Here is a 72,089-nt window from a genome sequence, read left to right as displayed (position 1 = left end):
ATCCAAACAAAGCCTTAGTAAAAAATAATTGGTTGATTATCAATTATTATGTCAAAAACTCGCTCCAAAGCTCTAAGAAATAAAGATAATATGTCTCTCTAATGCACGTAGAGCTGGAGAACAGAAGAATTTTTATAGACTAGGGAGTCCAAATTAAAGTCAGGAAAATGAGTTCTAAATTTTTATTGGACGTCCTTAGATTTGGTTGAAAAATGAATCAAAAATCAATCGATAAACATAGAGTTCCAAGAGTATTATATTTATTTGGTAGAGAAGCTGAAAATTGGTGGATTTTCTACTTCGAAACCATATAAAAAGAGTGAACTATATGTATAGTGACTCATAAATAACATAGTACAAGTATAATACAATGATAACTATAAATAGATAGATTTAGTTATGCAAATTTGATTTTTTCCAATATTTGAGGTAGTACTCTTTCGCATTTCAATTATATTCAATTGATCCCTTCTATAAAAGGCTATATTGATTTATACTTTTACTCTTATTTAGATGACTAAAAATCAACATCATATAAGTTTTCCCTGCTTCGTCAATCTTAAAGCTTGATTAATAATGCTAAGGTGTTCATGTTGTGAATAGCTATCTTGATTTATACGTACTTTCTCTTATTTAGACTTAAAGCTTGATTAATAATGCTAGGGTGTTCATGCTGTGCATGGCAGGTACTTTACCAGATGAGATTGGTAACCTTAATCTCGAGAGGCTTAATGTCTATGGAAACACCTTAACTGGCACCATTCCATTAAAAATATTCAATGTGTCAACAATGAAAATCCTTAACCTGGGATTTAATAACTTTTCTGGCAATCTTCCTTCGGATATAGGGTTTTGGCTTCCGAATCTTGAAGAGCTTTATCTAATCATGAACAAACTCTGCGGAACAATCCCAAGCTCTATCTCTAATGCTTCTAAGCTTACCATCATTAGCATGAGCATGAACTCATTCACTGGATCTATACCCAACATGGTAGTTTAACACTCTTGCGGAAGCTCTTCCTTCATACAAATAGTTTGAAGGGGGAATCTTCTACTCCGGAGTTGAGAATTTTCTCTTCTTTAACAAATTGTAGACAATTGGAGGTCTTGCGCATATCATTAAATCCACTAAACGGCATACTTCCAATGCCTGTCAGGAATTTGTCTACTAGGCTACAAGTGTTTGATGCAATTGGCTGCAAAATTAGGGGCAACATTCCCAGTGGAAGCAATTTAAGCAACTTGGTAATCCTACGATTAGGAAGCAACCATTTGATTGGACCAATTCCGAAATCACTAGAGAGATTACAAAATCTCGTACGTTTGCATCTTCAAAATAATGCATTGAAAGGATCCATCCCTGGTGACCTCTGTCGGTCGGGGAAACTGGGAGATTTTTCTATGAGTAATAATATACTGTATGGACAGATTCCAACATGCTTAGGTGAGTTTAAATCTCTAATATGGCTCTACCTTGACTCCAACAGATTGAGTTCCAAGGTACCGTCAAACTTGTGGAGCCTTGAAGACCTTTTGGGTCTCAACCTGTCCTCAAACTTTCTAATTGGTGAGCTACCATTGTATGTCAGAAACTTGAAGGTAATAACCCTAATTGATTTGTCAATGAATTATTTATCAGGTACAATCTCAAACACCATCGGAGGAGCTCAGTCGTTAGTTTGTCTCTCGTTGTCCCACAATAAAATACAAGGACCCATTCCTCGATCACTAGGCAACCTTGTAAGCTTGGAATTATTGGATCTATCCGGTAACAATTTGTCTGGAGAAATTCCCAAGTCCTTAGACGCACTCCAGTATCTCAAATATTTGAATGTGTCTTTCAATAGACTGCAAGTGGAAATTCCTACTGGAGAACATTTCGCAAACTTTACAGCTCAATCCTTTATGCATAATGATGCACTTTGTGGTGAACCCCGACTGCAAGTTCCCCCTTGTAAAACCAACAAGAATGGGCGATCAAGGTCGAAAATTGTACCCGTGCTGAAATTTATTTTACCCTTGATTGCATTAGCATTTTTTGTTATGGCCCTCGTATTTTTGTTGAAAATATATCAAAAACAAGAGATCGAATTGCATACCTAGAAAGATATATCACCTTTTGCATGGAGAAAGGTTTCGTATCAGGAACTTTTACAAGCAATAAAAGCATTCGGTGAAACCAACCTAATAGGCATGGGAAGTTATGGTTCAGTATATAAAGGAACGCTTTTGGATGGGATGAATATTGCGGTGAAGGTATTCAATTTGCAACTAGAAGGAGCTTTCAAGAGTTTCAATGTCGAGTGCCAAATAATGCGCAACATTCGTCATCGGAAACTAATTAAAATCATCAGCAGTTGCAGCAACATGGATTTCAAAGACTTGATACTAGAGTACATGCCTAATGGGAGTCTCGAGGAGTGGTTGTATTCTCACAACTATTTTTTGGACATTCTACAACGGTTAAACATAATGATATATAGATGTTGCGTCAGCATTATAATATTTACATCATGATCATGCAACACCTATTGTTCATTGTGATTTGAAACCGAGCAATGTCCTCCTTGATGAAGACATGGTTGCACGTGTTGCTGATTTCGGGATTGCAAAACTCTTAGGTGAAGGAGATCTAATGGTACAAACCATGACCTTGGCAACAATCGGGTATATGGCACCAGGTGATGTTTGTTAATTCAATTTTCAGCTTTTCCAATTTATTTTATGAACTTGTGTAGTCCTTTTCCTTGATTAGAATCTTTTTTCATTGTTTTTTTTCTAATTAATAATGTTGATGTGGTGCATAGTGTATTGAATTGAAGGAAGAGTATCAATAAAATGTGATGTCTATAGTTATGGTGTCTTGTTGTTGGAAACATTTTCAAGGAAGAAGCCGACTGATGAAATGTTTGCCAGAGAGGTGAGCTTGAAGCGTTGGGTGAAGGAAGCAATAAAGGGTTTGATAATTGAAATTGTGGACACCAATCTGATAGAAAGAGATGACGAAAATTTCTCTGCTAAGGTGGAATGTGCATCATCTATCTTTCGTTTGGCCATGGATTGTTCCAATGATTCAGCTAAGGAAAGGATCAATTTGTTTGATGCTTTGGCCACACTCTTTTCTAGCAAATATTGAAAGATGAAGCACTCAAGATTAACATTTATCATTTTTAGTAGTATTTTTCTCTCTAATAATTTAAGTTCGCTTTGAAACAATTTTTCTAGAGAGAAATGATGTTGAATATCATGTTATAGTCCATGTGTTATGAATAATTCAACATTTGCATCTTTAATTTAAACTCATTTCTGAGTCAACCTTCGAAGCTACATCTCTCTACACTGACCCACTCTCCTCTCTTCTCTCTTAAACCGCTCTCCAGAATCCTGCAATCTGATAGAGGTTGAGTCACACTTAACATATATGCCCAAATCCTTCTCCATTGATCCCATGTGGGATAAGCTCCATCTAGATGTAACCTAAGTATTTACATACTAGAAGGTATGATATTTTAAAAAAACAAAAAAGTTGAAGTGATTGCCCACACACCCACATGCAATTTTGCCCCTAGTGGGGATCGAACTCTCAACTCTTCTTTAGAGAGGGAGATCATATCATCTAGATTACTGTCCATTAGTTACTATGCATATTTGCATAAATACATACCAGGAATTAGAGTATGCACAAATACATGTAGTTGTTACATTTATTGAATAGCTTTTATTTGACAAACCAAACTTTCAACATGGACTACATATATATTTTCCAGAGACTAATGAAAAGAAATATATTACATACACAAGAAAGAAAAGGAGAATATAATGATCACATTTCCAATCCACCAATGCCAATTAACTTGGTCAGTCCAAAAGTAATCGCCATGGCCATGCAACCTCCAATTAGCACCCTAGCACAGGACTTCACCACAGGAGTCCTCCCCAGCACAGCTCCAACCCCTCCAAACACCACCAATGCCAAGCTCACTGCAGCCACCACCACACCCATCCTCACCTTGTGGTCGTGTATAAATGCAGCAGCAAGCAACGGCACTATGGCCCCGAGTGAAAACGCAAGCGCGGATGCTAAAGCTGCCTGCACTGGATTGGGCAGCTTTTCCTTCTGTGTCTCTTGTACTACTACTACTTCATTATCTCCCATCCCTCTCCTCTTCTCTCTCTTCATTTGAGCCACCTCTATGTCCAGTTGAGAGTATACGGACACAAACTCGCCTATAGCCATGCTACAAGCCCCGGCAACTAACCCTGCAAAGCCGGTAAGAATCATGGCCTTAACGTCTTTATTAACGCCTCCTACACCCATCATCAATGATGCAACTGAGACCAAACCATCATTGGCTCCCAACACAGCAGCTCGAAGCCACTGTGCCCTTTGAGAGTAATCAAAATCGGGTTGTTGGCGTTGTTTACTCTCAGTTTGACCCTCAGGAATAGAAATTTGGACATCATTTAGTGCAGCGGCTGCAGCCATGAGGTAGTTATATAACACAGTAAGGCAAAAGGCCAAGTACTACACAAAGGAATAAAATGGAGAGGGTAGATAGATAGAGTAGTACTACTTGTGGAAGACACACACCCCTCATGAAGACTATATATAGAGGGGGACTAGATTAGTTTATGAAGTGGTGGTGGTGGTGAGCACTAGTGGTGCAAAAGGAGAAAATAGTGTGGAAAGCACAAGCCCACGTTGGTGGTTTTTAATTAATGCAAAGAAACAAATTTAAAATGTCTTTAGTCTTTCTTAGCAGCATCGCTCTTTAATTGTTACATATTGGTAATTGGCCGCCAGTTTCCAATTTGTGTTGTGTTTTCTTAAGCAGACATATGATAAAGTTCATGACATGACTTTGAGTTTCATGTCTACAACAGACTCTCTAGTTCAATGGTTTATGCATCTTTAACTTCTGATATACAACTCTAGCCTTGGTGGTCAAATACAAAACCACTTGAGATAGTTGGGTTTTCACGCGGAGCATCTACTTACGTAAAGGGCTAGCTCAGTACACGAGGTCCTACCATTGTGACGTCTACAAATTAAAGAGTTAGATGTATGCACTCTTACCTTCACGGCTATTTCATGACCTTCAAATCACAATGGAACTTCTGCTTACATAATTGAACTTTTACTATATTGTTGAAATGAATGAGTTATCTTAATACATATCTAAGCTTCCTATATGGCTCTTCCAGAAACCAACAACATGCAACTTAATTGGCAAGAGCACATCTCTGTATATACTTATGCTTCGTTCCATATGAAGGAAAAAGATTTAGATATATATATATAAGAGATGGAAGAATGATTGAACGAGACATCCTTAGAGAAAATAGATTATGTCATTCCCTTTTTTTATTCAGTTGAATGGAAGAGAAGAGAATAAACTCACAAATTACTATGTTAGTTAAGAAAGAAGGAAAGAAATAGGTTGAAATAATATTTACAATTATAGCCAGCCATCACTATCTATAGGAATTATAATTTACAAAGGATATTATTGTAATTTAAAACTTGTTAAATAGCCTCACTTATCTTCCTTCTTCTTTCCCATTTACTTTTCCATCCATATTTAGAGAGATGAAAATTTGTGAAGGATAACTCATACTTTTATTATCCTTTCTCTCCTTGTTCCATCCATCCTATCTTCCCTCTACCCATCTTCCTTCCTTCTTACCGAACAAAGCATTAATGCCGCACAAACTAAATTTCAGGAATCGAGAACTTCATTGCTTTTCTTTGGAGGAAAATATGTGAGAACAAACAACATGTACGTAGCACACTTGAAAGTATTCAAGATTTGATATATCGATAATCTCATCTGTTCAACATGATTTACAACTAATGGTCTAGTGCATGTTAAACATCCAAAACCTAAAATAAGAATCAATCTCATGATTATTTTTGTGTTACTGCACTACCAAAAAAATGTCATATTTTTTGTTTGTGTGTGTGACTGTGTGTGACTGTTCTTTTATTTCATGTACCTGAACACTGAGAGAGAGAGATGGAGTGCTGAATAGGATTGCACTTACTGATAAATCACAGAAAGAAGATACAGAGAAGATATATTATTTGTTAGTTAGTATAAAATTGGAGAGAGTGCGCATTCCACACGAAAGTGGGAAGATATATGAAATAGTAAATTGGAGGGAGTGTGCAATCCACACAAAGACCACAAGTTCCTCATATTAAATTGAATGTTATGTGATGTTGATTCAATTTACTCTTTCTTCTCTTTTCCTAACTCTCCACCCCAGCAACAAATGTCACAAATGGCGGGTTTTTTATTATTATTATTATTTGTCTTTTTCTATTTTTAAATGTCTCTAGAGGACATTTAAGATCCTTTCTTTTTGTGGGTTAGTTTGGTGGGTTGATTGACAGTCCTCTGGACATTCTTGTGGGACTGTAATTTTTAGTTTATGGCTTTTAACAATTTTTTTTTCCCTCTTCTTCTTCTTTTTTTATTATTAGTAAACCTCACAGTTTTAGACTTACCTCAACTCGAACCATCAACCTTTCATTTATTAATCTGGAGTATGCACTAATAGTATCAACCAATTATATGTAAATATATATATATACACACATTTATTTAGAAGGTCCTACCATTATGTCTCAACATTAGTTGGTGTCTTGGTGATACCATATACAAGCACAATAAATTATTTCTCCATGACCAGATACCACTTTAATTAAATCCTTACTATATATTCTGGTTTGGAAAATATGGACAGTCCTCATAGGAGTATGATGGCAATACCAGTTTGAAAAAGAATACATATTAGACACGAGTAGGCAGTGTTGGCATCTAAAAATTGTCCTCAAATAAAAATTTTCGATGAAATTTAATAAATTGATGATACTATTTCATTAATAAAACGAAAGCAATAAAGTATTTCTTCTCCTCCAACACAAGAAGATAGTTTACAATTAGGTTTGAAGATGAAGCAATTAGTATTGATAATAAATATGTAGTGTGTGGTATTTAACAAGCCCATGAACAGAAAGGGCAAACCATCCTAATGGCAGTATAACTAGGTCCATGAGAAAAGGGTCATAAGTGGCCTATAAGTGGGACTACAAGCCCAGTACCTAATCAACAAGCCCATAACAGAAAAGGCCAAACCAGCCCTAATGACAGTATAAATAGACCCATGAGAAAAGGGTCCAAAGTGGCCCATCTATGATACTACAAGCCCAATACCTAATCAACAAAGTACAGCCATAGGCATAATGGTTTACACATCAAAAAATAAATATATAAATTGTATGTATATTTTTAAATTTTGAATTAACAGAAAATAAAAACAAGCTAGTAGGTTGTGAACGCCTTTGAGTCAAGCTCAAACATTGTGAAGTGAGCTCAACTCGAGCTAAAGTGGAGCTCAAACACCCTACCCTAACAGCCAAGCGGAGCCCAATCAGCTCTCTGCTTGTATAAATTTTTCTCCAATTTAATGGCATGGTCAATGTTAATTTCAAGAAAAGAGCAATAGTGTGCAATTCGAGTAAAACAATTGCAAGTATAATTTATCAATATTCTTAAATAATATTTGCAACGTTAATTTCAAATATTTGTGCATTGCAACTATTGCACCCTATTTCGTTTTATAATATGTTGTGATGATATTGCACAAAGTACCAACTTGTGTTAGTGAAAATGCCACTCAACAAATATTGTGATGATTTTTCTTGTTACACAAAATATTCTTTGCCAATGACATTCCATGAATTAATATACAAATATAATAAAGAGTATTGGACAAAATGGTTTCACATCATACAAATAACAACATTAAAAATTGGGGGAATTAAACTTGTTGAACCACCCTATCTGTTAGAAGAACCTCAACTGCTTTTCTCCCCGACACCAAAGCCCCATCAAATGTAGCACTAGTACGTTTTCGGTGTGGGTGTGTGGATATGTAAGGGTGCGTGTATAGTGCGCAGTTGCATAATGCATTCCATGCATTGCATTACTTAAAATTGATGAAAATGATCATGAATGTTTTGAATGGTGTTACCAACCCCCTTAACATGATCCCATCATCCCATCTCTATTCCTTGTTGTGTAAATCATGTTATTGTCTCCTTTGCTTGAGGAGATACCACTTAGAAATCTTTACTGAGCCGTTGTGCTCATTCTTCTACTATATTTTTCAGGTCATGAAAAGGAAGTGGTGAATGATGTTCTTCTACAAGCTTAGATGGGGTTAGAGAGATTGTTTTTGACATCCTTTGTAATCAAATTCTATTTTTGTAAAGCCTTGGCAAATGACATGTATTTGTTTTGTAGTTTTTGGCATTGTCAATGTAACCTTATTCTTTTGGACATGCTTTTGTATATTTTTGGATATGTAAATGACAACAATGGAATCACTTTTGTATAATGTCAAGGATGAATGATGAAGGAGGGGTTATGTTTTGACTAAATGGTGTATTTTCTTTAAGATCTATGTCTATAAAGAGTAGATAGTGTTCATTTGGCATATTTCATCCTTTATGTACTTGTTTTGGGTCATTTTGGAACCCTTATGATTGACATAGGTCGAGTCCATGGCAATTTCACCTCGAAAATGGCCCATTTTTCAGCTTCCATGGCGTTTCGGCCGGTTGGTATCATAAGCCAGCTGACCGACCGACGGTGGAAATTGGGCTTGGATAAAACCTCAGGGACCTGGAGCATTATTTCAACCGGTTGACAATCACTGTCAGCTAACTGATCCTTGAGTTCCAGCCGGATAACACAAGTTTTAGTCGACTAAAACTGTCAATTCATTTGCAATATTGGACTCACATCAAGCAGTCATATCTCCAAACTTCAAATTGGGTCAAATTTGAGTCCAATTTCAAAGTTTTTGAGTCAGATTTCCAATGATACCAACCTTATCCAAAAAATCTAATTGTAGAGGAAGTTATAACTATTTTAGTGCAGAATACTCATAAAATCTTCTAAACAAAAAAGGGCCAATTGTGTGAAAACATTGTTCTTGCACCTAGAACCTTATAAAATGAGTTTATAAGGCCATGATAACTTAGATTGACTTCCTTAAACTCATTTAGAGTTAACCTAATTCTCTCTCTTACCTTGAAATGACCATTTTCCCTTGAATTGACCTCAGATTCAGGTAGGAACCCGGCTTGTGTTTACAACACCACCCGACATCGATTCGAATCCATTGGATTAGGTCGTTACATGAAATCTCAAGTTTTAGTTGAAAGATGCAAGTGACATTATTCCGAGTGCCGTATAAATCTGTTATTGAACTCCATAACTCCATTCTTGAGTTAGAAAAAGTAAAAATCCCAGTAATATGGGGTTCCATCGAATTAAGTATCCAAGATCTAACAAGTTGATCATTAGAGATCCAGTCTCCATATCCTTCATCAGTACTTTTAGTTCAAAATTTTGTTCCATTGATGAAACCCTTACCACCAAGAGACAATGTTACAACCCTCGATCAAGGTACATAATTAATACCAATCAAGAGGATTGATGAAAGCCTCCAACTAGGATTAGTGTATGATTCTTCCATTGATTAAGGGTGAAGAAACAATCAGAACAAAAAAGAACTCGATCAGAAAAGAACAGAAAAAATTTCTTCTATACGAACTTTAGGGCAAAAAATTGAACCATTGACTTCGAAGTCGATTTTGATCCCTCAAACAATCTCAAATATAGCCCGAAAGATATTTAGCTCGCCATGAATGATATGGTTCCAACCACGCTGGCTTTGCGCAATTCCGAGTTTGGTTTGAAAGTTATCGCATTTTCCGTGAAGGCGCATAGAAAACAACAAACGACACAACAACTTACTCAATGAAGAATCAAATCGAAAGAACCTGCTTTGATACCATATAGAATAATATAAGATGGAAAAGAGAAGAAGAACGCAATAATATTACGCGATTCAGTCACTAGGACTTGCATTCACGGGAGAAGAGATGAGAATTCTTCTTATTCAGTATGTCTCAACAAAGATCACATTAGCACAATAAGTAGTTACAATGTTGTTCTAATTAAGAAAAATCCTCAATTCAATATTATTCTAATTAAGGCAAATCCAGGCAAATCCCCAGTTAAGCAAAGAATCAGTGATATCAATTAGGGATCACGATATAAGGAAACTATCACTAATGGCTCCCAATATCAACCCATAAATAAAACAAATCCCATAAATCTCTCTTATCCGCCAACATATTGCATCTTCTTTTGACACATACAAACAAATGCACTTTATGTCAAGTGTAAAAGTTTGTAGCAAAGGAAGTAACAATTCAATTCTAGTATGCATTTAATTTCTAAAGGCGTCAAAAACCTCCTTTCTTTCTGTATTTATGAAACCTTATTTTAAATATAAACAAATTAAATATGAATATAAATAATTATATTATTATTTTGAAAAATCTATCATTTTACTATTTATTTGCTAAAAATAATATAAACAATCAGATATAAAGAAGATTCATCTAACACAATATATATATATATATATATATATATAGTATTTGAAATCATAAGAGTAATTTTGAAAAATAGAATCATTTTTTATTTGCTTTCATATTAATCCTTTCATTTTCCATCGTAATTTTTGTCTAGCCATTCGGAACTATGGAATTTAATTTTGTTGATGTGTTATGTGAACAAAGCCTTCAAATGTCTTGGGTTCTTTCATTTGCAGTCTCCCAAATAAGAGTAGAGAGTAGATATTTGGTGCGTTATCCAAGCTATGTCACTAATGTACCAATCTAATCTAATGACAATGCACTATTTCAAAAAATGTTGGTCTACCTAACTACTTCTAAAATTGCTGATGACAAGTTATAACATGAGTTACATGATGCACTATTTCAAAAAAAATTGGCTTTCCCACTTGTAAAGTTGTAATATGTTATGTTTGATTGGGTGTGTACACTAATGAAATAGCGTGCACAGCATACCCAATAAAATAAATCCTACGAGAAGGTATTGGATGCGCCTGACATACTATGCACCAAACTCATCCAAGCCGTACATGCACAACACGTGCCCGCCTATATCGCTATCAATTTAATATTAATCCATCCAAAGAATTATTAACCCACCATATCGCTGTCAATTTCTGAATCTGCCCTTATCTGATACACAATACACTGGACGCAGTGTGTAAACATATCATCTTTTCTATGTGTGTTTTATTCCTTTAAACTTTTGGTCTTTTCTCAGAAGGGCTTTTTTTTGGTCACTTTGGTTAAAGCGAATGATAGGTGGAGACACATAACAATTGGCGGAAGTAAAAGCCCAGTCGTCAAGTAATGCTACATAGCCTACATTTAGTCATTTTAATTCTGTGGTCTCTTCTTCTTGGCGGAAGTAAAAGCCCAGTCGTCAAGTAATGCTATATAGCCTACATTTAGTCATTTTAATTCTGTGGTCTCTTCTTCTTGACTCGACTTTAGTCTTTCCCAGTCATGCAAAGTCATACTGTTGCATTTATTTATTCATTTAATTTTTTAATAGTAAAGTAAATATACATTTTTGCTCACTTATATCCTCCCTCTTTGATGACGAGTGTTATATGATTGGGATTGAGACCCTTTCGTTATACTTTTGCAAGTTGAAAGTGCAATAATATATATATTGTTTTAAAAGAAAAACCATCACAAATTAAGAAAACTTTTCAACCAATGAAATTTTGAGATTTGTGTCCCAGAAAACTTTTATTATTATTTTTCAGTTAATGGGAAAATTTTTATTAGTATGAAGCAGAACTAGAAATTGATTATATGTTCTCTTGTACCAAAATATGAAAAAAAATTCAGATTTATATTTCCAAAAAGTAGTAAGAAAATCTTTGTTTTGGGTTAATATTTCTTAATTGACTCGTGAAATGCATGCAAGAACGTCGGATCATGAAAAGTAATAGTTGCAAATGGGAACTAGACTGGTCAATTCAACAAGTAGTAGAGACTGGGCTTCAAAAAAGCTGATATGTGACATTATAAATTAATTATTCCAAAGAAAAATAAAGTGTCTTTTTTCCCTTTAAGTCAGTTGGCCTTTTGCTTTGGTTAAATGTAGGGCTATTGGCCATGAAGTCTATACTAAGACCGAATAAATAAATATTAAATTAATGTGAAAAAAGAAAAAAAAAAAAAAAAATGTAGTCCTCAAAATTAAGTCACACAATTCTTATAAATAATTGTTGCTCTTATGTTTCTTCCGATACTATTCTTACAGTCGGCACATATGCTATTATTTTGTACGATGTAGATTAATTTTGTCATTTTCACACTTCCGCTTTATCACTACCTCTTCGCTGCCCCCACCCTCTCTATCAGTGTTTTAACTAAAAATATTTACTACAAGGGCAAAGTAATGCACCAAGCCTTGCTTGTTATTATTCCTGTACAAAACTAAACAGAAGAACAAAAAAGTCTATAAAGAAGCCACAGAGGATTAGAAATAACTCAAAATTTTAAATTATATAACGATCTTCTAGAAATTAGATGTATCACAAAGTTTTATGAACATTACTTTGTTACTCCTATTATTTAATTGGATGGTGTGGGTATATAAACCCTTTTTTAGAACACATTTATAAAAAGTTTGATATGAACTTTTAATTTGTATTTGTATTATTTGCCTATAAATTATGTATAATTTTGAATTTGCCCACACTAAAATTATGAAAAAAAATTAATATTTAAATTTGTCCCTACTGATATTTTTGCATATGACCTAAACTCCTCTCTTATTTTATATTTGGTTTTTGTATGTATAGATTTTAAAAATTCAAAACTGCTCCCTTTAATTGTTTTTTATACTTCTATTTTGTATATATAGAACTTTATATATTCTAAAATTGTCCCATACTTCTAATTTTTACTTCAATTTTCAATTCTCCTTCTCTCTCATCATTGGACACTCCATATCTCCATCTTTAATCCTCCGTTTTCCTATGCTACACGGCCTTCTTTCAGCTATTTTTTTTATTCAAGAAAAAAGAAAAAAAAAAAACCTAAAAAAAATTTGTCTACTTCTCTTTAGACTGTTTTAATGTATATGATACATGAAAATCATGAATATACACTAGTTATAAAAAGGTGAAGACTCGTAATATAAAGCGCACAATTCCTTATTTATTTTATTTAACTTTACAAAATTTAATTTTTGATTGGAGAACCTACCTAAAAATAGTTCATGTTTTTAATACAAAAATAAGTTTCACTCGTTAAATTTTAAATTATTTCAAGCAGGGGTTTTAATTAAATTGGCTTATTAGAAAAATTTTAATAGTATACACTAAAAGAATAAATTACACTAACTTTCTTTGTCATAATTATAAGGACCTCCCATATGGTTTGTTAAATTACTCTGATCTAAATAAATCATAATAGTTGCCCCATATCGACTTCCATGGATGAGAGTGATGAGAGTTTTGTGCCAAATCGAGCTCTCTATATCTATTTTTGGCAACCTGTACTACTCGTCGGACTGGACTGAAGCTCGCCGGAGTGAGGGCTGTATTTCACGAGAAACAATATATGGTTGAATGAAGCTCATGGGTGCCACAGGTTTGGTCACTGTGGCTTTTTGGTTTGAATGCTCAGTTGAGTCTTCAAGAAGATTTAGCAAGCTTTTTCGGTTTGGGTCTCTTGAGCAGGTCTATGTAACAATGGTTATATTGGTAGGGATGAAGTATTTTGGTAATTCTTTCAAAATTTCCTTAATGAAAACATTAGTAAAATTCATCATTGACTCGCATTGGCTATAAGAGAAGAGAGTTCCGTGTAAGTTAGATCCTTCTCAAAAGAGGTTCGAGGAATTTCTCAAATCATAAAAAAAAAATTTATAATTATGACAAATCATAAGAAAGTCCTGTAATTTATGTATACAAAAATAAGATATATCCTAACTATAATACAAACACACATTTAAATTTGTTTTATTTGGCATAGTTGTGTTACTTCAATGCACACAACTTTTTTCTTCAATTTTGTATGAATATCTCACTTAATATAAAAAAATCATCAAGAACAATTGTAAATGTTATAAATAAAAATATTATCAATCAATATATATATATATATATATATATAGATGTATATTTTAATTTATTACTTTGTTTTGAAAAATATCTTTAATTTTTGTTTCTTTAAAAAATGTCCTCTTTGAAATAGTCAAAAAGAAAAAGACAAAGAAATAGATAAACATATCCTTGGTCATTGCACGTTATGCTTTCGTCAAAAAGATTTAAAGAAAGCTTCACACACTTGTGAGACCATGCAAGTGTTCACACGTATGAGTTAGTTAAAGATTTAAAGATAGCTTCACACAAGGTGTCCTTTACAAGTGAGACCTTGCAAGTGTTCACACGTATTATTTAGGCAACCCCACAAGAACTTTCGAACGTTGTTTGGTTGATTATATGCTGTGCTTGATTTCTTTTCACCATCTTATATAAATCCCGCTAACCCATCCATCCTTGTAATTTGCTATACACACACAACTCCATTAATACATAGTAATTTACCATGGAGAAGACTAATTGCTTCCTCTTGTCCATCTCCTTACTGGTAAACTGTTTCATGGTTTGCTTGTCTAGCTCCATCACAAACTTAACCACCGACCAATTTTCTCTTCTTGCCTTCAAAACTCTAATCACTTATGACCCTCAACATGTATTGGCAAGTAATTGGTCCTCCACTACCTCAGTTTGCAATTGGATTGGTGTCTCTTGTGGTCTCACCCACGTGAGGGTCACGGCCTTGAATGTCTCTCATTTTGGTCTCCAAGGCACTATCGCTCCACATCTTGGAAATCTCTCATTTCTAGTATCACTTGATATCCGCGATAACAATTTCAATGGAAATATACCCAAGGAGTTGGCTCGTTTGCATCGACTCAAAGAAATCCATTTGCAAAACAACAAGCTCACAAGTGCAATACCATCTACCATCTTCAACATTTCTTCTTTGAGAAGAATTGATTTCACAAACAATAGTTTGTCTGGAAGGTTGCCAATAGATATGTGCAACAATCTTCCTAAACTTGAAGGACTCTATCTTTCTCGGAATCGGCTTCATGGACAAATTTCATCCACTTTATACAAATGTAGGGAGCTTCAATATTTGTCATTGTCATTCAATGGCTTTGATGGAAACATACCTAGAGAAATTGGCAAACTGACTATGCTCAAGGAGTTATATATTGGTAATAACAACTTGAAAGGTATGATTTACCTTCACATCTGACCCAAGAGTTTGTAGTTTTGATATATATATATATATATATACACACACACACACACACACACCTTCTATAGAAGGTGTTTCCCACACAAATTGTTTAACAATGTCATGCATAACACTAGGCCGATCAATAGGACTTGTAAGTTTCCTTATTTATTTTTGAGTTTGTTTTTCTTTTTGTTATATGTGAAGGGTATACTATAATTACTTGTGAGCATCAAAACAAGGAATTCAAGTCTCAGGATTGATTCCTCCTAATTGTAAACAATTTCTTATGGGTCAAGCCACAGATATAGTTACCTGATTTCGGAGGAGCTTGTACGGGTCCTGTGGATTAGTTAGGGAAAAGCCTTGGACATCCCAATTATCAAAAAAATTGTTTTTATTGCGTAATTATATTTTCATTACAAACATACTAGCACAACAATGGAGAAAATTATTTATATGTTCCTTCTAACTACTTTGCAGGTGTAATTCCTTTGGAGATGGGTAATCTTCCACATCTGGAAATATTGAGCTTTCAAAGTGGCTCTCTAACAGGCCCCATTCCATCTTTCATCTTCAACATTTCTTCTTTGAAAAGTATTGATTTCACAAATAATAGTCTGTCTGGAAGTTTGCCAGTCGATATGTGCATCCATCTTCCTAAACTTGAAGGACTCTATCTTTCTTGGAATCGGCTTCATGGACAAATTCCATCCAATTTATACAAATGCAGGGAGCTCCAATATTTGTCATTGTCATTCAATGGCCTTGATGGCAGCATACCTAGAGATATTGGCAAAGTGACTATGCTGAAGGAGTTATATCTTGGTAATAACAACTTGGAAGGTATGATTTTATGTGCACATCTGACCCAAGAGATTGTAGTTTTGATATATACCTTCTATTGAAAGTGTTTCCCTCGCTAATTGCTTAACCATATCATGTACAACACTAGATCGAATGGCAGGACTTGTAAGTTTCCTTCTTTACATTTTAGTTTGTTTTTGTTTTGTTATATGTAAAAGGGTGTTCTATAAGTATTCATATCACCAGGTCTCATGATTGATTCCTTCTAATTGCAAACAATTTTTTAGGGCCACGCCTATAGATATAGTCTAAGCTTTACCTGATCCCGGAAGAGCTTGTAGGGGTCCAATTATTGAAAAAAAAAATATTTGTTTCTGTTGCGTAATTATATATTCATTACAAACATATTAGTACAACAAGGGAGAAAATTATATACGTGTTCCTTTTTACTACTTTGCAGGTGTAATTCCTTTTGAGATGGGTAATCTTTTACGTCTGGAAATATTGAGCTTTCAAAATGGCACTCTAACAGGCCCCATTCCATCTTTCATCTTCAACATTTCTTCTTTGAAAAGTATTGATTTCACAAATAATAGTCTGTCTGGAAGTTTGCCGGTAGATATATGCATCCATCTTCCTAAACTTAAAGGACTCTATCTTTCTCGGAATCGGCTTCATGGACAAATTCCATCCAGTTTATACAAATGCAGGGAGCTCCAATATTTGTCATTGTCATTCAATGGCCTTAATGGCAGCATACCTAGAGATATTGGCAAAGTGACTATGCTCAAGGAGTTATATCTTGGTAATAACAACTTGGAAGGTATGATTTTATGTGCACATCTGACCCAAGAGTTTGTAGTTTTGATATATACCTTTTATTGAAGGTGTTTCCCTCGCTAACTGCTTAACCATATCATGCATAACACTAGATCGATTGATAGGACTTGTAAGTTTCCTTCTTTAATTTTTTTGTTTGTTTTTGTTTTGTTATAGGTAAAAGGGTGTTCTATAAGTATTCATATCATCATATCTCAAGATCGATTCCTCATAATTGCAAATAATTTTTTAGGGTCACACCTACAGATATAGTCCAAGCTTTACCCGAACCCGGAGAAGCTTGTAGGTGTCCTGTGAATTAATCGGGGAAAAGCCTTCGACATCCCAATTATTGAAAAAAAAAAAAAAATTTGTTTTAATTGCATAATTATATATTCATTACAAACATACTAGTACAACAAGGAAGAAAATTATATATGTGTTCCTTTAACTACTTTACAGGTGTAATTCCTTTGGAGATGGGTAATCTCACACGTCTGGAAATATTGGGCTTTCAAAATGGCACTCTAACAGGCCCCATTCCATCTTTCATCTTCAACATTTCTTCTTTGAAAAGTATTGGTTTCACAAATAATAGTTTGTCTGGAAGTTTGCCTATAGATATGTGCATCCATCTTCCTAAACTTGAAGGACTCTATCTTTCTCGGAATCAGCTTCATGGACAAATTCCATCCCATTTAAACAAATGCAGGAAGCTCCAATATTTGTCATTGTCATTCAATGACTTCAATGGCAGCATACCTAGAGAAATTGGCAACTTTACTATGCTCAATGAGTTATATCTTGGAATGAACAACTTGGAAGGTAATTTAAGTTCATATCTAACTAACAAGTAATTAGTCTTATATATATATATATAAATAAATAAATATATATATATATATATATATATATATATATATATATATATTTCGCGGAGAGGAAATTCCATAAGCAGAATGGAATGTTGATAAACTTGTATTGGAGTTTCTCTTGCTAGTTAATTTTTTAACCATATCATTCATAACACTAACAGGGTCCATCCCATCTTCAATCTTCAATACTTCTTCTCTGAGAATAATTGATTTCTCAAACAATCGTCTGTTTGGACGTTTGCCTTTCGATATCTGCAACCATCTTCCTAAACTTGGACGACTTAATCTCTCTTGGAATCAGCTTGAAGGGCATATTCCATCTAATTTATACAAATGCAAGGAGCTCCAAGATTTATCACTGTCAGACAATGGCTTTAATGGCAGCATACCTAGAGAAATTGGCAACCTGACTATACTCAAGGAGTTATATCTTGGTAGAAACAACTTGAAAGGTATGATTTTGAGTTCACATCTAATTAACTCAGGAGTTGGTAATCTTTATGTATACCTTTTGTAGATAAGAAAATCCAGAAGCAAAATAGAAATTAATAAACTTACATAGGAATTTCCTTTACTAGCTAATTATTAGCTTTATTTTTATTTTCAATTTAGTGCAAATGTGATGGTTTTGTTTTCATTTTTTATTTGATATTTAAAGGGTGTTCTAGTTTTAACTTTAAGCTTCAAAATAAGGTATTCATATCATCATAACTGGTACTCTTGTGTGAACAATTGTTATATGTGTTGCTTTTGACAACTTCGCAGGTGTAATTCCATCAGAGATTGGTAATCTTTAACATTTGAAAGTATTGAACTTAGTCAATAGCTCTCTAATAGGGTCCATCCCATCTACAATCTTCAACATATCTTTGCTAAGAATAATTGAACTCTCAAACAATAGTTTGTTTGGAAGTTTGCCGGTAGATATGTGCATCCATCTTCCTAAACTTGGAGTACTTTATCTTTCACGGAATAAGCTTCATGGGCAAATTCCATCCAATTTAGGCAAATGCAGGGATCTCCAATATCTATCATTATCGTTCAATGATTTCAATGGCAGCATACCTAGAGAAATTGGCAACTTGACTATGCTCAAGGAGTTATATCTTGGTAGAAATAATTTGAAAGGTATGGTTTTAATTACAAATCTAAGTCACAAGTTAGTAGTGTGTGTGTGTGTGTATATATATATATATATATATATATACTCTGTAGAAAAGAAATTCCATAAGCAGAATGGAAAATTGATAAACTTTCTTAGAAGATTCCCTTGTTAGCTAATTGGTCAACCATATCATTCAAACCACTAGCTAAATAAGTCTTGTAAGTTTCTTTTTTTTTTTTTCATGTGAGGATTTTGTTTTCATTTTTTTGTTATATGTAAAGGGTGTCCAAAATTTACCCGTGAGCATCAAAACAAGTTATTCATATGATTTAACTCGGTACTCTTGTGTGACCAATTGTTATTATTACACAATTATATATTAATTACAAGCATATTAGTATAACAAGGGAGAAAATTATATATGTGTTCCTTCTGACAACTATGCAGGTATAATTCCATCAGAGATAGGTAATCTTGAACGTTTGGAAGTAATGAACTTAATCGGCAGCTCTCTAACAGGGTCCATTCCATCTTCAATCTTCAACATTTCATCTTTGAGAATAATTAATTTCTCAAACAATACCCTGTCTGGAAGTTTGCCTGTAGACATGTGCAACCATCTTCCTAAACTTGCTAGACTCTATCTCTATTTGAATCAGATTCAAGGGCATATTCCATCAGATTTATACAAATGCCGGGAGCTCCAAGTTTTATCACTGTCATTCAATGGCTTTAATGGTGGCATACGTAAAGAAATTGCCAACCTAACCATGCTCAAGGAGTTATATCTTCGTGAAAACAACTTGAAAGGTATGGATTTAAGTTAATATCTAACTGTCGATTTAGTAGTTTTGATATATACTTTCTGTGAAGAGGAAATTCCATAAAAATAATAGAAAATTGGTGAACTTGTATAGGAGTTTCCCTTGCCAGCTAGATAATTGTTCAACCATATATCATGCATATCACTGGTTATATATAATTATATATATGCCCTGTAGGTTTCTTTTCTATTTTATTATTTTTTTCAATGAGTGTCTATGGGAAGATTTTATTTTATTTTATTTTTTGTTATATATAAAGGGTGCTCTAAATTTACTTGTGAGTATCAAAATTATGAGTTACACAGTGTGGAAGTGGTGTATGTGAAAAGTTTGATCTCAGACAGAAGACATCTCAGAAAAAAGACCTAGGGGTGTTGAATATGTTTAGTTTGATCTCAGAAAAAAGACCTAGGGGTGGTGAATAGGTTTAGTTTACACTTTAGAAAACTTTTAGATTTACATTATTTTTATTTTATTGAATTAAAGCTAACCAATCACAAAATAATAATAAAAAAATATTAGTAAAGTAAATAAAGTTAGAGATGACATCAGGAAATTTTTTATGTGGAAGAACCTCGGCAAGGAAAAAACTATGAAATCTAGTAGTCTCTCCCAAATCAATCCAATATCTCAAAGCAGTGTTGTACATACCTTGTTTGAGCCTCTCATCTACTCCACTTAACTAAGAACTAGTAGCTGAACGTCCCATACCGACTCCTACAACTCCTCATCAAGTTGTTGGGACTGCAGTCTTATTCCTCAATTCTTGCACAAGAGTTGCTTGTAGAGCCCTTTATCCCCTTTCGTAGTAAGTGGATCACTTTCCTTTTAATCACGAAGTTGAAAGGAAAAAGAAAATCCTGCGCTAATCGAACAAAATAATCCATAGATGTCTCGATAGTGTTGATCAAATAGAGAACATCTTCCTAACATCACTCATATGTATTTGTGCTCTCCAATAAAGAAAATCAATTTCGAAAATTGGTTGATTCTTTTGTCACAAAAATTCATTACAAAGCTCTAAGAATTAAAGATAAATATGTCTTTCTAATACGTGTAAAGCTGGAGAAAAGAAGACTTTTTATAGACAAGAGAGTCCAAATAAAAATAGAAAAAATGCGTTTTAAATTTTTATTGGACGTCCCTAGATTTTTGGTTGAAAAGGGAATAAAAAATAAAACCAAAAACATAGATATATTTGGTAGATAAGGGGTGGATTTTCTACTTTGAAACCATATAAAAGGACTAAACTATATGTATAATGACTCATAAATAACATATTTGGGAATAGTTTGATACAAGTATAATACAATGATAACTATAAATAGATATATGTAGTTATGCAAATTTGATTTTTTCCAATATTTGTGGTTAGTACTCTTTCACAATTCAATTATATTCATTTGATCCCTTCTATAAAAGGCTATCTTGATTTATACTCTCTCTGATTTAGACTTAAAGCTTGATTAATAATGCTAGGGTGTTCATGTTGTGAATGGCAGGTACTTTACCAGATGAGATTGGTAACCTTAATCTCCAGACACTTGATGTCTATGGAAACACCTTAACTGGCACCATTCCATTCAAAATATTCAATGTGTCAACAATGAAAATCCTTAACCTGGGATTTAATAACTTTTCTGGCAATCTTCCTTTGGACATGGGGTTTTGGCTTCCAAATCTTGAAGAGCTTTATCTAATCATGAACAAACTCAGCGGAACAATTCCGAGCTCTATCTCTAATGCTTCTAAGCTTACCATCATTAGCATGAGCATGAACTCATTCACTGGATCTATACCCAACACACTTGGTAGTTTAACACTCTTGTGGAAGCTCTTCCTTCATACAAATAGTTTGAAGGGGGAATCTTCTACTCCAGAGTTGAGAATTTTCTCTTCTTTAACAAATTGTAGACAATTGGAGGTCTTGCGCATATCATTAAATCCACTAAACGGCATACTTCCAATGTCTGTCGGGAATTTGTCTACTAGACTACTAGTGTTTGATGCATTTGGCTGCAAAATTAGGGGCAACATTCCCAGTGGAATCGGCAATTTGAGCAACTTGGTAATCCTACGATTAGGAAGCAACCATTTGACTGGACCAATTCCAAAATCACTAGAGAGATTACAAAATCTTGTACGTTTGCATCTTCAAAACAATGCATTGAAAGGATCCATCCCAGGTGACCTCTGTCGGTTGGGGAAATTGGGAGATTTGTCTGTGAGTGCTAATATGTTGTATGGACAGATTCCGACATGCTTGGGTGAGCTTAAATCTCTAAGATGGCTCTACCTTGACTCCAATAGATTAAGTTCCAAGGTACCGTCAAACTTGTGGAGCCTTGAAGACCTTTTGGGTCTTAACTTATCCTCAAACTTTCTAACTGGTGAGCTACCATTGTATGTCGGAAACTTGAAGGTCATAACCCTAATTGATTTGTCAAGGAATCAATTATCAGGTACAATCTCAAACACCATCGGAGGAGCTCAGTCGTTAGTTTCTCTCTCGTTGTCCCATAATAAAATACAAGGACCTATTCCTCGATCACTCGGCAACCTTGTAAGCTTGGAATTATTGGATCTATCTAGTAACAATTTGTCTGGAAAAATTCCCAAGTCCTTAGAGGAACTCAGGTATCTCGAATATTTGAATGTGTCTTTCAATAGACTGCAAGGAGAAATTCCTACTGGAGGACATTTTGCAAACTTTACAGCTCGGTCATTTTTGCATAATGATGCACTTTGTGGTGAACCCCGATTGCAAGTTCCCCCTTGTAAAACCAACAAGAATGGGCGATCAAGGTTGAAAATTGTACCCGTTTTGAAATTTATTTTACCCTCGATTGCATTAGCATTTCTTGTTATAGCCCTCATATTTTTGTTGAAAATATATCGAAAACAAGAGATCGAATTGCATACCGAGAAAGATATATCACCTTTTGCATGGAAAAAGGTTTCGTATCAGGAACTTTTACAAGCGACAAAAGCATTTGGTGAAACCAACCTAATAGGCATGGGAAGTTATGGTTCAGTATATAAAGGAACGCTTTTGGATGGGATGAATATCGTGGTGAAGGTATTCAATTTGCAACTAGAAGGAGCTTTCAAGAGTTTCGATGCCGAGTGCGAAGTAATGCGCAACATTCGTCATCGGAACCTAATTAAAATCATCAGCAGTTGCAGCAACATGGATTTCAAAGCCTTGATACTAGAGTACATGCCTAATGGGAGTCTCGAGGAGTGGTTGTATTCTCACAACTATTGTTTGGACATTCTACAACGGTTAAACATAATGATAGATGTTGCATTTGCATTAGAATATTTACATCATGATCATGCAACACCTATTATTCACTGTGATTTGAAACCGAGCAATGTCCTCCTTGATGAAGACATGGTTGCACGTGTTGCTGATTTCGGGATTGCAAAACTCTTAGGTGAAGGAGATCTAATGGTACAAACCATGACCTTGGCAACAATCGGGTATATGGCACCAGGTGATGTTTGTTAATTCAATTTTCAGCTTTTCCTATTTATTTTATGAACTTGTATAGTCCTTTTCCTTGATTATAATCTTTTTTCATTGTTTTTTTTTTCTAATTAATAATGTTGATGTGATGAATAGAGTATGGAATTGAAGGAAGAGTATCAACAAAATGTGATGTCTATAGCTATGGTATCTTGTTGATGGAAACATTTTCAAGGAAGAAGCCGACTGATGAAATGTTTGCCGGAGAGGTGAGCTTGAAGCGTTGGGTGAAAGAAGCATTAAAGGGTTCGATAATTGAAATTGTGGACACCAATATGATAAAAAGAGATGATGAAAATTTCTCTGCTAAGGTGGACTGTGCATCATCTATCTTTCGTTTGGCCATGGATTGTTCCAATGATTCAGCTAAGGAAAGGATCAATATGATTGATGCTTTGGCCACACTCAAGAAAATCAAAACCTCTTTTCTTGCAAATATTGGTACCACCTTGAAAGATGAAGCAATCAAGATTAACATGTATCATTTTTAGTAGTATTTTGTACTTTTCATATTTTTCTCTCTAATAATTTAGGTCCGCTTTGAAACAATTTTTCTTGAGAGAAATGATTTTGAAGATCATGTTATAGTCCGTGTGTTGTGAATAATTCAAAATTTGTCTCCTTAATTTAAACTCATTTCTGGATCAATCTTCTTCTTATTCATTCATCATGAGGCTACATCTCTCTACACTCACCCACTCTGTCCTCTCTCACCTACTCAAAGCATTTTTCGACCGGTTAGAATTCTCAGAACCTCAGTCTTTGACTCTTCAACAAGTGCAGCAGGTTCGCAAAAGTGCGACTTATCGTACTCCTCCAGAATCTGCAATCTAATATTGTTCGAGTCACGCTCTAACATATATGCCCAAATTATTCTCCATCTAAATCTGATGTGAGATAAGTTCCATCTAATGACCAACATAGATGTAACAGTATTTACCTACTAGAAGGTATGATAATTTTTTTTTTTTTAAGTTAAAGCGACTGCCCGCATATGCACATGCAATTTTGTCTTAGTGGGGATCGAACTTCAACTCTTCTTTAGAGAGGGAGATTATCATCTGGACCATTGGCTACTAGACATATTTACATAAATACGTACCTTGGAATTAGCATACTGCATACGCACAAATACATGTAGTTGTTACATTTATTGAATAGCTTTTATTTGACAAACCAAACTTTCATCATGGACTACATATTTTCCAGAGACTAATGAAAAGGAAAATATAATGATCACATTTCCAATCCACCAATGCCAATTAACTTGGTCAGTCCAAAAGTAATCGCGATGGCCATGCATCCTCCAATTAGCACCCTAGCACAGGACTTCACCATAGGAGTCCTCCCCAGCACAGCTCCAACCCCTCCAAATACCACCAATGCCAAGCTCCCTGCAGTCACCACCACACCCATCCTCACCGTGTGGTCGTGTATAAATGCAGCAGCAAGCAGACATAATAAAGTTCATGCCATGACTTTGAGTTTCATGTATACAACAGGCTCTCTGCTTGTTCAATGGTTTCTACATCTTTAACTTCTGATATACACCACTGGCCTTGGTGGTCAAATACAATACTGCTTGAGATAGTTGGGTTTTCACACAGAGCCTGGCTAGAGTACGCGAGATCCAACCATTGTGACATCATATGCATGCACTCTTACCTTCACGGCTATTTCAGGAGTCACGACCTTCAAGTCAAGGCCCTCAGAATTTTGGGGGCCTCAAATTTTATAGGCCCATGTATGATGGGCTACAAAAGAAAAAAAAAAATTTGTAACTAAATGCATCAAATCATTTCAGTGGCCTCAAATTTGATAGGCCCATGATTGTTGGGCAACGGAAAAAAAAAAAAATTATAACCAAAATGCAACAAATAAGGGAACTCAATAATGATGGGCCACTAAAAAAAAAAAAATTTTATAACCAAACCGTATCAATTAAAACTCGCCTCCAAATTTAGGCCATCAAAATGGAGCAAGAATGATGGGCCAGCCTCCAATTGCAGCAAGAATGATGGGCCATTGAAAAATAACATAAAATAGGGCAAATGCAGCAACAATGAGATTTAGGGCAAATTTAGGACAATTATTAATTAACCTCGCCTCTCAAGTCTCAAGCTTACTCCCTCTCTCTCTCTGCTCTACAACCAACGGCAACAATCAGAAGACAGAAGCTTTTTCAGTCTCTCTTAAGTCTGAGCTCTCTCTCAGTCTCTCTTTGTAACTTTGTTCCTTTTTTTCCGGGTTCGTAACTCTGCATCTGCATCATCGATCCCTATCAACAGACTCAATTAATGGCAACAACACTGTAAGTTTTCTTTTCTACATCTAAGTTCTAACTCTAATTCAAGTCTTCAAGTAGTTATTTTGATGAACTTAAATTAAATCTTAAACCAAAAAATTATTTTGATGAACTTAAATCTATATCAATTGTTCTTATGGAAATAATGGAATTATTGTTTGATAAATGAATTTGTTGTAATACAGGGAGTTGAGGACTTATCATTTAGACTGCTCATGAGGTATTTTTATTTTTCTGTAAATCATATGATTGCATATTGAGCCATTGAGATTGAGGCAATCTATATTTTCTTTCAGCAAAGTATTTTTTTTTTTTAAGTTTAGTTTTACGTTGATTGTGTTTCCTGTCATTTAGATTTCTAAGATTGCAAGATTTTTGTCTACAAGAAAATTTAAATCTGGGTATGAAAAAAAAAAAAAAAAAAAAAAAAAAAAAAAAAAAAAATTTGAATCTCAAAATGGCACTATTCATAAGTTTTTTTAGGAACAATGCACAAACTGAGAGTTTAGTTGAAGTCTTGACGATTTGTTGTTGGAAGAACATAGGAATGAAGAAAATCTTAATGAACATGGAGATTTAATGAATGAAGATAGGAAAGAGAATCAAAATGAAGAACATGTGAATGAACTTTAAGATTTGGCAAATGAAGAATATATGAATGAGAATGATAATCTTCCTTTGAACATTAATCATCTAGGAAATTGGAAAGATATTGATAAAAAAAATGAGAGATTTATTAGTCGAAAGAGGTCCTCCAAGAGATGCTAAACTTGAAAATTTTTCTAAAAATTCAAAAAATAAACATTTCTCTTCTATATATTACATTCGACACTTGTCAAACAGTGAAAAACATGATAGGAGATGGCTAATCTATTCGAGTTCATTGGACAGAGTCTATTGCTTTTGTTATAAGTTGTTTAAATGTGATGAACAAAAAACTAATTTGGCAAATGAAGGAGTGAATGACTGGAAAATTCTTTGGGATAAATTTAAAAGTCACGAGACTAGTCGTGAACACATTGTTAACATGCGGAATTGGATTGAATTAAAATCATATTACAGAAAAATGCAATAATTGATAAAAGTGTGGAAGAAAAAATCAATAGAGATAGAGAACATTGGAGGCAAGTATTATTGAGATTGAATGGATTGGTTATCTTGTCTATTGAAAAAGATATGTTAGAGAAAGTTGATTTGATTGATAATTTTGCAACTTAAAATGCAAGACGATCACATTTACTTTAATGAAAAATTTGCACTTTCATAATATATATATATATATATATATATATATATATATATATATATTTATTTATTTATTTATTTGCGCGTGTGAAACTTATGTACAGAGGCCTCACCTTTAAAGTTCGCCTAGGGCCTCTCAAGAATTTTTCAATCTGAGGGTCGGCCCTGCTTCAAGTCATAATGGAACTTTTGCTTACATAATTGAACTTTTACTTAATTGTTGAAATGAATGAGTTATCTTAATACATATCTAAGCTTCCTATATGGTTCTTCTAGAAACCAACAACATGCAACTTAATTGGCAAGAGCACATCTCTATATTGTTGGCTTTTTCTCTAATACCACTTTCTGGTTTTACTCTGATACCACTTTGTTAGAAATAATGACCTAAATACACACGACACTCAATAATATTTTGGAAGAGAATGATATGGAGGAATACTTGGAAAATTATTTTATTCAACTTTTACTATTGTTTGAAGAGTACATGAATATATAGGCCACATGAACATAGGTGTAACAATTACATTTAAGTGCTCAATTACTCACACTAATATAACCTTTATGCTTAACTCCCACTACTCCCACTAACATAGTATTTAGGAGGTTTAATTCTCACACCTCTTGATTTTACATAACCTTCACCATCAAGACTATTTACTACCCCACTAACATGAAATGCACACATGCATCATGTATACCAAATACTTTAAAATACTAATTAATACTAAAATTCTAAAATCAAGTTTATTTCCAACACCCCTCTTTAAACTTAATTTTGTAACTTAAAAGTAAACTTCTTATTGATCTTGGGGGCTTGATCAAAAGTTTATTAGTTGGTTTTGAGTTTCACCACCTTCAACTATAACAATCTTCTTGGCCATTTTCATGGATGTATATGGCTTGTGAAAAATCTTCAAATGCTTGAATAATGTCTTCTCATAATCAATTTTTATCTTCTTCACACAAGCACTCCATCCGTCTTCTTTCTTCTTGAAATTTCGATACTTATTGAACTTCATATGTGCTTCTGTTTTTGGAATAAAAAAATAACTCCATATCCACCCAATCTGTGTCAATTACAAAATTCTCTAAACCATTTTTTAAAAAACAATTTGACAAATTCTTATCATCTTGAGCTTCAATCTCATACTTCATTGGAATAACTATCTTTAAGAGAATTTCGTCATTCTCCACAACAACACAATTATCATAATATTTGATTTCGTTTTCCAATTGAGATGAATATGAAGAAATCAAAATTTTATCAAATAAGTTATATATAACTTCTTTGAAATTGGAATTTGGAACCATACCTGAAACTGTTAACTCACCAATTTCATCAACTTTTGTCTTTTCTTTAGCACTTTCTTCTTCTTTAATTTCTCTTTCCACTTCAATCTCTTCCACTTTTTCAATCTCTTCTTCAACACCTTTCTTTATCTCTTCCTTATTCACCATTTTACTTTGGTATTCAACTTTGAATCTTCAATTTCTTCAACTTCATTTGTGTTGTAAGCCTTTTCATTCTCCACAAGACTTTCATAATTAACCTTCATGTAAGGACCCACTCCACCACATGGTATGCTATTGTCCGCTTTAAAACCTAAACCCGCAAGGTTTTGTTTTTGGACTTTACCCCAAAAGACCTCACACCAATTGCAGTGACACACTTACATATAAGCACTTCACCTTTCCCTTTCCCTTTCCCAGACGATGTGGAATTGTGCACCCGTAGCTCGTCACTGTGGTAGCATCCGCCCACAGGGTCATTACAATCCACCCCCCTTGGAGGCCCGACGTCCCCATCAACGCATTTCTAGCTGGGTCAGGCTCTGATACCATTTAAATCTAATTTTCTGAAAAATATCATAATTTTTTAATATTAATAATATTTTTCTCCAATTTCTCTAACATTAAAATACAACAATATATATATATATATATATATATATAATAATTAATTATATGATTGTAAACGAAAACAACTTAAAATCAGCCACTGTTTATCACTATTCCAATCTCGATCCAATTGTTTCACCTATTTTAACATAGAATTTATATATAGGTTTATCCAACTAATTAATATTCAAGAATTTTCCAAAGCACATATAAAAGTCGATGTTTTCTAAAATCATATTTTAGACCAACACAAGACCCAAGTTATTCTGGACCCCAACATAGATTAGTAGTCCACTAAAACTGATCTATGTATCTAAGTGTGGCAACTAACGAGTCCACATTATACATATACAGATATAATATATATATATATATATATATATATATATATAATTAATTTATCTACCAAAGCTCAAAATATACTTAACAAGCCATAAATATGTAACGATTTCAATGCCACTATAATTATACATCCAAATGTATAATTAATTTATCTACCAAAGCTCAGAATATACTTAACAAGCCATAAATATGTAACAATTTCAATGCCACTATAATTATACATCCACATGCATATCACTTCTATATATATATATAGAAGTGATATGCATGTGGATGTATAATTATAGTGGCATTGAAATTGTTACATATTTATGGCTTGTTAAGTATATTCTGAGTATATATATATATATATATATATATATGAATCTTCCTATATTTAAACCCATAATAGAAGTGATATGCATGTGGATGTATAATTATAGTGGCATTGAAATTGTTACATATTTATGGCTTGTTAAGTATATTCTGAGTGTATATATATATATATATATATATATATGAATCTTCCTATGTTTAAACCCATAATCATTGCAATAACACTAACCTTGTTAATTACCATTCCAATCCTTGAATGGAAACATTGTAAATTAAGCATCATGTAGAACTTTAAAATCAATTTACAATACAATAATCACTTATCCAATCTTTACAATTCTAACGAAAATTCATAATTACAAGTTCTGTAATTAACTTTATTTCTCTTAATGGTACCCAAAAAAAATTGGACGGCAATTGTACAACTATACTAATATAACCATAGCCATCATTAAGAAAAATTTTCTATCATTTATTAAAAACATTCAAATTAACTTTTCAAGATTTATAATAATCAAGTTGCGAATATATATACAAGAGTACAATGCAAGATAATCACGGGACGAAAATGAGTGGGCTCGATTCTGCTGTAGCGAGCTTGGGCCCAGGAAAGTCCCCAGGCCTTTTTCTGCAGAGATGCAGCCTCGGAGATGAAAAGACTTCGAACACGAGAGTCCAAGTACACATTGTGTGTGTGATTAGGCTAAGACGAGTGTGAAGCCCATGGACTCTCTGCCGAAGTACATTGGCCTAATTAATATAGTTATCCATTTGGCCTCATATGAGGCTAACTGAATGGGGCTTACCATCTCATGGTTACAATTTTATTGTGATTACCCTGTGAGCGGGTGTGCCGTAGATGGGCTAGAGACACTGACAGGTACCACACTAGCGAGCTATAGGTGCACAATCCCACATCGCTTGGAAAAAGGAAAGGTGAAATGTTTATATGTAGGTGTGTCACTCTAATAGGTATGAGGCCTTTGGGGTAAAGTTCAAGAGCAAAATCGTGCAGGCTCAGGCCCAAAGCAAACAATATCATACTATGTGGTGGAATGGGTCGTTACAAATGGTATCAGAGTATGACCCAGCCAGAAATGTGCCGACGGGGATGTCAGGCCTCCAAGGGGGGTGGATTGTGATGACCCTATGGGCGGGTATGCCATGGGCGGGTACGAGACACTAACAAGCTACCACACTGGTAAGTTACGGGTGCACAATCCCGCATCACCTGGGAAAGGGAAAGGTGAAGTGCTTATATGTAGGTGTGTCAATCCAATTGGTACGAGACCTTTTGGGGTAAAGCTTAAGAGCAAAACCATGCGGGTTCAGGCCCAAAGCAGACAATATCATACCATGTGGTAGAGTGGGTCATTACACTTCGTAAACTCATCATCCTCAAAACATTGTACCCAATACTCCATGAGTAGTGATTCACCTCTATAATTGGAAACGATGGTCTCGAGCATCTTTCATATACAACTTGTAATTTTGGACTCTCCAAAATACTCCCAAATTTCTTAATATATTGCTTTTTACAACACTACCAATGCCTCATCTTCTTTCTTTTCACGAAGCTTGTTGGATATGCTATTATTTGGCACTTCTCCAACAACATCCCACAAATCACATGTTTTGAAATATGAATTCATGATGATTCTCATTCTTTTTGTAATTAAAGAACATCATTTTCACACTAAGAAAATACATTTCCCCCCCTTTTTCATCATCAAGGAGAAACATGTTTTCCTTAAAATGTTGAACCATCTAAGATCAACTTCGTCAGGCCTTCAAGATCATCTAGGCTCTGAACATGAAAGCTCTAATATGGAACCTGGCTCTGATACCACTTTATTGGCTTTTTCTCTAATACCACTTTCTGGTTTTACTCTGATACCACTTTGTTGGAAATAGTGGCCTAGATACATAACACTCAATAATATTTTGGAAGAGAATGATATGGAGGAATACTTGAAAAATTATTTTATTTCACTTCTACTATTATTTGACTAAAGTACATGAATATATAGGTCACATAAACATAGGTGTAACAATTATATTTAAGTGCTCAATTACTCACACTAACATAACCTTTAGCTTAACTCCCACTAACATAGTATTTAGGATGTTTAATTCTCACACCTCTTAATTTTACATAACCTTCACCATCAAGACTATTTACTACCCCACTAACATGAAATGCACACATGCATCATGTATACCAAATACTTTAAAATACTAATTAATTCTAAAATCAAGTTTATTTCAACATATATATACTTATGCTTCGTTCCGTATGAAGGAAAATGATTAGATATATAAAAGAGATGGAAGAATGATTGAATGAGACATCCTTAGAGAAGAAATTATGTCATTTCTTTTTTTTTATTCAGTTCTTTTTTTTTATTCAGTTGAATGAAAAAGAAGAGAATAAACTCACAAATTACTATGTCCGTTAGGATATTATTGTAATTTAAAACTTGTTAAATAGCCTCACTTATCTTCCTTGGTCTTTTCTATCCACCTTTTTGTCCGTATTTAGAGGGGTGAAAATTTGTAAAGAATGACTCATACCTTCCTATTATTCTTTTTCTCCTTGTCTTCTCTTTGTCGAACGAAAGAAGCTTATTCCATCCACCTTATCTTCCCTCTACCTCTTTTCATTCTTTCTCACCAAATAAAGCATTAATGTAGCATAAACTACATTTCAAGAATTAAGAACTTCATTGCTTTTCTGTGGAGGAAAATGTGTGTGAACAAACAACATACCTTAGAAGTACATACGTAGCTTAAAGGTATTCAAGATTTGATAATCTCATCTATTCAATATGATTTACAACTAATAGTCTAGTGCACGTTAAACATCCAAAACCGAAAATAAGAATCAATCTCATGATTACATTTGTGTTACTACACTACCAAAAAAATGTCAGACTTTTTGTTTGTGTGTGTGACTGTATATAACTATTCTTTTATTTCATGTACGTGAACAGAAAAGATATATTATTTGTTAGTATAAAATTGGAGAGAGTGCGTATTCCACACTAAAGTGGGAAGATGTATGTGTTAAAAACGGGGGCACTAAAAACATAAACTTTGGATGAGATTTGGAATAGATTCTGCTAATAATAATTTGCAGATCTCTAGACGAGCACGTTTTTCAATGCAAGGAGATGAACGTGGTATATTTACTTTCTCAAATCCGTTTCCGGGTGAATGAGAAATTAGCTCCAAAATGTGGTGTTTTGATAAGCCTAAACGGGTATGCAAAATATGTGAAGTGTTTGTTCAATATGGAAAAAATATTGAAACTAATTAAAATTTAAATAAGCCAAATTTGGGCTTGAGCTTGGGCTTGGGTCTAATTGTAAAGTCCAATTATTCTTTTTACTAAATGGAATCTTGGATTGGGCTTTTCATTTTGGGCTAGGCTTATTTAAATGGGTGGTTGGTTTTTAAATTTAAATTAAAAGTTAGTTTTTTTTCAAAGGGTTGCATTTGTTTTCCAAAGAGTTGCATCTGTTTCTAAAGGGTTGCAACCTATTGGAATGGATGTGTCTATTGGTGAACAAACACCATGTAAACCATTGCAACCTATTGGAATGGATGCGTCTGGTGGTGAATAGACACCATGTGAACCATTGCAACCTATTAAAATGGATGCGTCTGGTGGTGAACAGACACCATGTGAACCATTGCAACCTATTGGAATGGATGCGTCTGGTGGTGAACAGACACCATGTGAACCATTGCAACTTATTGCAATGGTTGTGTCTAGTGATGAACAGACGCACCCAATCCGAAAATATATTTCTATTTTTGTAAATATGAATGGTTGTGTCCAATGATGAAGAGACACACCCAATCCAAAAAGGCACCTTACTTAAAAAAACTACTTTTTAGTTTTTTCCAAAGGGTTGCACCCACCCGAAAAGGCACCTTGTTGCCTATAAATACCCCCCTTTGATTCATTAACAAATAATTCATTTTCATTTTCTTTTATCTCCCTTTCTAGACTTGAACCCAACCTAAGTGGGTTCAAACCATAAGTTAAGTGGTCCAAACCACTCAGATCCTAATCCAATTTCATCGAGCCATATTAAGATTGGTCCGAACCCTTTGATTCGGATTACACCCAATTCAGCATTTCTATAGTATAGATGCATTTTTGAGTCAGAGAGAGTATTACACGGAGGAGGTTTGCCGTATCCACGAGTTTGTAATGCTGCTACTGGTGGATGTAGATCGTTGTATCTTGGGAGATAGACGCCACTGAGTCCGTTAGTACCATAACGGGGCGAATCTATCTTAAGGACATAGTATCCAATACTAGCCTCGGTCCAGGTTCTTTATTTATTATTATTATTTTATTACTTTATTTTGCATATTTAATTAAATATAGAGTTGCATATTTAATTAATGATTTCTTAACATATTGTTAATTATCTCATGATATATTAGTATTAGGTTTGTTAAATCTTAAAAGTCATATGAAGCATATAATATTTCCAACAATCTTAAGACAGATTCACTCATTGCATATGTTTTATTATATGCTTCTATTTAAGATATAAACAAGTAGAGATTATACTAATAAATGAGATATAATAAAATAATGTTATATACATTATTATATGATAATATGCTAAATATTGATGTGTTCAATATTATGTGAAATCGAAGCATGTTATATTAGTAAATTATTGAATTATTTATATAATTTAATATTGGTTGAATTATTTTAATTTTATAATATAATATTATGTAATATATTATATTATCTTAAATTTATGCGAACTAGAGATAGAAAAAAGGTATTTCATTCTTTTTATCAATGATTGCACAAGATGATGTTATCAATATCTGTTACGAAATAAAGATAAAGCCTTAGAAATGTTTAAACATTACAAAAATGAGGTTGAGAATCAACTTGACAAGGTGTTAAGAAATGATAGAATTCGTGAATACGAATCATCATTTGCTTATATATATTTAGAACATGGTATCATTCATGAAAAAATGATGAATGCTATGTTGACAAGTTCTGGTTTAACTCAGAATTTGTGGGGGGAAGTTTTGCTTTCCACAAATTATGTTATCAATAAAATACCTCAAAAGAAACTAATGTGACATCATATGAATTATAGAAAGGTCAAAAAACCTTCTTATAAATTCTAGAAGTGTGGGGGTGTCTAACTAAGTTTGCAATTCATACTTCTAAGAAAGTTAAAGTGGGACCTATAATGTGGCAACCTTGTGAGTGGGAGTGCCGTGGGCGGGTGCAAGAGGCACTAACATGCTATCACACTGAGCAAGTTACAGGTGCACAGTCCCACACCACCTACGTAAGGGAAAGGTAAAGTGATTTTATGTAGTGGTGTTATCTCCAATTGGTATAAAGCCTTTTGAGATAAAACCCAATAACAAAATCGTGCGGGCTCGATCTCAAAGCGGACAATATCATACTATGTGGTGAAGTGGATCGTTACATAAAACCTTTGATAGGTTATGCTCATAACATCAGTGCATATCATTTTCTTGTGGGCTATAATGTCTACATCTTTTGGTCCTGATTTTCTAGCATGTTTATTGGAGAATGAGGCACAAACCTTTGAGAGAGCAAAGTCTTCTCCTAAATATTATTATTTCTTAGATTAGTTATGTGATATAATTAATCATGTGGTATAATATTATTTATGTGAGGTCAATATTATTTATATAAGTACTTACTTTTAATTAAGATTATAATATTACTTAATGTACATAGTAATTTAATTTTACAATATAGTTGATTTAGTGTGTGATATTATTAATTTTGTATGAGTTCATGACTGGTTTGTGTATTTAATACAACAGACAAAAATTGACTAGTCCAACTATGTCAATTCTCCCGATAGTCAAGGGAAAAAGATCTATACTAGTGTCTAAGACACGTATAGATATGAATGGGCTAAATAAGAAAAGATTTTCTGATAACCCTAAAGAGTTTAATGGAAAATGTTATAGATACAATAAGCTAGTACACTGAGACAAGCTAAATCAAGTTAGTTAGCTATAATGTACAATTTAGCTAAAAGCTAAAATGTTATTGAGTTGCAAACTAGTTAGCTTAGCTATAAGTTAAAATGATTAATAAGGTGCACAGAACCTAAGAGGAAGATGAAAATCTGTTAGTTGGTTCTAGTTCTCAACTTGGTAGTAAAAAATAAGAGGGTGATGAGTAGCCATTTTAGCCATAAGCTATTTAAGTTATACATCATATCTGCTCATGTAGGAGAGAATAATATTACTTATAAAGTAGTAGTTTTTAAAGACTATTCTTCAAAACAAATTACTCTACTACCAAGGTAGACTACTTAGATAAGTGTGTACTAAAGTTAAGAACTACTAGAATTGATAATTGAGCAAACTTAACTTCAAACTAGTGGTAATAGCAGAGAAATAAGTGCTCATCATAACCTAGTAGTGAGATATGAGAAGAGTGTACTTAATCTAAGCTAGTAAAGATAGCTAAGAACTCACTTTTAACTATTAATGATAATGATAGCTGAGAAGTGAGTACTCACTCTGTGGTGATTGTATCCAAAGCTTAAATAATAAGATAATTCTTTGCTTAAATGATTGATTTATGTGATGTGTAACACATGAAAGGTTATGACATGTTAATATGACTGACTTAATATGAACCTGAACATGAATAATTCAATTCATAAATACAAGAGATGTAGAAGCAAATATTAATTATAGCCTATTGTAATTAATATCTCTAGCATTAATTCACAATAACGTCAGTGACTTGTTATAAGAACAAGCTAGAGATAAAGTGAGTACATATGGACTAGAAATTGTTATACATGCTTGTTGAAGTGAAGTATTTAGTATATGATTTTTCAAGAGTTTGAAAACCATAATAAATACAATTTCAGGATTATCCCAAAGTTGTGGGGTGATATCATCCATAAATGAAATTTGTTATGAGACGTCTCATCTTAAGAAAAATACTTATAAATGTAGGGGGTTCCTAATCCTAAGAGGTTTAGGATAGAACCAAAAATCATTTATAGTATTATAACAATAGTGCATGTTTTTTCCTATGAGGAAAATATTATGGAACAACTAGAAGAGTTCTTTTTCCAGCGGAAGAGCAGAGTTATTTGTTCTAGTTGAAGAGTAAAGTGTACAAGCTTATAAGTCCTTGAGTGGATTAAAGCTGATACTGAGATAATGATATAAATGTAATGCATAAGTCATTATATGTCTTAAAAAAAAAAAATTTAATGATATACTAATGATATATTTGATATGAAAGATTTAACATCTGATAACATAGTATATTCTCAATAGAGTGAGATTGGGATAATATTAGTTATGACAACAAAAACCTAGCTAACTTTTGTAAATGTAAATCTCAAATACGAATACTAGTCAAAGTATATCACTGGTTAAGATTGCAAGGCATCTTAATAACTGTGTTTAATTACATATTTTCAATCTAGGATCGGATCACTGAAAAACAATAAATTGGGTAGTTGAGATACACCCTAAATCCAATATTACATAGATCGAAGTATCTAACTAAATTGGAGGTGTAACAGTGATGCAATCTAGATGTGGGATATTAAAGACTTTAAATCCAAAAGTGGATATGTCTTTTATATTAAAGGTGTAGTTGTGTGTTCTTAATATAACTCAAAGTTAGAAACTTTGAATAAATCAAATAGGAAAGTCAATAGACTTCACCTAGAGGACATTTCAAAGTAAGTCTACACCTGTGCCACTAAAGAAAATAATTTTAGGGCACAAAGTATACAGTTGCTCTCACCTGGAGAAATCTCTATAGAGTGTAATATTTCTAAACAGAACCTTGTGGCCACATATAAAATTGAGGGTTGTACTAGAGAGCAATTGTACAGATCATCGAGGGGAATAGGATTAAAAGCCGAAAGCTAACGAGTCACCTTAATGGAAACCCAACCTAGTTGACTGGAGATCCCAAAATTTAGGTTCAAAGGGACAACAGAAATTCTGAGTGACTCACCAGAAGCACTGGGAAGATATAAATCTTCTGCCATTTCTATGATGAGATAGTGCTACCTACAGCGAGGATTAGGATAAGCTACGCTTTTAATGACTCTTATACCTTGAAAATTCAAATGGGGTATGGTAGGATACTCTTAATAAGAGTCACCTATATGAGTGTGAAGTGGGGCCGCTTCTATGAGAACTATAAAGGCTAAGTTTTCTGGAGCACTCATTGAATACCAGGAGTTGGTCAGGGCCAAAATGAATACAACAATGAGAACCAACTTTGTGAGGAAAGGTATTGTGTGTTTGTTATTGTCTTGGTTTACACAAACGGCTGAACAGTTCAAGACATTGCGTTCACTGGTTAGCCAGTAAATCCGATGGCAATACACTAGGTAAGATTCAAAGCCAAAAGCTACCTATCCTGATGCAGTAACTTTCCGACTATACTCTCTCTAGTGTCTGCATGATCATCTTTTGCTTTTTACGCAAATTTCCATTCATGTGGGGGATTGTTGGAAACGGGGGCATTAAAAATATAAACTTTGGATGAGATTTGGAATAGATTCTGCTAATAATAATTTGCAGATCTCTAGACGAGCGCGTTTTTCTCCGCAAGGAGATGAACGTGGTATATTTACTTTCTCAAATCCGTTTCCGAGTGAATGAGAAATTAGCTCCAAAGTGTGGTATTTTGATAAGCCTAAATGGGTATGCAAAATGTGTAAAGTGTTTGTTCAATATGGAAAAAATGTTGAAACCAATTAAAATTTAAATAAGCCAAATTTGGGCTTGAGCTTGGACTTGGGTCTAATTGTAAAGTCCAATTATTCTTTTTACTAAATGGAATCTTGGATTGGGCTTTTCATTTTGGGCTGGGTTTATTTAAATAGGTGGTTGGTTTTTAAATTTAAATTAAAAGTTAGTTTTTTTCTAAAGGGTTGCATTTGTTTTTCAAAGAGTTGCATCTGTTTCTAAAGGATTGCAATCTATTGGAATAGATGTGTCTATTGGTGAATAGACACCATGTGAACCATTGCAACCTATTGGAATGGATGCGTCTAGTGGTGAACAGACACCATGTGAACAGACACTATGTGAACCATTGTAACCTATTGCAATGGTTGTGTCCAGTGATGAACAGACACACCCAATCCGAAAAGGTATTTCTATTTCTATAAATATGAATGGTTGTATCCAATAATGAAGAGATACACCCAATCCGAAAAGGCTCCTTACTTAAAAAATTACTTTTTAGTGTTTTTTCAAAGGGTTGCACCCACCCGAAAAGGCACCTTGTTGCCTATAAATACCCCCTTTTGAATCATTTGCAAATCATTCATTTTCATTTTCTTCTATCTCCTCTCTAGACTTGAACCCAACCTAAATGGGTTCAAACTATAGGTTAAGTGATCCGAACCACTTAGACTCTAATCCAATTTCATCGAGCTATATTAAGATTGGTTCGAACCATTTGGTTCGGATTACACCCAATTCAGCATTTATATAGTATAGATGTATTTTTTAGTTAGAGAGAGTATTACACGGAAGAGGTTTGTCGTATCCGCAGGCCAAATCTTTTTTTGGGGGTAATATTTTTTTGTCAATTTCATTTCTTTTCTCTTTTTAGATTTATATTTCCAAAAAGTAGTAAGAAAATCATTGTTTTAGGGAAATATTTCTTAATTGACTCGTGAAATACATGCAAGAACGTGGGATCATGAAAAGTAATACTTACAGGTCAATTCAACAAGTAATAGACAAAGGAATCTGGCCTTCAAAAAAGCTGAGATGTGAAAAGCTGATATGTGACATAAAGTAAATTATTCCATAGAAAAATAAAGTGTCTTTTTTTGCCCTTTAAGTCAGTAGGCCTTTTGCTTTGGTTAAATGTAGGGCTACTGGCCGTGAAGTCTATATACTAAGACAGAATAAATAAATGTTAAATCAATGTGAAAAAAAATATATATATATATATATATATATAATCCACAAAATTAAGTTACACGATCCTTTTAAACGACTCTCACTCTTATGTCTCGTCACACGATTCTTTTAAACATTTATTGTTTTTATGTTTTGTCCGATATTATTTCTACGCTTGGCACACATGTTTTTACTTTGTATGATGTATATTAATTTTGTCATTTTTATGCTCCTGTTTTAGCACTATCCCTCTGTACCGCCCCCCTGTGTGTGTGTTTTAACTCAAAAATATTTATTACAAGGGCAAAGTAATACACAAACCCTTGCACAGGAGAACAAAAAAATCACTGCTAAGAATGCGTTTATAAAGAAGTCACCAAGGATTAGAAACAACTCTAAAATTTAAATTATATAAGGATCTTCTAGAAATTATAAGTATCACAAATGTGTATGAGCATTACTTTTTTACTCCTAGTATTTAATTGGATGGTGTGGGTATATAAACCCTTTTTTAGAACACATTTATAAAAAGTTTGATATGAACTTTTAATTTTGTATTTGTATTATTTGCCTAAAAATTATGTATAATTTTTAATTTGCCCACACTAAAATTATGAAAAAAATTCAATATTTAAATTTGTCTCTGTTGATATTTTTGGATATGACCTAATCTCCTCTCTTATTTTATATTTGGTTTTTGTATGTATAGATTTTAAAATTTCAAGACTGCTCCCTTCAATTGTTTTTTATACTTCTATTTTGTATATATAGAACTGTATATATTCTAAAATTGTCCCATACTTCTAATTTTTACTTCAAATTTCATTTCTCCATCTCTCTCATCGGACACTCCATATCTCCATCTTTAATATTCTGGTTTCCTATGCTACACGGCCTTCTTTCAGCTTTCCTCTTTAGAAAAAAATAAAATAAAATAAAATAAAAAAATACCTATAAAAAATTTGTCTACTTCTCTTTAGACTGTTTTAATGCATATGATACATGAAAATCATGAATATACACTAGTCATAAAAAAGGTGAAGACTCATAAAATAAAGCACACCCTTATTTATTTTATTTTATTTAACAAAAATTAATTTTTGATTTGGATAACCTACCTAAAAATAGTCCAGATAATACAAAAATAAGTTTCACTCTTTAAATTTTAAATTATTTCAAGTAGACAAGTCTTAATTAAATTGGCTTATTAGAAAAATTTTAATAGTGTACAGGAAAATGATAAATTATACGGAACTCTCATACGGTTTGCCATAATTATAAGAACCTCCCATATGGTTTTTTAAATTACTCGGATCTTTTCTAAAAATGAAACTAACTTACACGGACCTCACTTCCTAGTGATGGACCATCAAATGTACTAACGGACATATCTAATTTACTAAAATTCTCTCATGTTGCTATCATAAATTATTGAAATACCCATTTGCTTTTGATTAAGAGTGGCGTCATAATTGGGGATTTTTTTTTTTTTTTTTTTTTTTTTTTTTTTTCCAATTCCTGTACTTACCCAAAAATACTATGGTAACATACTTTGTGGGACTAAATGTGATACCCCTCGATTCTAAAGCCACGGGTGATCAAGTCCGAGCACAGATCCATAGTAATTGAACACGGAATACAAAAATGAATTAATAAATACAATAATAAAAGTTGAAAAGAGTTCTAAATATTAAAATCCTCCAAATTATAGATTAATATAATTTAAACTTTCCAATATCCGTACAACTCGGGAATCCACCTAGTGGACCCCTAACAATCCCAAATGAAAGTGAAATACAGAATCAAAACCCAACACTAAAATATGAAAGGAAATCCTACGCAGTCGGAGGAGTGAATGACTGTATCTGCTCAGCATGATCAAACTCTAAGCCTGGAACTGACGAACACCTGGAAAAAATAAGAGAGGGTCAGGCCCACATGCAAGTTCTATCCTACTATAATCCATACATAAACCCGATATGCAGATACATCCTAGATAGCTCGACAATAACTAAAATAGTCCATATAGATATAAATACACACTATAGGGCGTTCACTAGCCTATAGTGTAGTCTCAACCCGAATAGAAAGTAACATGTAAATCATACATTAAGGTGTGCATGTGTACCTAGACCTACCAGGGAACATCAACTATATATAGTTACTCCTCCTAGGCGATATATGCACCCTAACCATGATCCTGAGACTCAAGCTCATATCACGGTACCATAAGTATATATATAAATCATTCCTAATACAGAAAATAAAACAAACATCCAATATGTCGTTCAATTATTTTGGTTGATAAGACATGAATCCATCTAGGATTTAACTATTTTAGTTAATCCATTCCGTATGTATGAATAGGTAGGTATTAGCGTTTTGATCTAATCCATTCCTAATATGCCACCGTCCCAAACCGGTGCATATAATACATATGATCTATAGATGATGCAACACTCGTTTGAACATCAAATGCACCCAGAAACAATCATAATAGAAGCCAGATACATACAAGGTCCTATAATGTATCCAGTATATGATTGTGATCATATAACCTCCCTTTAAATTGTTAGAGTAAGAATAACCAATTTAAATCATCCATATCCATATAATTGACAGAACATAAATTAAAATAGTTCATCAATTTAAAATCCAAAGCATGATACAATGATCATTAGAAATATAAACTAAGCACATTATACGAAAACCCAAAAATACTTTCATACTCGTCTATTTAATTTGCTAAAACATAACTAGCAATTTAAGGCTTCCACAATCCTTCACGGCATGCAAATTAATATTTAAATTTCACGATGTGCCTTTATTCCTCCATTACAAATCCAGAGCATGATATAATGATACTCAGAAGTATGAATTGAGCACATTATATGAAATCCCAAAAGTATTTTCATACTAGTCCATTTAATTCACTAAAATAAAACTAGCAATTAAAACTACCACCACTCCTGACAGCATACAATTTAGTGTTTAAATTTCATGATGTCCATTACCATAACATAAATCAACATTTCTGGTCCTTAAATATGTTGTATAAATCATTTTAAAAGCCCCAATGAAAATCCAGAATTACACATTAGCCCCAGGAGTAAGAAAAACCTCAAAAATACACACCCGTAGGGTGTTCCAACAAGGGAGCCGGCTCTCACCCCTCTAGAGCTGGCTCTCCCTCATGGAGAGCCGGCTTTCTCACCTAAGGAGCCGGCTCTCTCCCTGAGAGCTGTTGCTACTCTTCTTCAGTTCATCTTCTTCGCCTCCGGCGAAGTTCCGAGTCCTTGTACGGCTTTTATTAAAAAATTTAAGGCTAAATCTAAGACCCAAAAGTACCAGAAACTCCTCAAATTCCAATACAAATTGTTAACAAGATTTAAAACATGATTTGATAACAGTTTATGCACAAAATAGTTTCAGTTTAAACAAAACCTACAATCGTTTACAGTTTAATTTAACATGCATAAGACATCCGTTTTAAAGTTTGAATTAATTCCTGGAGACTATATAGCATGCATAGAACACCGGTTTAAGGGAAGAAGTTAGAGTAAAACTTGCCTTTAGTTTCAGTTTTGAAACCTTAAACCACCGTCTCTGAGTTCCGACAAATCCCAAGACTGTTCTCCTCCTCTGTTCACTGTTCTCCTCCTCTGTTGCCTCTTGGTTCAACCCACGAGCAACACCCTTTCTTTCCTCCTTGAGCCTCTCTATGTTTCTCTCAAGTTTCTCTCTCTTTTCCTCCCAAATCCCTCTCTGTTTCTCTCTGCCTCACAGTACGTGAATAGGGTTCTAAAACCCTTGACAGACACATAACTTATATATATATAGGCTTCTATAAAACCTAATCCTAATTCCAACCTATTTATAAGTCGGCTAACCTAATTACATAAAATAAAACCCTAAACTATCTATACATAAAAACCAAAACATAGATGTAAAACATTTAATCACGATAAACAATTATTTAAATTTTCACATAAGCATATAATAATAAAAGCAAATAATCAATTATTTAAAGTTCCACATATAATAAAACAAGTGATTCAATTAAATAAATAATTAAGAAAATAATTTAATTAACTAATTACCAATTAAACAAATAAGAAAATAAATCAATTAATCAAACAAAATTGCAATAAAATCATTAATTTAAATACCGAGACTATCCTTTTAAAATTAGGGGTATTACACTAAACTGCCAACAATGGAAGTTAGCATTGGGTTTTGATTATATTCAAAAAACTTAGGCGAGCATGACGGTCACATATTTACTTAGCGGTTCTTTTTTACCGGCGAACATAAACGGCCGCGATGGCTTAAGTCAAGAGCAGGGATGAGCCCGATGAGGATAACAATTCCAACGAGTGTAATGAATGGAGTCAACGAGCAAAGTTTGAACAGCAGGAAGTAAGGAATCCGGCGATGGTTTGGTTTGTTAACTACGCAGTGATTCGAGCGATGGACGTTACAAGTTCCAATGACAGATATTAACAATGAGTAAACAACGATTTTGAGGACGACAATGGACTGAAACAGCGGCACTAAATGACAATGAGCAAAGTGTTCAATGGTCGTAATGACTACTCTGGCAATGAACAACGACTACTAAACTTCGGCAACGGCAGTCAGAGAAGATGATGATGGCCACCCAACAAATGTTGGCAACAATAATAGACAAGGTGGCGGCGAGGGAATAAATGGATGATCTAGCATTGATAGTAATTGAATCGGTGATTAAATAGAGGAATTCGTTAAAGATTATGAATGTAGGTTATGCCATGTCACCAAAGGTCAAAACAAGCTGACATCACCTTAGTGCTAGCTTCAAAAAGAATAACAAGAGGACAAGAATGGCCAACAGTTAGTCGATATAAAAGCTCCAGCTAGCTCAACAAAAGCAACAACAGCCAGTTGACGAACCCATAAAGCATGGGACCCACAAATTGTTGATTAATGGTCCTTAAACCTCGATCTGACCAAGCCATAAATTGTCGATCGAGGGGCCTTGAACATCAATATGACCAAGCCATAAACTATTGATCGATGAGCCTCAAACCTTGATCCGACCAAGCCACAAATTGTCGATCAATAGGCCTTGAACCTCGATCCGACCAAGTTACAAACTGTCGATCGATGAGCCTTGAATCTCGTTCCGACCAAGCTATAAATTATCGATTGATGAGCCTTGAATCTTGATTTGACTGACGAGCCCCTTTCTAATGCGTTTAGAAAATGAACTTTTTAATGCAAGAGGTCGTTTCGCAAGGTCAAAATATGAATGTGGTTTCAGAAGCTTTTCTAGTCAAATTTACATTTATAAAACCACTACTACAACTAATGAAGTATAACGAGTAGGGATCATCCATATATATTATACGTGTTGGAATTTAACTTCAACTCTAATGTATCAATTAATTGCAAAAGATAGAGATTAATTGATTAAACTAAGATGCAAGGAAATTAAAATGCAAGAAAAGTAAACTAGTGAGAGATAGGGATTTAAGAGATATGAAGAGAGGTCTTAGGGTGTTGGAATCACCACTAAGCTCATGTAATTAACCACTTGCTTTCCATTAATGGGGAATACATTGTTGTGAACAAAATGCGACTACCAATTGCAATATTAAGCATAGACCATCAAATTCATGTATGAATTGTCTACCTAAGCAACAAATAAACTAAGTGTAGCACAACCCATCAATTCTAAGCATGACCCATCAAATTTGTAACAATTATAGCACACATCAATCTAGAGAATCATAGAATTTACAATAATAAGCTTATGGAATATCAAACCAAGAATAGATTGTCTACCTACCTACAAGCATGAATTAAATTGTAGAACAACCCATCAAGCATAAGAATAATCCATCAAATTAATCTACAAACCCATTCAATGAAAACCCATGCTTAGCCATCACTAAATCCTTAATTAATCACACATAGACATGTAACCAACGTAGAGTATCTAGTGTAGAGATCAATTCCTCAAATAATCACACATAATATAACATGTAATTGAATAGATAATCAATAGAAAGAATTAATCCATATGAATCAAGTCAGAAATAATTCCTAATTTAATCACACATAGACATGTAAATAAACTAGAGAATTAATAGGAAGAATTAAACTATAGAAATCATAGAAATATACCAAGATTCATTAAATTCACAAGGTTAGAACACTAATCACAACAATATATCTAAATCCCCAAAAATAGAAATACAAGGGTTTAGATTACACAAGACTTAGGGCTTATCCAAGCCCTAAGTGTAGATCTAGCCAATCATGGAGGAGGTAGATGTGGCCATGAAACCCTCAAGGGTAAGCTCCAAACATAGCTCCATCTTCTTCTTCTTCTTCTTTGAAGCTGTAAAGAGAGAGAGTGTGTGGATCTAGAGATGGATCTTGATATGTGCCTTCAATTCCCTCTTTTCTTCTAACCCTAATCTCTAACTTTCCAGAGAGAGAAACAAAAGAGAATATAGAAATTACAATCTAAAATATGAATCCCTAAACAAAAATGGTTGAATCCCTCTTATATCCAAGGCTTTGAGAGCCCAAATATGTGAGAACTTGGCCCTAGAATCTCTTCTTTGAAGCTCTGCCCGAGTTGGTTCAAAATGAGATTCAGATCTGCTTTTTAATAACTTTCGCGAACAGTTCGATCAATCCAACTTTTCTTCGATCGATCTGGGTTCGATCAATCTGAGTGAGATCTATCATCGATCTGGGTTCGATCGATCTGAATGAGATCTATCGTCGATGTCACTTTTCTGTGATCTATCCAACTTGGCAGTTTTTCAGCATCAGTATCCTTTTGTTCTAAATCAGCCTCATTTTGCTCTAAATGCTCACCAAGTCTTAGTTTGACTCCAAAAAAGCCTTAAGAAACCATTTTTAGCCCGTTTTAGCTTTATTGACCTAAAATAGACAAAAACACAAATAAGTACCAAAACGGGTAAATAAAGATAGACGAATAGACTAAAATACCCTCACTTAAGGGGTTTAAATGGGCACTTTTCAGCGTTCATCACACCCCCAAACTTAAATATTGCTAGTCCCTAGCAATGAACTACGAAGTATAGGAATGAAATGAACAACTATGAAGTAGAAAGCAATAAATGGATAACACCACTTTCGTAGGGAACACGATTGCATTTAGCGTATGCAACGAGCCTTTTAAACCCCTAGGTTACCCCTAATGGACGAGTGAAGTCTCGTGAGGGTTTTCAGAAATGATACCCACAAACATTAAGTTCATTCTTACTAAAGAGGCACCCATATTGCAAACAAGCATTGGGAGAAAACTACCTCAAGTATGCAATTTTTCAACCATTTCCAAGCAATCTCCCAAAATTTCAACATTAAGCAAGCAAATATGGTCCTCCACACATCAAGAAAATGATCATGCAAATCAAAACAACACTAGAATCCTTTTTTACTGGACCGACATTAAGTATATTGTTATCTTAGCCAACTAAAGAAATGATCATATCCTTACCCTCAAACTAGTACACAAATCTAGTACCGATCATCAAGACAAAGAGTAGACCTTTTATTAAAGCTTTATTGTTCTAGGTGCGCTTATTTTTTTCACTCGATTTTTTTTATTTTATTTTATTTTTTATAACCTAAGGATCAAAGATGGAAGCATGGTGCAATGTGTTGATCTATTAAGCTTTCTAGCGATCTATGAGGTCAAGCATTAAGTCAATGACTCCCAAACCAGACGGCTTTAGGGCATTAGGTGTTCAAATACCCCTAAGGACTTACAAGCTCAAATCAACTAGACTACTAATCAAAACAATCTTCATTTAATAATTTCCTACTTCTCCCCTGTTTGAGAGAAGTCCTCATTTTTTATTACTTTTGCAACTTTACTTTTCTTTTCTTTTCTTTTTTTATTTAAAAAAAAGTTCAATTATTAACCTAGAGTTTGGGCCTTCCACCTTTTGGCGCGAGAAATTCAGTGTTTGATAAGGCTAGAATCCCGGCTACTCAATGAAAAGGGTTTGTTATCCACCTTTATCAAGAATGAAAGCTTTCAATGCACTACTAGCCCAATTAGGATATAACCAATTCAGTAATCAACAAAACATGTACTCCACAAATGAATGCTAGTGTGCGCCTGTGCTAGTGTAGAATCCTAGAGTGAATCTCAAAACAATCACAAAATCAGGATGATGTGGACCACAAGTGCAAGCAAGATATCAATCTTTCAAAAAATTTATTCCTAAATGGCATCCACAAGGCATACAAGGAGCATTGGACTCTCAAGTCAAGTAATTTTTAAATTTTAAGCAATACAGTCCTTAAAAGATCAAATTCATAGCTAGTTATAGACCAATCATAAATAATCCTTCAAATACACAAGTTATGCTTAAAATTTGAATTGAAGTAAATACTGCAATTAACACAATTACCCCCAAACTTAAATGGCGCAATATCCTCAATGTGCAAAGAGAACAAATGAAAGAGTATACCAGTGTGGTTATGGCAAAAAATGGCCGGACACAAGTATCCAAAGTGGGTGGTATAACCCCCCCAAACTTGGGATTAACTGTGGTCCTGAAAATATGGCACTTGGATAAATTCATTAGATAACAAAAGGGATAATAATAGTGCACAGTGAACATACAAGTGTAAATGGGACAAGAATTGAAGTAAAAAGAGAGGAAAAAGGGTGGTCCTGAAAATTTGGGCAGCACTCTCTCTCACTGAAGTCACTGGAATGCACCTGATGGAGTCAATCATAGACAAATATATCAATATAAAGATATGACATCCAAAATATAGCATGTATAGAAAAATAAAAATAATATATATCACAATGTCTAGGCAACAAACTAGCCGCAAAAATAATATAACAGTATCAAAACAGCAGGAATGTATCACAGCTATATGAAATGAAGGTTTAGAGATAGAGAGATCAGGAATATCATGTTGAGGAGGTAGGACGGGCAGGGCGCGATCCCCTGATATCTCTAGATATGCCCTGCAGTGCAGCTAAGACATCAGAGCAGAGAGATACCACATCTGACCGAAAAGAGACAACTGCGTCCTCCAAGGCCTGCATACGCTCTCCAAAGCCGGGTGTCTGTGCTAGAGCCTCAGGTACCACTAGATCAGGAAAATGATGTGCATCCTGAGCATGCTCCTGGAAATATAATGGTGACTCTGCTGGAGAATGATGTGGGATCTCCTTTGCTGGAGGCTCCTGCTCCAAGTCTATGTCCATATGTATGGAAGCTGCCGGTGCAACTACTAGATCATCTGCAGCTGCTACGGCTGCTACTGCCATCTTCTCCTCCTCAGCCTCCTCAGCTGCTATCATAGCGTCCTCCACAAGACTCTTCATAAGAGCATTGTAGCTCTTATTCCAGTCCTTCTTGCCGAAGTGGCAAACTCCTGTCTCTGGGCGCTCATCTGGATGGAATGGATAGCACTGATTTTGCAAGATCTGAGTAATAAGGTGGCCAAAAGGAAGGTACTTAGCCTGCTTAGGCTTAGCCTTGCTGATATAGTCTGTGTAGAGCTTCATCATGACGCTCCAATATAAAGCCAGAATAGAAATCCAGTACCCTGTGTAGAAAGCATACAGGGCAGTCAAATAGTTGCCTCACCTCTGGATCTTATGGCAGGCCATAAACACGTTTCGGTACAAGACCGAATCGAAGAACCACAGATCATCGAGCAAATAGGTCCGAGTAGCAAATGTCCCGCCCTCACTGTAATGGCCTGTAAGTGCCACAGCCATGTCTGCATAAGAAGGCCTCCTCTCCAAAATGGGATAATCGAGCTCAAGCTCAGGAGGACAAGCATGTGGGCATCTGCAAGATCTAGCCAGAGTTTCCACTATAATACAGATAGGATGGCCATCAACAGTAGTGCATAGCTTCGCCAGATTACTCGGGGCAGGCCGGAGGTTCTGGAAGAACATCCGAACAAGCCTCGGGTAAACTAAGTATGTGACAGGGGTTAGAATGGCTGAAATGCCCCTGCGGTCGATGTCCTCGTAGGCTGCCTGGGTCAGAATGTACCGGGAGAAGAAAGAGATGTGGAAAACTGACTCATGCGCCACTATAAGGTATGAGTATCTCGGTAGCGGTCTATCTAAGGCCTGGCCTAGTTGTGCATGAGGCGGAGATGAAGAAGGCGATGGTGTATGCTCAGCCTCATCATGAGATAATGAAGATGCGGAGGCTGAAGATTGTAGTCTAGAGTTAGCTGAGGGGGACTGAGCTGGATCTGCCTCAATATAAACCTCTAACTGCTCTGGCTGCTCAGCCTCAACAGGCTGCTTTGAATCCTGGACACGAGATGGTCCTGCCTGATGCTCGGGCTACTCCTGAATATGGGAGGGCTCGCTTGGCTCCTCTATCCTGGGCCTGACTCGACGTGGATGATGTCTATGGGCAACAATCTTTACCCTAGCCATGGCCTGCAAAATAGAAAGAAAAACACTTGCAATATAAGTTAGTACTGGCATAAAGAAATGAAGCACAATATATAGAAACATGTAAGTCAAATAAGATAGACAACACAGAACATGAATCTACGCAAGTGATGATGGAGCTAAATAAATAGTGACATTAAGTGAAGCATGCTAAATAATATAAGTATGAAATGCATCCAATGTGGAAAATACAGGCATTGGGCATGTATGAGGTAGCATGGAATCACAAAAAAGAGTGTGTGAAGTGTGGGATGCAAATCTATGAAGTTCGATTGATCACAAAAATGTGAGATCGATCTCTATGAGATCGATCTGAGATAAGTTCGATCGATTTTTGAATGATTGATCGAAAAAAAAAACTTCGATTGATCGAACTGGTATGGGAAATTTGAAAAGTCACAGATCTGTGATGTGGGTGGCACAGGGGCACCCAAGCAAGCTTGTGGGGCCCTCTCACACAACAACACAACAAGATTGGTCATTTGTTTTGGGCCGTGACCCCCAAAATCAAGTCAAAAATGAAATATATACAAAAACCTATACATATATAAATACACATATACACACAAACATGGAATCTTCAAATATGGCAAGGATTAGCGTGGCAACTCTAGATCTAACATGTAAAGCTCAGATTCATGAAGATTAAAACTCGAAATCAAAAGAAAAACTCGGGACTTACCAAATCCGAGAGAGAGAGAGGTGGAAATCGAGATAGATGATGAAATCGGAGATGAGAGATGATGAGAAAGCTTGGGAATGTCATCGGAGGGTTCGCCGGAGATGGGAGATGATAGGGTTTGCAGCAGCGAGGGAGATAAGGTCTTAGATCAATGTTGAAATCGATCTAATGACCCTAGGGTTTTATTTTTAAAAATTGGTCCCAACAAGTTCGATTGATCAAGGAAAATTTCTGATCGATCGAATATAAATCGATCTGAAAATGTTGAGATCGATCTCCCCTTACTAAACGACAATTTTTTTTTTTTTTGAAAATAAAACAAAAGAAAATTATTTTTGGGATTTTTGAAAATTTTAAAATGAAAATAAAATTGGAGTTTTTAAAGATAAAATAAAATAAACACTAAAAATAAAAATAAAAATAAAATTGCAGTCAAAGTCAAAGTCCAGGTCAACAAAGGGTACAGATCGATCAAGAAAATTGTTCGATCGATCGAACAGGTAAAAACCTACAGCCAAGTTCGAACGATGCACAGAGAGGCCTTTTTCATGGATCTCAAAAAAATTTCTAAGTGTGGAGTGAAGATCGATCCAAGAAAAAGTTGGATCGATATAGGAACTTTCAGATCGATCCGAAGAAATTTTCGAACAATACACAGAGGGCTGATTTATGCAAGAAATTTTAGATCGATGGAACAGAGAAATGATTGGATGCAGGGATAGGTGTTCGATCAATCGATCCTCTTTTGAGATCAATCGAACAGGGACAAAATGCCTATTTTCAGAATGAAAATGTATGTATACTCAATCAAAATCCTAGCCATGTGTATGAATTTCAAAACATATCTAGACGACGCAAGAAATGAAAGATAAAATAGAAATAAGGGAGGAATAGGGTTGTAAACCCTACGAAACATTTACTAGTCTTTGACGTCTCTAGCAAGACGTTGGACTCTTTTAGCCCGGATCAAGCATCTTATAATGCATCCCCTTCTTAATGGGGTGATAGGTACTTTGAATTCCACCCAACAAACGGTTCTCTAAAGAACTTGTTGGATTAGGTTCAAAGGAGTTTGTTGGTCCTTTGTCAATGTGATCTCTGGGCTTCCATGCCCTCTCAAAGCAAGATTTTGAAACATCATTCTTTAGACTCAAGGTCAAAGATGAACTTTTTGAAGTTTTGGTTTCAAGCAAAGACTCCATTCTTTCATATTTATTGTCCAGACATTTTTCTACAACATTTACTTCTTCATGCTTGTCAAATGAATTTGGGGTCGAATTGCAGATATTCAACTTCACTTTCATATGCCCAAATGAGATTTTCATTACCCCCATCCTACAATTAATGTTGGTATTTGCAGTTGCCAAGAAAGGACGGCCAAGGATAACCGGAAGTTGGTTCTTGGGATTTTGAACCAATTCTGTGTCAATGACAATGAAATCGATCAGGAAGAAGAATTTATCAATTTTAATCAAGACATCCTCAATGATACCCCGAGGCTTTTTGATGGATCGGTCGGCAAGTTATAAAACTACCGACGTCAGTTTTAAGTCTCCTAAGCCTAATTTGACATATACCGAGTATGGAAGAAGATTAACACTTGCTCCTAAGTCTATAAGAGCCCGATTAATGACATGGTCACCAATGATACAAGAAGTAGTAGGTGAACCGGGGTCTTTAAACTTTGGGAGGGTGTTATGTTGCAAGATTGAGCTCACTTGCTCGGTCAAGACCACTTTCCTAGGTTCTTGGCTCTTGTTCTTCCTCTTTTGGGTGCAAAGATCTTTCAAGAACTTGGCATAGGCCGGAATTTGCTTAATTGCATCCAAAAGTGGAAGATTAATTTTCACTTGCCTAAACATTTTAATGATTTCATTGGTCTTGGTCTTTTGTTTATTAAGATAAATGGATCCTTTTAAGACATCCGGAAATGGAGCTCTTGGCTCAAAAAAAATTTCAAAACTTTTCTTTGAAACATCATCAACACAAGAATTTTTAAAATCATTTTTCAACGCTTTGTTCAATTCATCCTTCAAATCAATTTTGGACTCACTTTTCAAATCACTTTCTAATAGTTTCTCATTTGAATGATCATGCATATGCAATGAAGGAGGAATATGATGTGAAACGGGACGGGTGTCAACTTTTGGTTGCACCAGTTCACTCTCTTCATTTGACATACCTACCTTCTTGTCCACAATCTTCACACTTTTCAAGGTTGTCACCACATTGACATGCTCAATTGTGGGGCCTTCCGATGAGAAATGAGTTTTCACAACACATTGTTGCTTTGGTGGGGCATTTAAAGTCATTTTCCCCTTCTCTCTAGCATTTAAGGTACTAGCTATTTGCCCTACTTGGGTTTCTAGCTTAGCAATGGATTGAGAGTAAGAATGAAGCAATCGAGTGTTCGCCTCTAGAGTGCCTAAAGAGGTCAAAACTTTCTCTTCAAAAGCGGGACTCCTAGAATTTCCTTGAGAATAAGATTGATTTGGGAAATGAGAATTAGAAAATTGATTTCCATGTGATTGAAATGATGATGATTTAAAACCTTGGGAACCTTAGCCTTGCATTGGTGGCGGAACATACTTCCCTTGAAAACCACCTTAGGGAGGGTTTGAGCATTCCCCTTGGCTTTTTCAAGAAAAGTTCGGATGGTTCCTCCAACTTGAATTGTAATGAGTACCATAGGGATTATTTCCTTGATTAACAAATGTAGCATTGACTTACTCATGGGGCTCGCTTTGCACATGTCCATGGGGACAATTGGAAGTAGAATGTAGCACACTAGAACAAGTCATACATGATTCATTAGATGCACGATGATGAACATGATTAGGGGAGGAAGACATTTGATTCGCCGAAATTTGGTTGATCAAAAATTGATTAAACCTTTGAGATAAGGATTTCATCTCGGCGGCTATGTCATTGGAGTTGTCAACTTGATACAAGCCGACATTCTTCCTTCCACCTAGGTTTCTACCATTTTTAGAAGATAAGGACTAATGCGTGGAATTTTCACTCATACTTTCATACAATTGCTACACATCATTTTCATGCTTGTCAAGATAAGAACCACCCATAGATGCATCAACCATACCCTTGTGATTATCCGGTAAACTTTCAAAGAAATATTGAACTAATTGCCACTTAGGTATGTCATGATGAGGGTACTTTCTAAGCAAATCATTAAACCTTTCCCATGCCTCATGAAACATTTCCCCATCCCCTTGAGAAAATTCTCTAATTGAAGTTCTCATGGCATTAGTCTTAGAAACCGGATAGTACTTTTTCAAGAACTCTTATTGCATTTCCGCCCAAGAGGTTATTGAAAAAGGCCTAAGATTGTTGAACTAATATTTTGCCTTATCTTTAAGGGTGAAAGGAAAAAGTTTAAGTCTTAAAACTTCTTCCAGCATGTCCGTGTATTTCACGGTGGAACACACTTCAAGAAACTCATCCAAATGCTTATGAGGTTCTTTACTAGGAAGTCCATGATAGTTAAGAAGCATTTAAATGGTTTGTGGTTTGATTTCAAAGTGATGTGCATTAAATGGAGGCAATTGAATGCAAGTGGGTGCATTATATTCATTAGGCACATAATGGTCTCTTGATGCAATGGGAAGATTCACAATTGGTGGTGCTACACGAACACCTTGATTAGCTTGAACCATGGGAGGTTGTAGAGCAAAGATTGGTTGAGGCATTCCCAATGGAATTTAGCCTTATTGTTGTGGTAGAATGAATGGTCTAGGCATGCCTAATGGTACTTGGACATTTTCATAATGCACATCTGGGTGGAGGATGCCTTGTTGGTCTATGTGACCAAGGTCCTCCACATGGTCGTCATTCAAATTCTCCATTAGAGAAATGGAGTGATGAGAACTACCTTTTCCCCTGGCATTACGAATAACCGATTCAAGATGAAAATTAAGAGGGACAAGAATAGGATTTAATGACCTACGACCATGCATACACTAGCAAAGACAATAACAAGAAATAAGCAAGTAACAAACACTTCGCCCCCATGACAAATCAATCAACAAATCTCTACACACAATGATCCAATGCTCCCATGCTTCAACAATACGCAAAAAAAAGTAAATAGCCTCCACGCGGACTCACAATTTATCTAAGAAATGAAAAAAAAACAAGACTCCACGCGGGCCGACGAGTTAACTAGAGCTTGAGTTAGAAAGATCTCACAAAGGGTCCTTAAGCAACTTCAATTCATTTTCAACTTCCAAGCTTTGCTATGCTTTGCATTTTTTGAGATGTTTAGTCCTTTTGTGCTTAGCTTAGCTCCTCTTAGCTTCTCAATTCTCCTTTGCTCAACCTCTTTGCTCAATTCACCTAGCCAAATAAGAACAAACACAATAAGTAACAAAAAATAAAAATAAAGTAAAGACACGATCAAAAGAGTACTAATTCCTAAATGTTTCCAAAACATAGCATTGCCAATTCAATCCCCGGCAACGGTGCCAAAATTTGAGGAGCCCCTTTCTAATACGTTTAGAAAATAGACTTTTTAATGCGAGAGGTCGCTTCACAAGGTTAAAATATGAATGTTGTTTTGGAAGCTTTTCTAGTCAAATTTACATTTATAAAACCATTACTACAACTAATGAAGTATAGCAAGTAGGGATCGTCCACAGAGATTATACGTGTTGGAATTTAACTTCAACTCTAATGTATCAATTGATTGCAAAAGATAGAGATTGATTGATTAAACTAAGATGTAAGGAAATTAAAATGCAAGAAAAGTAAACTAGTGAGAGATAGAGATTTAAGAGATATAAAGAGAGGTGTTAGGGTGTTGGAATCACCACTAAGCTCATGTAATTAACCATTTGCTTTCCATTAATGGGGAATACATTGTTGTGAACAAAATGCGACTACCAATTGCAATATTAAGCATGTACCATCAAATTCATGTATGAATTGTCTACCTAACCAACAAATAAACTAAGTGTAGCACAACCCATCAATTCTAAGCATGACCCATCAAATTAGTAACAATTATAGCACACACCAATCTAGAGAATCATAGAATTTGCAATAATAAGCCATGGAATATCAAACCAAGTATAGATTGTCTACCTACCTACAAGCATAAATTAAATTGTCGAACAACCCATCAAGCATAAGAATAATTCATCAAATTAATTTACAAACCCATTCAATGAAAACCCAGGCGTAGCCATCACTAAATCCTTAATTAATCACACATAGACATTCAACCAACGTAGAGAATCTAGTGTAGAGATCAATTCCCCAAATAATCACACATAATACAACATGTAATCAAATAGAGAATTTAGAAAAATTAATCCATATGAATCATGTAAGAAATAATTCCTAATTTAATCACACATAGACATGTAAATAAACTAGAGAATTAATAGGAAGAATTAAACCATAGAAATCATATAAATATACCAAGATTCATTAAATTCATAAGGCTAGAACACTAATCACAACAATATATATAAATCCCCAAAAATAGAAATACAAGGGTTTAGATTACATAAGACTTAGGGCTCATCCAAGCCCTAAGTGTAGATCTAGCCAATCATGGAGGAGGTAGATGTGGTCATGAAACCCTCAAGGGTAAGCTCCAAACATGGCTCCATCTTCTTCTTCTTCTTCTTTGAAGCTCTAGAGAGAGAGAGAGGGAGTGGATCTAGAGATGGATCTTGAGATGTGCCTCCACGTCCCTCTTTTCTTCTAATCCTAATCTCTAACTTTCTAGAGAGAGAAACTAAAAAGAATATAGAAATTACAATCTAAAATATGAATCCCTAAACAAAAATGGTTGAATCCCTCTTATATCCAAGGCTTTGAGAGCCCAAATATGTGAGAACTCGGCCCTAGAATCTCTTCTTTGAAGCTCTGCCCGAGTTGGTTTGAAATGAGATTCAGATCTGCTTTTTAATAACTTTCGCGAACAGTTCGATCGATCCAACTTTTCTTCGATCGATCTGGGTTCGATCGATCTGAGTGAGATCTATCATCGATCTCACTTTTCTGCGATCTAAACTTGGCAGTTTTTCAGCATTAGCATCCTTTTGCTCCAAATCAGCCTCCGTTTGCTCCAAATTCTCACCAAGACTTAGTTTGACTCCAAAAAGGCCTTAAGAAACCATTTTTAGCCCGTTTTAGCTTTATTGACCTAAAATAGATAAAAACACAAATAAGTACTAAAACAGGTAAATAAAGATAGATGAATGGACTAAAATACCCTCGCTTAAGGGGTTTAAATGGGCACTTTTCAGCGCTCATCACTGACCAAGCCAAAAATTGTCAATCGACGGGTTTTGAACCTCGATCTGACCAAGCCACAAACTGTCGATAGATGAGCTTTGAACCTCGATTCGACCAAGCCATAAATTGTCGATCGATAGGCCTTGAACTTCGATCCGACCAAGCCACAAACTGTCGATCGATGGGCCTTGAACCTCGATCCGACTAAGCCACACTGTCGATTGATAGGCCTGAACCTCGATCCAACTAAGCCACACTTTCGATCGATGGGCCTGAACCTCGATTCGACCAAGCCACACTGTCGATCGATGGGCCTGAATCTCGATCCAACTAAACAACAAAGAATAATGGTAGGACACTTTGAGGCTATTGGGAATGCAAAGGGGATTTTGGAATGGAGGATGGAAAATCAGCTATGAGTCTTGCTAGGGCAGACCCAATTTGAGGATAAAAAGTGAAAGATAGGCTGGAGTAAGCACAGAAATCCTTACAGCCACCCTTTAGTAAGGCCATTCAAGGAGATACATACACCAAGAAGTAGAGCTGAAAAAGTAGGGATTAGGGCATCATGATCCATAAAGGGATAGGGGCCCTGGCTCACTGATAAGCGCTGAAAAGTGCGTATTTAAACCCCTTAAACTTAGGCATTCTAGTACCTTTATTTATCTTACTTTACCGTTTTAGATTGATTTCATATTATTTCTATTTTCAGGCACTTATCCAGAAAATAAGCTAACTCAGCCAAATAAGAGCTTAATTAAAGCAATTCTGGGATTAAACAAAGAAAGGAGCAAAGTGGAGAAAAAAGAAAGCAAATGAAGCCAAAGGTGGGAAGCAGCAAAGTTCGATCGATCGAACAATGATCGATCTCAGCACTTCAAGATGGATCCAAGCCTTGGCCCAAAAGCATAAAGTCCAAAAGTTCGATCGATCCAACACCACCCTTCGATCGATCGAACACTTTTGTCCTTATTCAAATGATTGATCCTATCCACAGCTGTACCCCCCACTAACTACTTTTGCCCTTTTCCCATAAATATCTCCCAAAATATCTCGGATTTGTCTTTTCCCAAAAAGCTCAGCCAGTTGGATCAATCCAGCCTGAGTTCGATATATCTCAGCCAATTCGATCGATCCAAGTCCAAGGTTCGATCGATCGAACTTCCTTTAGTGCGAAAAAGTTAAATTTTCATCTCATTGAAAGTTGTCCTTTGTCCAATCATTAGGGAATATTGTGTGCATGACCCCAGCTCATTTTGGGAGTCATTTTGACCTACCTATATAAGGATAAGGATTATTTTTTACAAAGAAATCCAATATTATTTTCATATCATCTCTTGGAGAGCAAGTTTAGAGGAGGAGGAGGCTAGAAACACTATTGGAGTTCTTCATCAACAAGGAGCAGATTTCAACCATGGAGTTAGCCCTTGAGGGTTGGAGTAACATCACCATAAGTGGCTAGACATCCTCTTGGGGCTAGAGTTAGCCCCAAGCATACTTTCTATATCTTAATCTTGTGTATTATTGAGGGATTAGTGTTGTAATTAATGTTTTAACACCTTGATATATATAGATCTTGTTTATTCAATGATTTATGTGGTTTAATGCTTCTAATTGATCATTTCATTCTACCCATATGTCTATGTATGCTAGAATATATGTTTATATGCTTATCTCTAGATTTAGTGTTATTGATGCATGTCTATGTGTATTAATGCTATAGATTTGGAGATTGTCAAAATATAGTGCTTAAAGGAATGCTCTTGGGATTCTCTTGATGGTTCATACTTATTCCTTGATGGATTGTGCCTCTCCTCTAGTTTATTTTCATGCTAGTAGTGTAGATGTAATGTAGTTGTAGTATAGTGTTAAATGGGAGGACAATTTATGCTTGTTGTTTGATGATTCAAGATTTTGAATGCAAGTAGTATATGTTTCTATCCTTGTGTTGTATTTGGATTGTGAGCTTAATGAAAGGATTAATGACTTGTTTTGATCTATTGTGCCTCTCACATGTTGTTTAGACAATATATGCTTCATTGCTTAGATATATTGTGTCTTTCACATGATGTTTAGACAATACATGCTTAACTAGTCATCCTTGCTTGTTGAATCAACCAAACACACACACACACACCAATATTGCAACACACCATTTGCCCTCATTAATCACTTGTCAATGATATAGAAATGCATTGCTTGGTGGTGATCTCTAAACCCCAAGATCTCTCTCTCTCTTACTTACTCTTAATTGATTCTTTGTTATCACTTAGTTTAATTTAGTTGTTCTCTGATCAACCAACCAACCAATGGTTTGATTACTCGACCTACTAGCCCTAATAACGATTCCACGACCTTGTTCGATCCTCACAAATCCCTTGGGACGATCCCTACTTGCCCTAGCTATATTTATAGTGAAAGGTAGCAGTGGCTTATATAAATGAAAAACTCTTGCCCCTCGCCTTAAAATCTACACACTTCTCAAGCTTGACGGTGGTGGGGCGGCACACTGGCCGATCAGTTTTTGGCACCGTTTCCAGGGATTTGATTGATTCGATTTGGAAACGTCGGATTTGTGGAATTGATTAGAATTAGTACTCTTTTGATCGTGTCTTTACTTTATTTTTGTTTTTCTTTTTGGTTACTTATTGTGTTGTTCTTACATAACTAGGTACATTGTTGGAGAGGAAACAAGCAAAGGAGCCATCAAGCATTCAAGCAAGCAAAGAAAGAAAAAAGCTAAAAATCCTAAAAATTTGCTAAGCTAAGCTTTAAATTTGGAGTTGAAGTGCTAAAGGACCTTTAAAAATCCTAAAAATTTGCTAAGCTAAGCTTTAAATTTGGAGTTGAAGTGCTAAAGGACCTTTGTGAAACTTTCTTTACTCAATCCCTTAGATAAATCGTCGGCCCGCGTGGAGGCTTATTTTTAATTGTTCTTACATCATTGTTGTTAAAAATGGGAGTATGAATTAAGTGTTTGTGGAAGAAGTCTAATTGCATTGTTGTGAAGGCATAGTGTTTGTCATTCTTTGTGCTTTTTGTGTTTTGCATTGTGCATGCATGGACGTCGTTCATTGAGACCAACTCTTGTGCCTCTTGATTTGTATCTTGAATCCATCGTTAGAAATCCTAGGGGAAGAGGAAGTTCAAATAGAGCCAATCTACCAATGGATGACCATAATGATAATCATGTTGAGGACCTTGGTCACATAGACCAACAAGGTATCCTTCATCCCAATGTGCACAATGAGAACATACAAGTACCATTAGGCATGCCTAGGCCATTCATTCACCAACCACCACAACAACAAGGCTAAGTTCCATATGGAATGCCAAGGCCAATGTATGCTCCACAACCTCCCATCATCAATCAAGGAATTCAAAACCAAGGTGTTTATGTTGCACCTCAAGTAGCTAATCCACCTCTTGCTTTAAGAGACCATTATGTGCCTAATGAGTATAATGCACCTACATGCATCCAATTGCCTCCATTTATAGTACATCATTATGAAATTAAGCCATAAACCATTCAAATGCTTCCTAACTATCATGGACTTCCAAGTGAAGAACCTTACAAGCATTTGGATGAGTTTCTTGAAGTATGATCCACCATAAAATATACGGACATGCTGGAAAAAGTTTTAAGACTCAAACTCTTTCCATTCACCTTAAAAGATAAGGTAAAGTATTGGTTTAACAATCTTAGGCCTTTTTCAATCACTTCTTGGGCAGAAATGCAACAAGAGTTCTTGAAGAAGTACTATCCGATTTCTAAGACCAATGCTATGAGAACCTCAATTCAAGAATTTTCACATGGGAATGGAGAAACATTTCATGAGACATGGGAACGCTTCAATGAATTGCTTAGGAAGTGTCCACATCATGACATGCCCAAATGGCAATTAGTTTAATATTTCTTTGAGAGCTTAACGGACAACTATAAGGATATGGTTAATGCTTCCATGGGTGGATCATACATTGATAGGCATGAGGATAACGTGTGGCATCTTTATGAGAGTATGAGTGAAAATTCTTTGCATAGAACACTATCATCCAAGAAAGGTAGAAATTCACAAGGTAGGAAGAGTGTTGGCTTACATCAAGTCGACCATTCAAATGAAATAGCCACCGAAATGAAGTCTTTATCTCAAAGGTTTGATCAATTTTTGATTAACCAAAACTCGGTGAACCAAGTATCTTCCTTCCCTAACCATTCTCATCGTGCATCAAATGAAACATGTATGACTTGTTCTAGTGTTCTTCATTCTACTTCTCATTGTCCTCACAGGCAAGTGCAAAATGAAACTAATGAACAAGTCAATGTGGCTTTTGTGAACCAAGGGAACAATCCTTATAGTTCTCACTATAATCCAAGTTGGAGGAATCATCCGAATTTCTCTTGGAAAAACCAAAGAGAGGGCTCAAACCCTTCCCAAGGCGGTTTTCAAGGGAAGTACATTCCACCTTTACTTCAAAACCAAGGATCCCAAGGTTATAGACCTTATCAATCACAAGGGAATCAATTTGCTAATTCTCATTTTCCCAACCAATCTTATTCCCAAGGTAATACTAGAAGTCCCGCCTTTGAAGAAAAAGTTCTGAATGCTTTGGGCACTTTAGAGGCTAACACTTAATTGCTTCATTCTCACTCTCAATCTATTGCGAAGCTAGAAACCCAAGTAGGGCAAATAGCAAGCACTCTCAATGCAAGAGAGAAGGGAAACATGCCTATTAATGCCCCACCTAAGCAACAATGTGTTGTGGAAACCCATTCCTCATCGGAAGGCCACACCATTGAACATGTTAATGCGGTGACTACCTTGCGGAGTGGTAGGACTGTGGACAATCAAGTTAAAATATCCAATGAAGAGAGTGAACCGGTGCAACCTCAAGTTGTCACCCGTCCCATTTCACATCCCATTCCTCCTTCGTTGTATATACATGACCTTGTAAATGAGAAAGTCTTGAAAGATGTGTTTGAAAAAGAAGTTTTGAAAAATGATGTTAAAAAGGTTTTGTTGAAAAATGATTTGAAAACTTCTTGTGTTGAAGAGAGTTCAAAAGAAAATTCTGAAAAAGTGTTTGAAACAAAAGTTCCATTTTCAGATGCCTTAAAAGGATCCATTTCAAAAGACAAGCAAAAGACAAAAATCAATGAAATCATGGAAATGTTTAGGCAAGTGAATATTAATCTTCCACTATTGGATGCAATCAAACAAATTCCGGCTTATGCCAAATTATTGAAAGACTTGTGCACCCAAAAGCGGAAGAACAAGAGCCAAGCAGCAAGAAAAGTGGTTTTGACCGAGCAAGTAAGCTCAATTTTGCAACATAACACTCTTCCAAAGTTTAAGGACCTCGGTTCACCCACTACATCATGCATTATTGGTGATCATATCATTAATCGGGCATTTCTTGACTTAGGAGTAAGTATTAACCTTCGTCCATATTCGGTTTATATCAAATTGGGCCTAGGTGAATTGAAACCGACGTCGGTAGTTTTGCAACTTGCTGACCGATCCATTAAGAAGCCTAGGGGTATAATTGAGGATGTTTTGATTAAGATTGATAAATTCTTTTTCTCGGTTGATTTCGTTGTCATCGACATGGAACCGGTCCCTAATCCTAAGAGCCAAATTCCTGTTATCCTTAGTCGTCCCTTCTTGACAACCGCTAATGCCAACATCAATTGTAGGACGGGATAATGAAGATCTCATTTGGCCACATGAAGGTGAAGTTGAATATCTTTAATCCCACGCCCAATTCATTTGACAAATATGAAGGAAAGGTTAATGTTGTAGATAAATGTCATGATCTTCAATGTCAAGGAAATGAGCTTTTATGTAAGACCAAAACTTCCAAAGGATCATCTTCAACCTTGCATTCTCAAAGTCTTGTTTCAAATTCTTGCTTTGAAAGGGCATGGAAGCCCAAAAGTTGTGATTGTATAGACAAGGGACCAAAAGTTTCTTTTGAGCTTAATCCAACAAGTTCTTCAAAGAACCATTTGTTGGGTGGAGTTCAAAGCATCTATCACCCAATAAGGAGGGGATGCATTATAAGATCTTTGATCCAGGCTAAAAGAGCCCAATGTCTTGCTAGAGACGTTAAAGACTAGCAAAAGCATTCGTAGGGTGTCAAAACCCTATTCCTCCCTCATTTCTATCTTTCATTTCATTTCTTGCGAAGTCTAGATACTTGTTTTTGGTTCATATGCATTAAAAGGAACTCCATGATTTAACACTTAGAAAAATTTTGAATGCATATGAACTCCATTCTGCATCCAACACTTAGAAAATTTTTTGAGTTCGATCGATTGAACTCCATTATGCATCCAACACTTAGAAAATTTTTCGACCTGCAGAAACCTGCATCCAAATCACCTTTCTGTCCCATCGTTCGAACTAACTCTTAGATCGATCAAGAGACCTTCGATCGATCCAACTTCAAAGTTCGATCGATCTTATGATTTAACACTTAGAAAAATTTTGAGCCTGCATCAACCTGCATATTTTACCTCTATCTCATCGATCGAAACATTCCAAGATCGATCTAAAAGTTCTTCGTTCGATTCAACCTCTAAGTTCATTTGATCTTCAAGTTCCAACACTTAGCCAATTTTCTAAGCCAAAAACTTGCATATTTTTGCTCTCTGTTTGATCGATCGAACTCTTGTTTCGATCGATCTCAGTTCTTCATTTCATTATTTTGACTTTTCAAATTTTCAAAAATCCAAAAATATTTTCACTTTTATTTTATGTTCATTTTATTTTATTTTATTTTTCAAAAAAGTTTTCAAAAATTCAAAAATATTTTAATTTATTTAGTTTTTAATTATTATTGTTTATTTAATTTAAAAAAAAAAAACAAAAAATATTTTATTTTATTTTACTTTATTTTCCAATTTTTAATTCCAATTTTTAATTTTAATTTTGTAATTTTTAAAAATTTCAAAAATCCAAAAATACTTTGAAGAGAGTTCATCAAAGTTCGATCGATCTCTATTAAAGTTCGATCCATCGAACTCTGTCGGGAATGTTTTTAAAAAATAGAATCGAGGGTTTTCTAAACCGATACCTTAGATCGATCTCACCCTCTATGCAAACCCTAACCCCCTTCTCTCGTCGCCGTTACTGTGCATCATCACCATCACCTCTCCCACCTCCGGTGAACTTTTCAGCGAGCATCTATGCATCGATCTCACTCTCCCTTCTCGGATTCATTTCCACTCTTCCACATCTCCACTTCTCTCATCGTTTGAGGTAAGATCCGAGAATGTCCCTCATGATTTAAGCTTCAATCTTGTGCATACATGCTTTATATGTTGAATACTTACTATATACACGTCAAAGTCCTCCATTGTTGAAGCTTGAAGCATTTGTGTATATATGTATATATATATGTAGATATGTGTATATATTTTTGTTGATTTGATTCGATTTGGGAGTATGGACCATGATTGGGTAATGGGATTGGATGATTTGTTGTGTTGAAGGGCCCACGAACACATTCATGTGGACCTCGTGCTCCCAAAGTCACATCTCTGTGACCTTTGAGTTTTCATCGTTGCACAGTTCGATCGATCGAACTTGTATCTCAGATCGATCTTGAGAGATCGATCGAACTCATGTCTCTGATCAATCGAAGTTGTGAGATCGATCTCACTTATCTTCGATCGATCCAACTTTTGTCATCGATCTCACTTCTTTTTATGATCGATCGAACTTCACAGATCTCTCACACACACTTCATTCATCATATCTTATGTTCATACTATCTCATATATGCCTAATGCCTGTGATATTCCACATTGGATGCATTTCATACTTACATTGTTTAGCATGTTTCATATCCTGCCACTTGCATAGATTCATGTCTTATCTATTTTGTCTATTTTACTTGACAGTCATGTTTCTATATTGTGTTTAAAATTTCTTACTATGGTACTAACTTCCATTGCAAGTTTTTTTTTTTTTTTTTTTTTTTTTCTTTTTGCAGGCCATGGTTAAGGGGAAGACCATTGCCAACAGGCAACACGGGCCCACCCGACATATTAGGCCATGGACAGAGGAGCCAGCAGAGCCCTCTTATGCACAGGAGGAGCCAGCACAGGCTACCCCACCTTAGTCACCATCTCATGGGGCTGAGGATGACCACATACCATCCACCTTTACGGCTTATCCTGCATTTACTCCATTACCACCTCCACCGCATACTGGAGTTGAGCATTCACCTGTACCAGCTCCACCAGCTCAGCCTGCTCAGCCTACTCAGCCAGCTCATCTGGAGCGTGATAGGCCCACACCTCGATATGCGCATATGACGATCGACCATGAGTCAGTGTTCGACACGGCCTTTTTCTCTAGATCAGTGCTGACCCGATCTGTTTACCATGATATTATTCAGAGGGGCCTGGCCGCTATTCTTGCCCCTGTTATAGAGCCGGTTTACCCGCGGCTGGTACGGTTGTTCTACCAGAACCTCCGACCATCCCCTCGTACCACAGCCGAGATGGTCACTTCTGTCGATGGCCATCCGATCACCATCACAGTGGACTCTTTAGCCCGCTCTTGCCGCTGTCCACGCCGTTGTCCTCTGGAGCTTTAGGACACATATCCGAGGCTATACAGGCCTTCTTACGCCAACATAGCGGTTTTTCTTACAGGTCACCATGCCGGTGGCGAGACCTTCGCCACCCGGACATTCCTTCCCGACGACCTATGGTTCACTGATTCCGTTCTCTATCAGAACATATACATGGCCGGGCACAAGATTCAGAGGAGGGGCGGTTATCTGACAGCGTGATGATGAAGCTATATGATGAGTACATCAGCAAGGAGATGCCCGGACGGGCTAAGTCTCTTCCTTTCAGCCACCTCATCACCCAGATTTTGATAGATCAGCACTACCCCATTCATCCTCGGGAGCACCCCGAGAGAGGTTTCTGTCACTTCCTAAAGAAGGACTGGGACAAGAGCTACCGTTCCATTATTACCAGACTGCAGGACCACGCGGTAGTGGCTGCAGCGGAGTTAGAGGAGGAGGAGGCATAGGCACAGGCCCAGGCACAGGCACCAGCAGAGGCAGCAGCAGCAGGTCTCGCAGCAGACAACACACCAGTCGATCCAGCTGCCGATCATATAGATATTGACTTGGAGCACCCTGCAGACGACACAGAGCAGTATTTTCCAGCCAGGTCGCCCATTCATGAGCATGAGCAGACTCAGGAGCTCTCTTCCGATTCATCTATGCCTGAGGCTCCAGATATGATCCCCGGCTTTAGAGTACGTCTGCAGATGCTTAAGGATGCTGTTGTTGCCATCCGAGCTGATCTCACAGCCTACAGAGCTAATTTTGCTGCCTTTCGCACAGATGTCGCGACCATTTTCTGAGATCTATCCAGAGACATCCGCGGAGCCTGACCTGCCCGTCCCACCTCATCCTCCTGAGCCCCAGTTCCTTCTATCTCATGATCCCTCTCTCCTATTGATACTTTACTTTTGTCATTGTACATTATTATTTTTACAGCCGGTCTGTCAGCTTTGATATTTTAGTTGTACCTGCACTTTATCCATTTTATATATATCTGTTTTTGCTATGGATGTCATATGATTATATTCTCATATCTGTATGTTTGAATCCATCAGGTGCATCACAGTGACTCCAGTGAGAGAGTGCTACCCAATTTTCAGGACCACCCTTATACCCCTCTCATTTCTTTATCTGTTTATCCCATTTTCACTTACATATCCACTGTGCACTGATTATCCCATTTTGTTATCTGATGAGTTTATCCAAGTGCCAATTTTCAGGACCACAGTTCATTCCAAGTTTGGGGGGGCCATGCGATCCACTTCGGATACTTCAGTCCCGATCATTCTTGCTTAGTTGCACTGGTATACTCTTTCTCTTATTCTCTTGCACATTGAGGACATTGTGCCATTTAAGTTTGGGGGGAATGGTGCTTTACAGTGTTAGCTTTAAATTCAAAATTTTGAGCATGACTTTTATATTTGAGGGATATTTCTATGATTGGTCCATATCTAGCTATGATTTTGATCTTTTGAGGACTATATTGCTTAAAATTTAAAAATTGTTTGACTTGAGAGTCCAATACTCCTTGTATGCCTTAGGGATGCCATTTAGGAATAAATTTTTTGAAAGATTGATAACTTGCTTGCACTTGTGGTCCACATCATCTTGATTTTGTGATTGTTTTGAGATTCACTTTAGAATTCTACACTAGCACCGGCGCACACTATCCATTTATAGTTTGATGTCGGTCCACTCAAAAGGATTCTAGAGTTGTTTTGATTTGCATGATCATTTTCTTGATGTGTGGAAGACCATATTTGCTTGCTTGATGTTGAAATTTTAGGAGATTGCTTAAAAATGTTTGAAAAATTGTATACTTGAGGTAGTTTTCTCCCAATATTTGTTTACAATATTGGTGCCTCTTTTGAAAGAATGAGCTTAATGTTTGTAGGTACCATTTCTGGAAACCCTCACGAGACTTCACTCGTCCACTAAGGGGTAACCTAGGGGTTTAAAAGGCTTGTTGCATATGCCAAGTGCAATCGTGTTCCCTACGAAAGTGGCGTTATCCATTTATTGTTTTCTAGATTCATAGTTGTATAGTTGTTCATTTCATTCCTTTACTTTCTAGTTCATTGCTAGGGACTAGCAATATTTAAGTTTGGAGGTGTGATGAGCGCTGAAAAGTGCGTATTTAAACCCCTTAAGCTTAGGCATTCTAGCACCTTTACCTATCTTACTTTACCGTTTTAGATTGATTTCGTATTATTTCCATTTTCAGGCACTTATCCGAAAATAAGCTAACCCAGTCAAATAAGAGCTTAATTGAAGCAATTTTGGGATTAAACAAAGAAAGGAGCAAAGTAGAGAAAGAAGAAAGCAAATGAAGCCAAAGGTGGGAAGCAGCAAAGTTCGATCGATCCAACTTCAAGGTTCGATCGATCGAACAATGATCGATCTTAGCACTTCAAGATAGATCCAAGCCTTGGCCCAAAAGCATAAAGTCCGAAAGTTCGATTGATCCAACACCACCCTTCGATCGATCGAACACTTTTGTCCTTATTCAAATGATTGATCGTATCCACAGCTGTACCACCCACTAACCACTTTTGTCCTTTTCCTATAAATATCTCCCAAAATATCTAGGATTTGTCTTTTCCTAAAAAGCTCAGCCAGTTGGATCGATTCAGCCTAAGTTCGATGCATCTCAGCCAATTCGATCGATCCAAGTCCAAGGTTCGATCGATCGAACTTCCTCTAGTGCGAAAAAGTTAAATTTCCATCTCATTGAAAGTTGTCCTTCATCCAATCATTAGGTAATATTGTGTGCACGACCCCAGCTCATTTTAGGTGTCATTTTGACCTACCTATATAAGGATAAGGATTGCTTTTTACAAAGAGAGTCAATATCATTTTCATATCATCTCTTGGAGAGCAAGTTTAGAGGAGGAGGAGGCTAGAGACACCATTGGAGTTCTTCATCAACAAGGAGCAGATTTCAACCATAGAGTTAGCCCTTGAGGGTTGGAGAGACATCACTATGAGTGGCTAGACATCCTCTTAGGGCTAGAGTTAGCCCCAAGCATGCTTTCTATATCTTATTCTTGTGTATTATTGAGGGATTAGTGTTGTAATTAATGTTTTGACACCTTGATATATATAGATCTTGTTTATTCAATGATTTATGTGGTTTAATGCTTCCAATTGATCATTTCATTCTATCCATATGTCTATGTATGCTAGAATAGATATTCATGTGCTTATCTCTAGATTTAGTGTTATTAATGCATGTCTATGTGTATTGATGCTATAGATTTGGAGATTGTCAAAACATAGTGCTTAAAGAAATGCTCTTGTGATTCTCTTGATGGTTCATACTTATTCCTTAATGGATTGTGCCTCTCCCCTAGTTTATTTTCATGCTAGTAGTGTAAATGTAGTGTAGTTGTAGTGTAGTGTTAAATGGGAGGACAATCTATGCTTATTGTTTGATGATCCAAGTTTTTGAATGCAAGTAGCATATGTCTTTATCCTTGTGTTGTATTTGGATTGTGAGCTTAATGAAAGGATTAATGACTTGTTTTGATCTATTGTGCCTCTCACATGTTGTTTAGACAATATATGCTTCATTACTTAGATATATTGTGTCTTTCACATGATGTTTAGACAATACATGCTTAACTAGTCATCCTTACTTGTTGAATCAACCAAACACACACACACACACACACCAATATTGCAACACACCATTTGCCCTCATTAATCACTTGTCAATGATATAGAAATGCATTACTTGGTGGTGATCTCTAAACCCCAAGATCTCTCTCTCTCTTACTTACTCGTAATTACATTCTTTGCTATCACTTAGTTTAATTTAGTTGTTCTCTAATCAACTAACCAACCAATTGTTTGATTACTCGACCTACTAGCCCTAATAACAATTCCACGACCTTGTTCGATTCTCACAAATCCCTTGGGACGATCCTTACTCGCCCTAGGTATATTTAGAGTGAAAGGTAGTAGTGGTTTCTATAAATGAAAAACTCTTGGCCCTCGCCTTAAAATCCACACACTTCTCAAGCTTGACGGTGGTGGGGCGGCACACCGGCCGGTCACTCACCTTATCCACAGGTTCAACAATTGTAACCGAGATGACCTAGGGCTTTAAAAGGTGACAAGAGGAAAGGGATAAGGGCAAAAAAGAAATTGGGCTCTGCCAAGACTCCAAACTGGGCTGATTTTCCCTCCCTCAATCCACTCTTCTATATTCTTTATATTGTTTTAGTGATATTCCCTATGATACCCCCTAATTTCAGAACACGGGTTGATCAAGTTCATGCACAAAATCAGGGGATATCAAAACAATTAAAATATTTCAACAAGCATCGATTACAAAAAGAATTAAAAAGAATAAATAACTCGCAGAAGAAAACTAATAAATAATAATTCTATAAAACAATAATTCTCTAAATGTTACAACTCAGGAATCCCATAATTCAAGGACCCTTTAACTAACATCCACTATCTAGAAATCCATAAATAAATCTAAAGTCAAAATAATAACATCCTACTTTGACATAAATAAGAGTAGATGATAAATAAGCCTCCCAAGCTATGGATCCTCAACCTTGAGACTTGAACCTCTAATACATGAAAGATAAAAATAAGTGAGTCAAACCAATGAGCAAATTCTGTTTACCAATTCTCTGAAACCAATAAACAAGTCATCTCTAACCAAAACCAAACCTAATAACGTGTTTTTTTTTTTTTTTTTTTTTTTTTTTTTTTTTTTATCTTTAATAAACAATGATACACATGGATATAAATAATTATGTATAATACATTAATCACATCCATTAATAAGTTCATTAAATTCAAAACCATTAAACAATTATTACATTAATAATCATTCCTAGACCAATTTACAATTTATTTTTCTTTTAAAAAAAGAAAAAAAAAAAAAAACCTTTAATTCCATACTAGACAATTTTTTAATCATTTAAACAAAAAATTATAATAAAAGGAATATTATATTTAATTCAAAACCCAATAATGATTTATTTATTTAAATTCTATATCCAATACCTATGCTTTGACAAATCATCCATGTCTCCACTAATATTATCTTATTAATATAATAAAAATAAATAACTAACCTGTGAGTGCTAGAATTTTCTAATATAAGAATATCTAATCGTAATCCAACCTACACATACAATAACCATAGATGAATTTTAAATCATTTAACACATAGCAATTTAATTACACTTTGGCAAATCAATCATGCCATTATAAATATATTTATTTATATATTCTCAACTCAACCATGCCTCCTTAAGTATATATATATATATACTTTTAATTAGCAACTCATCCATGCTTCCCATGTATGTAATTTATTCATACAAATAATAAGACAAAAACTTTAAACCTTTGGCAACTCATCTATGCCTATAATTTAACCATGTACCAAACTTTAAAATAAATTTACCAATAAAACAAATCATACATAGGCATTCCATGCATATTACAAGCATATCATTAATTTAATAACCAGTCTATTATGATTAAATCAACCATACTCCCTATCAATCATGATATACCAAACAAAAATAATAATATTAATCATTCCCATCAATTGTCATAACACAAGGTTCTAGGTCCTACATAAATGGTTTCCTATAAATTCTCCATCTCGTTTTAAATAATTTTTCGACACCATTTCACTAAAACGTAAATATCTCCTAGTAGGATAGGAATATGAGAATGAATTGGTACCATCGGAAAGAAGACGAAAAATTCTTAAATTTGAGCTAAAGAATGACCCAATTTCAATTTAAGATGACTAAGTTATAACCGTTTCAATTTCAAGTATTGAAACAGGCCAACAAGGATTTCCCACGCATGCCCACATGCTTTCCATGCTCGCCCACGCGCTGGATCTAAGCTCTGTGTGTGCTGGCGCGTTCTGATTGGCTGGAATTTTTCAACTACTGTGAACTCGTCGCACCGGATTATTTCTAAGTTAACTAGTCCACATCTACGGTCTAGATGCACATATGTACCTTTTTTATATGTCGTAATGCACCTAAAATTACCAATATGCGATTCATTTCACCAAAATTATATCATATATAATCACCAAAGTAGCTTAAAAACTAAATTAACAACTATATAGTAATAAATTTGTAAGGTAATCATTAGTAATATTCTACAAGAATTCATTAGCACATCTCTTATGAAATCTCTAGAATTTAATAAGTTACTAATGAAATAATAATAATCCACATGAACTTCCATATTACAACAACATGAAATTCTAGAATTTAGTGATCTACTAAATTTAAATATTATTTCTTCACAAGACATATATGCTACACATGTTTTAAATCATTAAACTAGAAGTTAAGAATATAGAATCTACATCTATATGCAATCCTACAATTAAACAAGCATGCATAACACATATATTAAACCCCAAAAATATTTAAAACACTAAGGAGATAAATATATATATTACAACCCGTACATCAATAGAAAATAGAATCTCTATAATCAAAGGCAACGCACACAAAATGAAAAACCAAGCAAAGGTGTAATAGAGGAGGATGAGGGGAAGCTAATGTCTTCCCAGGGTTAAGCCAAAAGGTGAAGGGAAAGGGCTTAAAATCAAGGTCTTAGGTCTAGGGTTCCAAGGATAATAATGGAGGCAAGAGAGCAAAATGAGTGAAAGAGACGAAGATAGTGGAATATCATGTATTCCTCCACTCACTAGGTGAACTAGCACTATCTCTCTCACACACACAACTCATCACCACCCTCCAGTTGTCAACTAACTAAGCCACCTCACAAGATCACATCTAAAGCCTACACTTGT

General features: G+C 35.3%; 4 protein-coding genes and 2 pseudogenes across 4 annotated transcripts in view; 4 read left to right on the top strand and 2 right to left on the bottom strand.

Moving 5' to 3' along the window:
• LOC132301498 (receptor kinase-like protein Xa21) overlaps window positions 1-3,136 on the top strand; it is a 10,457-nt gene extending 7,321 nt beyond the window's left edge. The window contains exons 7-10 of the mRNA XM_059798747.1: window positions 687-991; window positions 1,429-1,992; window positions 2,134-2,423; window positions 2,887-3,136. Of these exons, the coding sequence (XP_059654730.1) occupies window positions 687-991; window positions 1,429-1,992; window positions 2,134-2,423; window positions 2,887-3,136 (1,409 nt within the window). The remainder of the gene's footprint in view (window positions 1-686; window positions 992-1,428; window positions 1,993-2,133; window positions 2,424-2,886) is intronic.
• A 687-nt stretch (window positions 3,137-3,823) lies between these two features.
• Window positions 3,824-4,486, bottom strand: LOC132301497 (vacuolar iron transporter homolog 4-like). The gene has a single exon (XM_059798746.1). It carries the CDS (start codon window positions 4,484-4,486, stop codon window positions 3,824-3,826), a length of 663 nt encoding a protein of 220 aa, XP_059654729.1.
• Window positions 4,487-14,533: 10,047 nt separating this feature from the next.
• Window positions 14,534-18,533, top strand: LOC132301496 (leucine-rich repeat receptor protein kinase EMS1-like). Its single transcript, XM_059798745.1, has 6 exons — window positions 14,534-15,230; window positions 15,719-16,081; window positions 16,503-16,865; window positions 17,324-17,686; window positions 17,898-18,188; window positions 18,502-18,533. The coding sequence occupies exons 1-6, from the start codon at window positions 14,534-14,536 to the stop codon at window positions 18,531-18,533; spliced, it is 2,109 nt and encodes a 702-aa protein (XP_059654728.1).
• Window positions 18,534-19,200: 667 nt separating this feature from the next.
• LOC132300348 (receptor kinase-like protein Xa21) lies at window positions 19,201-23,808 on the top strand. The gene is made up of 3 exons (XM_059797378.1): window positions 19,201-19,651; window positions 21,168-23,165; window positions 23,294-23,808. The coding sequence occupies exons 1-3, from the start codon at window positions 19,333-19,335 to the stop codon at window positions 23,686-23,688; spliced, it is 2,712 nt and encodes a 903-aa protein (XP_059653361.1). The 5' UTR covers window positions 19,201-19,332; the 3' UTR covers window positions 23,689-23,808.
• Window positions 23,809-53,569: 29,761 nt separating this feature from the next.
• On the top strand, window positions 53,570-53,668 carry LOC132301863 (small nucleolar RNA R71; annotated as a pseudogene).
• Window positions 53,669-60,467: 6,799 nt separating this feature from the next.
• LOC132301951 (small nucleolar RNA R71) lies at window positions 60,468-60,566 on the bottom strand (annotated as a pseudogene).
• Window positions 60,567-72,089: the final 11,523 nt, after the last annotated feature.

The sequence above is a fragment of the Cornus florida genome, unplaced genomic scaffold, assembly GCF_030987335.1.
Source record: "Cornus florida cultivar Cherokee Brave unplaced genomic scaffold, ASM3098733v1 CherokeeBrave_3.0.0_Hap2_Chr03, whole genome shotgun sequence".
In the NCBI taxonomy this organism is placed as follows: Eukaryota; Viridiplantae; Streptophyta; class Magnoliopsida; order Cornales; family Cornaceae; genus Cornus; species Cornus florida.
This window is presented reverse-complemented; position numbering and strand designations above follow the sequence as displayed.

Coding starts and splice junctions, on each gene's coding strand:
- LOC132301497 (XM_059798746.1), bottom strand. CDS start 4,486: ATGGCTGCAGCCGCTGCACTAAATGATGTCCAAATTTCTATTCCTGAG.
- LOC132301496 (XM_059798745.1), top strand. CDS start 14,534: ATGGAGAAGACTAATTGCTTCCTCTTGTCCATCTCCTTACTGGTAAAC. Junction 16,866..17,323: donor TGGTAATAACAACTTGGAAG/GTATGATTTTAT, acceptor ACTACTTTACAG/GTGTAATTCCTTTGGAGATG. Junction 18,189..18,501: donor TGGTAGAAACAACTTGAAAG/GTATGATTTTGA, acceptor ACAACTTCGCAG/GTGTAATTCCATCAGAGATT.
- LOC132300348 (XM_059797378.1), top strand. CDS start 19,333: ATGAACTTAATCGGCAGCTCTCTAACAGGGTCCATTCCATCTTCAATC. Junction 19,652..21,167: donor TCGTGAAAACAACTTGAAAG/GTATGGATTTAA, acceptor TGTGAATGGCAG/GTACTTTACCAGATGAGATT. Junction 23,166..23,293: donor AATCGGGTATATGGCACCAG/GTGATGTTTGTT, acceptor TGTGATGAATAG/AGTATGGAATTGAAGGAAGA.